Here is a 58,101-nt window from a genome sequence, read left to right on the forward strand (position 1 = left end):
TCGGACAAAAAATGTTTTTTTGTAAAAAAAAAGCAAGACGGAGTTTCTTCACTTTGACCGCATTGTCCAACTTCTTCTTCAACTGTTGCTGCAGTTTTCAGCTTTTCTTGCTGAGCCACTTTTCTGGTCAGAAATGAAGTGCTCTTTGTTGATCTTGTTCACATTAACAGGGATGTCAGGATCTGATCCCTCATTTTCTCATCCATGTAATGTTGTGGGATTGAGCCACTGACCTTCTCTCTAACCGCTTATCCATTGGTTCCCACCATCCCACTGTTAAGGTGTGGTAGTGCATACTCAGTTTTAGTGATGTTAACACCAGTGTCCAGAACACCACCGCAGAGGTGGACAAGAGAGTACGGTACTGTGTCTCCTCCTGTTGTTTCGGAGAGATAGAAGGAGACACTCATGAATCAGAAAACCACGTGTATATATATGGATTTTTTTTCTTTTATAGAAAAATACAGCAGACATATGCCCTCTGAGTACATTTTTGCAGCAGAAGAAGAAGACGATGAAATTAATAAAAAGAAACTCTGTCAGCCTCACCAGTTTCGGTCCAGAAACTTTGCAGTCATCTGCTGAAAAAGTAGAAAATGACGGCATATGAATTTACATCTCATTAAATGACCATAACGACTGCTACTAAAATAACAACAGGCTTTCTCTAAGTTATATGTGCTGTTTGGGAGACTGTTTGTTAGGTAGCCAGCTTATTATTGGGAGTCATACAGGAAATTAGTTATATATTATGACAATTTACTTTTGTTAATGATTTTTTTCCTATATAATACTATACGATCACATTTATAAAGGCACATTATGCTATGACATTAGTATTGACATTGTTATGGCTTACTATACTATGACATTGTGTTTATTAAATACAAAAAAAATGTTTTGGGGCACACTACTGTGACTTTTTCATTTCATAAAGAACTATCACGTTTTTCATGATAGTTTTATGTGATGCTATACTGTGATTTTTTATAGCATTTTATGGTAACCTGTTAACTCTTCAATAGTTCCCACTGTGTAAACACCAGACCCCCCTGCTTCTGTCTATACAATGAAACAAAACAAAATAATCAGAAGAATTTGGAGTTGCATGAATTTCAAGTTGGATCAGGTTGCACACATTCTAACCGATCTTGGTGTTTGAAATAACAAGTGTTATCTTTCATTTATTTCCATTTATTTTGCAGTCAATTAATAATTAGAATGCAATAAGGCTTGATTAAAGTGTTTTTTTTTAGGAAATAATAAATAAGCTATTTCTGTGACATCCAGCATCAGAAAACCTGTCTGCTGGGCTGCTGGCTTGCTCTCTGAGGTGATTTGAATGATAGCAGGAGAGGCTGTTGAGTGGAAAACAAGAGAGACTTCTACACCGGATTCAACTTAAATCAAATGTGACATTTATTGAAGGATAACAGAGTATATCGCCCAGCAGTTATAGGTGCACGGGCCTAACAGTACTGAGAAGTTCAGCAACTAAAAGGCGCTTATACAGAGTGCACATCATGTTATATAGGTTTTATGAGTTGAATATGATAGGTCCAAAAAAGAGGAAGGCGGCTCTTGGTTTAGACTTTTAGACTTTCTGAGGGCCTCATCAGTTGGTCGTAAAAAGGGCCTCTGTTATCTGGTTTCTCTGCAGTAAAAGCACATTCCTTCTTTAAGTGTCTCTGTTCTTTTCCATCGTACGGCCAGGCACTAGAATGCCCTGTCCGGAGTATTTGACCTTCTAAGAGAACTCATAATCATTTACCGCAATGTGCACAGTGATAGTGTGATGTGAAAGCATAGACAAAATATACTGTGTTTGAGATTTGTATGTGTGCATTTATACATATGAATGTAATATTTACATGACAGGCAAAGGTAAAGTTATTATTCGTTTTGTTTAGGCTGGAATGTGGGCCAGGGGAGAAAACAAACAAAAAGAAAAGAGAAACTAAATTCTCTCTACTAATTAAACTCAAACAAGGCTTCATATGTTTCTTCCTCAATGGGAAGTTAAGAGGAGAAGTTAAGAGGGGAAGCCTGAGAGCCCGAGCGGTCCTAGTGCGTGCCTCTTCTTCTAGGATTTTTATTTTTTTATTTTTAATATAACGGTAGTTTTCGGACTGTAAAAAAGAGGAGGGGTCCAATACTATTATTTTAAAATGTAATGCATGTCTTTCTGTGTAGATGTTTCCCCAGAGAAACCTTAAAATAAGTCAAAACAGGAACTATGTATTCTAGAGAACACTGTTCTCGCCCGGAAGGAAATAGTGGTGCACAAACACACACAAACACTGATGGAGAGCGAAACGTTGAATGGCACGTATTTATTTAATTATTTTCACATGAATCAATCACTTTATAGTTTGACTTTAAGAAATGTATCTTCTCACACTTGGTGAATAACAAACAGGACGTTTCTTCCGTTTCTTCTGGCTTTAAATGACAGGATGCTAAAGTGTTAGCCGACATATGCTAGCCTCCAGAGAGACAAAGTGACACCATGTAACCTTACGTTTGCTAACGTCGTTTCTCTCTCTCTGTCCTTTCAGTTGGAGCACAGTGGTGGGTACTTTAACTCCATTGTGTGGTCGGTCATCTATATCACCAGGTCGCCATGCCTACCGTGGTGTTGATGGACGTGTCTCTGTCCATGACGCGGCCGGTGTCTCTGGATGGCAGTGACGAGTTTCAGAGGAAGAACCTGGCTGTGCACGGACTGAACATGCTGTTTGAACACATGGCCTCAAACTACCGCTTGGAGTTCACGTCACTGATGGCCTTCTCTTCCCTCTGGGAGCTCTTGGTGCCTTTCACAAGAGATTACAATGCATTACAGGTAAAAAACAAAACATCCTCATATGATTTCTGTCCTGGCCCCTCAGTGGAGGAATGAACTCCCCACTGACGTCAGGACAGCAGAGTCACTGCCCATCTTTCAGGCTGAAAACTCACCTCTTTACATTACAGTCATTTAGCAGACGCTTTTCTCCAAAGCGACTTACAGTCAGTAGTATGTTACATATCATTCACCCATTCACACACTGATTGCCACCATCAGACTCTAACTAACATTCATCATCCAGTCCACACCGATGGCCTTCAGGAGCAACTTGGGGTTAAGTGTCTTGCCCAAGGACACATCGACTGCCGAAGCCGGGTATCGAACCACCGACCCTCTGATTGGAGAACTACCTTGCTCTCCACTACGCCACAGCCGCCCCTCTTCAAGAAGTACTACCCTGAGCCTTCCTCGTAGCACTTATTGCATTCATATTAGTTGTTGCACTTATCCTATTCGTATTAGTTTGTAGCACTTATTATATTCATATTAGTTTGTTGCAATTATTGTTTTCGTAGTAATCTGCCTCTGCACTGTACTTTTGCTCTGGTTTATGCTTTTAGATGCTTGTTTAAGAAAGGAGATGCACTTATGACTTCTGGTGACTAGTAGTTCTCTTGAATACCTATGTTGAATACACTTCCTGTAAGTCGCTTTGGATAAAAGCGTCTGCTAAATGACTGTAATGTAAAAATGTAAATGTAATATGAAAATCTGAATAGTCAAAGCATGTTTTTGTTTTTTTATTGCCTGAGTATAATACCTGATTTTGAACACAAGATTTGAGGATGAACTAATGTGTTTTTTTCTGCACAGGAGGCTCTGAGCAACCTGGAGGACTATGACAAGACGTGTGTTGAAGCAGCTCTGACTGGAGTTAGTAACGTGGTACAGCAGGAGTGGGGCAGTGCTTGTCCCTGTCAGGTAAATCGGCATGTCCTCTATATGATATCATCACAAATAATGTTTTCATAGTGATTTCAGCCATCTGTACCCATTCATTGTTGCATGGTGTTATGTTTATGTACCTCCCCCCTTTGTCCTGTAGGTTGTGCTGGTTACTGATGGATCTCTTGGTATTGGAAAGGGTTCCCTACGTCACTCCCTGCAAACAATGAAGCATCGAGCGGATGACAAGAAGTTCCCACTCCCTTTCCCTTTCCCTACCAAACTGTTCATCATGTCTGTAGCTAATGCAGAGGAGGTACTGATTAAGTCAACAATTGATTTCTACTTATTTGCATCTTGACTTGAACACCGTCAGTGTAAAACTATGGAGGAAATGTTATCAGATACCATGTGACCAGAATCAGCTGGTCATGAACAAGATCTAAGGTGATGGCTTCTACTGGGCCTTGATAGCTTAAATATTGTTGAAGAAATCTTAGGATAAGAGAAAGACAGTTTGACAGTTTTTATTACCTTCAATTTTGAGCCAAGAGAATTTAGAGATTCATAGTGATGAGTATTATTAACTATGTCAATGAAATGTCAATGGCCGTGATATAACAGTGACTCCTAGAGACTAAAGTGGTTATGAGCCATCTGTTTTACTGTTAAGCTGACTTCTTAAGACTGCATTTTTGGAGTTTTGCATGTATCCTTTCTTGAATTGGGATGTAAGTGATCTTCAGAGGACAGGAACACTTACACATCCCTTTAGTTCTTTGAGAGAGAGTTATTTTGCTTATTGTAAATAAGAATTTGTGTCATCATGGATTTTTTGCATGGTGACATACTTGAAGCAGTGATTTAAAGACCCAAGGCCAATATTTAACCTTGGTAGAAAATTCCTCGACTACATTCTCCATTCAAAGAAAAAACATTCTTTGTGTTATTTCTGTCAATCAGCAACAGTTTTCTCTAGTGTACCTGGGAAGCAGCCACTTAAAATGAAAGCGTTTGGCAATTTAATGCTTAGCGCAATAGATTTAATATCTGCAACCAATGCAACCCCTTGTCTTGTGTCATTGCAGTTACAGATGACTGACGCCATGGACAACTTGGAGGAGCTACTTCGTCTCAGCGGAGGTGATGGACAGATCTTTACTATGGAGGGACCACTTTGCATGAAGAGTGTACAGGCCATGTTTGGGTATGAATTACAGGGGAAAAATCCAGAGAGAAATGTACTTTTCAGTGTTTATATATTAACTTAGGAGCCTTTGTCCATTGAATGTCTTTGTATGTCCTCAGGAGGCTGATTGACCACGCGTACTCTCCCTTCCATGCTGTCCTTCACTGTGGGAACTTGTCCTCAGACGTTCAGGTGTTCCCTCGGCCTGAGCCTATTGTGATGGATGAAGAAGTGGAGCCCATGCCCCGATCAGTCAATATAGGTACCCAGCTGGCTTCCAATTTCACAATTTAGAGTTGAAGTTAAACAATTTTCTCTCTCTCTATCGTATCTTTATTCTGTTTTACTTGTTTCAGATTTGGAAATTGTGGGCTTCATTGAAATTGCTGACATTTCCAGTCCTCCTGTTATTTCCAGACACTTGGTATTGCCTATAAATGTAAACAAAGGTTAGTGTTGAACATTTTTTGTGTTTATTATAAAGAAAAAACAATCAGCAGTATCAGCTGATTTGGTTTAAAGCAGAGATTGTTTATGCATTGTTTGTCTCCACATCTAAAAAGTTGTTCCCTGCTTCAAGAAAACACTATTCACTACAGTTTACAGTCATCAACATCTTTTACAACAAGGACAGCTCAGATTGGGATTCTGGTGAAATACCAGAATATACAATATATATTATAATATATAATGTAATAATATATAAGACAAAAATGGGTAGAAAATACAAAAAGGCTTCTGTTTACGCAACAGAACAGTAAGAGTGAAAACAAAATATAAAAGTTTATACATGGCGTATACATAGATAATTGTCACCCTTCATAGTCAAAGTAATCATCTTTTTTTTTTTAAACATAAAAATCAAAATCATGATTTTTGATTGCCAGATTATGGTATTTTCAATGTATTTAATATCTGTATTACTTTCAGAGGTGGATGAAGTTGGCACAGGAACTACAGAGGAGCTTGAGGAGGAACCCTCTGCCAGTCAAATGGCAGGCAAAAGCCCAAATTTCTGTGTACTTTTACATGGCAGCCTTAAAGTAGAGGGCATGGTGGCACTGGTTCAGCTGGGGTAAGATGCAACAAAGTGTTTATATTTAACATGTTTCAATTCTGTTGTGTTCAAAATATAGTGCACTTATATATTAAGAAACCTGTTGTAAAACAAGTTTGCTTTTCTTCAGGCCAGAGTGGTACGGCATGCTGTACTCCCAAGCAGACAGTAAGAAGAAATCAAACCTGATGATGTCTCTGTTTGAGCCTGGTCCCGAGCCTCTGCCTTGGCTGGGCAAGATCACACATTTGGGACCAATATCAGGTAACCTTTCACCCCTTATCTGAAGATGCGTGTCTAACATGCAAACAGCAAGTTTTACAACAAAACAACGCAATTGTCTCTTTTGCACTGTTCATATACTCCATAGTGTCTTGTCCCTGAAAGCATAATTTTCAGTGTATGACACATTTGGGATATAGTAAAACTCTGCATTTAATGTAATTTATGACACACTATGACAACCCTTGTTTTTCCTAAAGGCCTAAGGCCTCTCTGTTCATAATCAAGCAGTTAATCATTTACAGTTTATTTGGCTGACTTTGATCCTGGTACCGACTTCCCTGTTTTATTTACCGTCCTGTTATTACAGAGGCTCCTGAAAATCCCTACGGAGAGGATGACAGTAAAAGTCCTTTCCCTCTGCAGCCATCAGTCAAACGAAGCTACGCCCAGAATGTCACTGTGTGGATTAAGGCCAGTGGACTACAGGTACAGTAAAACCACTGTATAAAAACACTGTTGTTAGTTGAAGTAACAAGAGAAATGACTGGTTTCTCTTGTTACAGTTAATAGGGATCATAATTACTTGCCGTCCTTGGTTTGTGTTCCCAAAGTCCACATGCCATGAAACTTACGAGAGACTGGAGGATCTGTTCTCTCTCAATGCATTGCAGCTAGGGCCTTTCTCAAGTAATAGTATTACAGTTTAGAATTAAGAGATTAATTAACTGGCTAAAAGTAAGCAACCTTGTGTTAAGTTCTTAAACGATTATTCCTAAGTGTTAGGACTGTGACCATGTTAAGTATTGAGCCAAAACATATTTCTGGTCATCGACTAAAGTTATTATGCTGTTGTTCTACAGACTGATGTCCAGAAGATCCTAAGGAATGCAAGGAAATTGCCAGATAAAACTCAGACCTTCTACAAGGTAAATCTAGCTGGAAATGGCTCTGAACTATGAATTTAAATGATATTTTCCTACTTTTAACTTACTGTTTGGATTTTGGGATCTGCCAGGAGCTGAACCGTCTTCGGAAGGCTGCCTTGGCGTTCGGTTTCTGGGAGCTCCTGAAGGGAGTGGCGGAGCTGTTGGAGAGAGAGTGCACCCTGCTGCCAGACTCTGCCCATCCGGATGCTGCTTTCCAGCTCTCCCATGCCGCACAGCAACTCAAACTGGCCAGCACTGGTGACTCCCAGTATGCGGCTTTTGATCACAACATAGCTCCCATGCACACAGACTTCTCCACATAGTATCCCCAGCCAGTATGTGAGCTTTATGTTGTTTAAAGAATTTGAAGGGGCTGCCTCAAGAACCCAAATGTGGAAAGGAGTGAGATCAATAACTAACACTCCTTTGACACTGCCTAAACATGGCAAAACGTACTTAATGAGCTGTTTGTGAAATGTTAGCATAGCATTTTTTTTTTTTTTACATGTTCCTTTGTAGGATTGTTTTCACAAAATTGACCAGATACAATTTTTTATTCAGTGTCAAATAACATTTACAGGAAACCTGTGGAATGACTGTTATTGTTGGCATTTAAAATCCTGGTGAAAATAATGAAATAAAGCAGGGAAGGCATACAAAGTCTACATTGCAGGATATTATTGAGCAGAAGTGACACAAAATGCTCAAGTTTTTTAGAAGTCAGCAGTGTAATTTTCCCTGAGGTTGTGGGACGGTTCAAAAATCAGGAATGTTACCAATTACAGTATTTGTTAAGAACGTTGTTGCTTTCTTCATTCATACACTAACACTGTATCTCATGACAATAGTAGCAATACCACTGCAATAAAAAAGATTAAAAGAAACTATCACAAAGGATAGATATCCAGTTATATGGCGTATTATAGCTCATCACTTATTCAGGAAATACAAACTTACATCTTAGAGAAATTAACATGTTTATGACAGTCAATGCTATGATGAAATATTGCATCATCTGTAGGATTTTCAACAAAAAAAACAACGTCTAGTAATGAAACTAGGACTGACTTGACTGGAACATGGTTTACGAATATCATTTAAAACATGTCCAGAAATAAGCAGGCAGCAAAGGTGTCAGAGTGTTGGTGGTGAATCTCAATTTGCTTTCCTCTTTTTGGTACGGAAACGCCTCTTCCTTTGCTTGTAAAGATGACGAAAGTTGATCAAAAGTCCTGAAGAGGGGGCAAAACCAAAAAGTTAAAATCAGAACAGAAATGCTGACGTTGGAACAAACTATTTGCTTTAAGATATACATGATTAAAGTTGTATATGAAGACTTACCAAGAAACATGAGGACAAGATAGATGTGCAGGACGTAAGAGAAGCGGATGGAGGTACCAAGAGCTTTCGGCAGAGGAATGCTGAAGAGTTTGGTCTCGTCAAAGATGGGAATGGATTGTATCACCGCAACAGCTACACGGGATTGGGAGATACATTTAAGTACTTGCATGAAAAATTATTAATTCTGAGAGACATAAACAAGCTCACCTTCAGCTACAACACCTAATGGGTACAGTGGTATCCAGATCGTGTACCGCAGCCATGTGAGAGTTTTCCACTCAGTGTTGAAACAGCCCAGCATGTAAAATGGATACCTGAAATTTGTGCATCATGTGAGTTTTAATGAGGAAACACGGTGTTTTGTTATTCAACCATTCATTTGTTATTTGTCATGCAACAAAATTGCAGTTGCGTCAGCCTCAAATGGTGCATTGTATTAAGAACTTAAAAAACAGTGGGACAAACAACGACAAGGCAGATGCATAATTACCTAAAAATCTCAATGGCGCTCCACAGATAGAAAACGAAGAACACAACTGGCCGGTGGTGCATTTCTTCAACACTACCAAAAATGACGAAGAGAATAAAATTCCTTCCAACCACCTAGAAAAACAACAAAACCCACAAAAAAGTAATTACACTTAAAAATATATTGGAACGGTTAAAAGAAAGCATGTGTCATTGCACATCAAACTAATGAGCAACCCATACCTGTATAAGAGTTGGAATGACACCTGTCCGGACTACACCAAAAGCAGCGTTGAGGACTTCTACCGCTGCCAGGATCTGGCAGAAGAACATCACGTCCGATATGGTGTGAAATGTGTCGTACAAAGAATCTGAATGAGAGTATCGGTATAAATGAAAGGTCTTTCCCGGTTTTTGAGAAGAAATTGATCAGAGAAGGTAAGACAATAAGTTAAGCCCCAGAAGTCTTCCATTTCCTCACCTTGGCCCAAGATAAAGAGCCGCACGGTCATGTTGACAAAGATCCATGAAAAACCAAGAAACTGAACCAGATTATATACAAACAAAAGTCCTGTTGTCAGGCTGACAAACCCTGAAACATTTGAAAGAAAGACAAAACATTAAGGCAATTGCAACAACAACAACTAACAATTGTTAAACTTTAGAGAAACAGACATGAATCCAGACAGATTTGCACTCACCTCCCTCTTCTTGCCTTGAAGCCTTCAGTCTGTTCTTTTTCTCCTCCTTTTCAAAGTAAAACATAAAAAAAAATTGTGTAAAGTGTAAAATATTTGCCTTTGTTATCAATAGTACAGTCTTGGTCAGTCAGACATTTTGCAATATTGACAATATCATTATATACAGCTGTCAATTGCACAGGGTAGGGCATGTTAATATCCCTCAGATGCAAAAACATGAATCTCACCTTTTCCCGTATCTCCATCTCAGCATCTGACTCGTCCAGCCAGCGGTCAAAGTCCGGCGCGAGGAAGACTGGTTTGCGCTCCTGCAGCGTCAGTCTGTCCCACCAGCCTCGCTGCTCTTTCCGCAAAATAATATTCACCTGCCGCTGTGTGGACCTGTGGTTCACCTGGAAACACATTCAATGAGCTCAATCAAAACAAAACTAGTAAATATATAGGACTGAATTTTTTTAAATGGACACATACCTCTGACTTTACTGGTAAAAGAAACTCCAAACTGAACTCGTATTCATTTTGTCCTTTTGCACCATGGCCCTGGGCTACACACAAAATACCACAATGATGTTACAAGTCATGAACTTCCTAAAACATTTTCATTGCACAATGAACATGAAGTGTATGTCACCTCTAAACTGAAGCGATTTTTCATGTACGTGGACATCAATATTCTGCAAAAAAAGAAACAGAAGCAGAGGAGCTTATACTTCCTCTTCCAGAGTTAGAAATTCTATTACAACCTGTGCACACGACAGCTGAAGAGAGACAACAATATAGTATTTAAGTTATATATTCAAAGCATTACAAACAATAAAGTGAAGATTAGTTTCATCTACAATAGTGACGTAGAATTATTAGCCAAAATCATTTCCTCGTTTGAAGAACCTTGAGGAAATGAGTCGTTTCACACATGATCCACCCTGAATCAGCTGTTGTTCATGTTACTGTTTGCATGTATACACATATATACATATATATATATATGTATATATATATATACACATATATATATACATATATATATATATACACATATATATATATATATATATATATATATATATATATATATGCCAAAATTAAGAACAAAGTAAAAAGACTAAACTAAAGTATAGTGAAGAGGGTCCTTTCTGCAGCCTGAAGTAGGGTGACATCTTTGGATGAAGCAACTGCCCTTTACCCTTAATAATAACAACCCTAACCCTCATATAACACACATGTTCTTAAAACCATGATACTCGTTTTTAATGTAGCGCATCACCTAACTGGTTTGGTGCCATTAATGTGGATATACATGTACATTTTTATTCCTGTTCTATCTTTATTTTGTTGTATAGTATGTGTATTTATTGTCTGTGTAGTTGTATAGTATGTGTATTTATTGTCTGTGTAGTTGTATAGTATGTGTATTTATTGTCTGTGTAGTTGTATAGTATGTGTATTTATTGTCTGTGTAGTTGTATAGTATGTGTATTTATTGTCTGTGTAGTTGTATAGTATGTGTATTTATTGTCTGTGTAGTTGTATAGTATGTGTATTTATTGTCTGTGTAGTTGTATAGTATGTGTATTTATTGTCTGTGTAGTTGTATAGTATGTGTATTTATCCATGGGGATCAATAAAGGAATATAATAATAATTAAACCTGATAAATAATAATAAGGTTTAGCAGAGGGCTTTTTTAAATATCACGCATGTTTCCATTCAGATATGCAAAGTGTGCATTCACAGGAACCTGCACCCTTCATCTGCTTGATTAAACATTGACCTTTAGGCATACAATAGTGCAGGTAATGCAGGTAATGCCCCAGGTAGCTCACCTGTGCGTCCGTCAGGTCCACTCTCAGGTAGACGTCCTCATGGCGTTGAGCCCAGTACACGAGAGGTGTGAGCGGCATGGTTCCGGGTTTCTCTTATTGGTTTAAACACATATACTTCATTGCTTCATTCCTCCTGAACAGCTTCTGCAAATGCCGAGGCTATTCCGCGAACGCGCGCTCGCAATCTGTCGACGTAGCGACGTGCTCGTTCATGAGCCGGAGCCGTCGGCCGTGCTCTCCGCTGATTGGCTGGCTGGTGAATGTTTACGGAAGTGGAAAGAGATTCACGGGGGAGGAAGCGACGGCGCGACGGTTTTTGTCGATATTCTTGTTGATATATGAACATGCAGACAGCGGAGCATGTTGCCGGGTTAAAAGCTGATTTGTCCAAATCTTGCGGGACGTTTCGTGTTCTTGTTGGCGTGACGGGAAGCGTTGCTGCCCTGAAGCTGCCTCTGGTGGTGTCCCAGCTGCTTGAGCTGCCCGGGGTGAGAGAGGCTGCTTCTGTCCACCGTCTCTTCTGTCTCAGTGACGTATACACCACGTTAATGGCCATGCACACTCTGAACCAGCACAACCAGCTCTGCTCCCAGCAGACCACATGACACATGACAATAAAAACATGACAATAAAAACCTGTGCAATACATTACACTGTGCAATAATAGTTAAAAAAGTTAAAAATAGTTAAAATAGTTGTTTTTTTCTCTGTCTGTAAATATAATATTTCAGTTATTGTTGTTTTTTCTACTGTTTCTTTTTATTGCTTATTTATAATACTTGTTTTATTTTATTTTTACTTTTTATTTTTAGCTTGTCTTCTTCTACTATGTCTCTTGTGTGTCTGCAAATTTCTGTGCAATAATAGTTAAAATAGTTTTTTTCTGTCTGTAAATATTATATTTCAGTTATTGTGTTTTTCTACTGTTTTTATTGCTTATTTATAATACTTTTTATTTTTTTTTTTTTTTTTCATTTTTTTTTTTTTTTTATCTTGTCTTTCTTCTACTATGTCTCTTGTGTGCACTTTAACTCTATGCTGCTGTAAGCCTGCAAATTTCCCCACTGCAGGACTAATAAAGGATTTATCTTATCTTATCTTATCTTATCTTATCTTATCTTATCTTATTTTATCTCTCACACAACTCACCCTGACCGCCAGGTGGAGATATTACAGCTGTTAGCCAGCTGTGTGTAACATAAAAGATAATCCTTTATTAGTCCTGCAGCGGGGACATTTGCAGGCTTACAGCAGCATAGAGTTAAAGTTCACACAAGAGACATAGTAAAGAAAGACAAGATAAAAATAAAAAATAAAATAAAAAAACAAGTATTATAAATAAGCAATAAAAACAGTAGAAAATCAACAATAACTGAAATATAATATTTACAGACAGAAAAAAACTATTTTAACTATTATTGCACAGAAATTTGCAGACACACAAGAGAAAGTAGAGACATAGAAGAAGACAAGCTAAAAATAAAAAATAAGAAGTAAAAATAAAATAAAACAAGTATTATAAATAAGCAATAAAAAGAAACAGTAGAAAAAACAACAATAACTGAAATATTATATTTACAGACAGAGAAAAAAACAACTATTTTTAACTTTTTTAACTATTATTGCACAGTGTAATGTATTGCACAGGTTTTTATTGTCATGTTATTATTGTCATGTTATTATTGTCATGTGTCATGTGGTCTGCTGGGAGCAGAGTTGGTTGTGCAGCCTGACAGCAGCAGGAAGGAAGGACCTGCGGTACCTCTCCTTCACCACCGGGGGTGAAGCAGCCGGTGGCTGAAGGAGCTGCACAGAGCTGCCAGGGTGTCCTGCATGGGGGGGGAGGTGTTGTTCATCAGGGATGACAGCTTGGCCATCACCCTCCTGTCTCCCACCACCTCCACCGTATCCAGTGGACACCCCAGCACACTGCTGGCCTTCCTGACAAGCTTGTTCAGTCTCTTCTTGTCGGCTGCTGAGATGCTGCTGCTCCAGCAGACCACTGCATAAAAGATGACTGATGCCACCACAGAGTTGAAAAACTCTAAAGCAGTGTAATCCTCTATTAGTCAGCTACATTATGGTTGTTTTACTTACAGATTTTGTCATTTCCATTTAAAGTCTCACAAGTGACAGTAAGTGTATTATTGTGAGAAATGTTTTTGCAATACATAGAATAAGGTCAGTGTCAGGGCTGTTTTTTTTATCTTGTCTTTCTTCTACTATGTCTCTTGTGTGCACTTTAACTCTATGCTGCTGTAAGCCTGCAAATTTCCCCGCTGCGGGACTAATAAAGGATTATCTTATCTTATCTTATTTTAAGAGGCGGAAAACTAAGAAGGGATTCATACACGTGTTGAGAAACTGATCTTATCAGATCTGAACTAAGTATCACTATTCATGATATTTTTGTGGCAAACTATAGTAAGACTTTTTTATGAGCTTTTTGTATGGTTTGCTATGCTTTTACATTTTTGTGAGACTTGTATGGCATATTATACTACTTTTTATGATCTTTTTGTGACCATTTTTATTACATACTATTCTAAATACATTAATACTAATTCCCAGAGTTTGAGTTTCTTTATCTCATCCTGAATGATCCATGCAACTATTTAGGATGGTTACAGCGCTAGACATCTCTCAAACATGTTTGGTATATCACATTAAGATAAGATAAGATAAGATAATCCTTTATTAGTCCCGCAGCGGGGAAATTTGCAGGCTTACAGCAGTGTAGAGTAAAGTGCACACAAGAGACATAGTAGAAGTGTCGTATCTTTCATGCGACAGTGCTGTTGAAGTGATGAGGAAGGATGCTCCGCGGACACTGTTCTTGCTGGTATAATAAAGTTTATTACAAACAAGCAACACATGTCATGACGGACGTCTAGAGCGCCCGGAGGTCTCGAGTCGAATCTGTGAGTTCCCTGACTTTCGAGCTCTTACACCTCATTATATAGGGTACATGTTAATCACATTTGGGGGGGAAGACAAGATAATGTATGTGGCTCCGTCATTCTACACACTTAATCACATTTGGCCCCTGGTATCCTGTCCATCTGCTTCCTGTACCCTATGTAAGACAAAAACACTTAGGTCCTTCGCTGTATTGTGCAAGACCTGAAAATATACCACAGAAGAAAGACAAGATAAAAGTAAAAAATGAAAAAAACAAAAAAACAAGTATTATAAATAAGCAATAAAAAACAGTAGAAAATCAACAATAACTGAAATATTATATTTACAGACAGTAAAAACTATTTTAACTATTATTGCACCCTTCAGCACCCTAACAATACTACAAAGTGTTTTAAAATCCCTGTGACTGTTACTGTCTTGTTTTATGCTTTAGGTGGATGTAAGAGTAGTCACCACGGAGCATGCCAAGCACTTCTACAATTCTGCAGAGGTTTCAGTAAAAATCTACACTGACAAGGATGAGTGGGAGGTAATAATGATTTTTAAAATGTCCTAGTGTAGCCATTATTAACTTACAGTCTATAGCAGAGTTTATAAAGCTTTATATTTGAATAACTGGTGTATTTTTAGTTATTCATAAGTGAAATAAGTATGACATATATCTGCTAACAGTCCATTTTAAGGTCCCTGTATGCCATTAAATGTAACTTTTGAAACTCAATTCCATATACACAAAATTACATTGAGTGATTTTGAAACTGGTCTAAAGTATCATGCAACGAGGAAGTGAGGAAGTGAGTGTGTCATTGGTTGTGTTCCTAACATAATGTCTCTGTTTTAGCTGTGGACTCAGAGAACTGATCCTGTGTTGCACATTGAGCTCAGGCGCTGGGCAGACCTACTTGTCATTGCCCCGCTTGATGCCAACACTCTTGGAAAGATTGCAAATGGAATTTGTGACAATCTCCTGGTAAGAAGATGAAATTATTATGTGATTACCTACGAAATGTTATAGCAAATGATAATTGATTATATGATTTCTATGAAATTATTTCCAAATTGATTAGTCTTTATCTTTGGCAGACTTGTGTGGTAAGAGCCTGGGATACCAGTCGCCCTCTCCTCTTCTGTCCTGCAATGAATACAGCTATGTGGCAGCATCCCATCACAGCCCAGCAGGTATCCAGGCTCACAGAGTTTGGATATGTGGAAATCCCCTGCATTGCTAAAAAGCTAGTATGTGGAGATGAAGGTGGGTTTAAATACAACCTAAAACATACCTTCAGCTTAACATGCTTTAACATTAGTTGTAATATCAATGTGTTTTATCTGCCTAACCTTGATTAAACTACTTGGCAATTTAGCTTGGCAGTTATATTTTTGCTTTTCATTAGAACATACACAAAACTTCTCTTTGTAATTTAATTCAGTAGAAACATATATTCTGAGTATCAGTCCTAAGAATGAGCTCCTCAGCTAAGAGTCTACTACTTAACTTACTTAGTTTCCCACAAATTGAAATGAGGTTGGCCTAATGCGTTGGGGATGATTTTTTTTTTTAAGTAACAATTAAAATTAAAATCAGGTCATGCATCGACTGAAGACATTTTTTTGTCAATATTTACCAAATGCCAGAATTGCTTTTAGGAAAATACACTTCCTTGCAAATGGTTCTTCAAGCATATCAACAGGCTGCACATGTTTTTTATGTCCTTTTTTAACTATTATGCTTTGTATACTACTTTCCTTGTCATATGTCTTGTGGTAATGAGAGGAAGTTTAAAAATGCTGTGTCTCTGATAGTGGTGTGTCCCCTTGGTGGGTCTGAACAACACACTTAAATTCCATTCAGCACATATTTAGATATGCATACCCTGGGAGTGTTGAGAATATGTTATCAAAGTGTGTTTGTGAGTATGGAGAATGTGCTAAAGTGCATGAGAAGTAAGTAAAGGTATGTTTCTTCATTGTAACGTCAGACCTCTGACTGCTAATTTATTATTTCCTACAGAATGTGTAACTCTGTAATTCTTTACTTTATTGCAGGTAAAGGGGCCATGGCAGAGGTATCGACTATTGTCAGTGTTGTCAATCAGTATCTACAGGACCCAGATGAACATCCCTGAAAACATGCACATAACATTGTATTGTACATTCAGCTGGCACCAATACAAATAGAAAAATAATCATAATGACTTGTTCTCAAAATGAGATTGTGTCCGAAGCTCCAAGGCCCTACACACCCATGAAAAACTCACATAGTTATTTTCATACATTCTTGTTGGGTTTGCTGGGGTGTATAGACCATCATTGACTGGCATCTTCGTGACTCATCTGTTAGTTTTGTTTCAGGGCAACATGCAAATGTGTGAAAGTGTGTTCCTGTTGCAGCATTTCATTAGTTGCATTTCATCAAGCGTAGGTAAATAGGTTGAAAAATGCTGTTCATTTGATTTGTCAAATTACTGTATGAATAAAAAATAAGGTCAAATATCCTATCTTTAAAAAAAAAAAAGGTCATAGTGATTCCTGCACTGTGACACTGGAATTGTTTTTGTGTCTTTGTGTCATACGTAACACACCAACATTCTAAAAATACTGTCAGTGTCAAAGATGAAATAAATTTGGTTAAAAAAACACAGAATGCAAATATATTTCAACCGTGTTTTATATTCTTGTTTTCCCTTAAAGGCAAACGTTGGACCTCATTGTTCCATGTTTTGTGTTGAGGTGACTAATGGGGACAACATTTGTATTTAAAATTGGTCCAGTAATGATACAGCTTTGCCACTGACAGGTTCAGGTTGTTCTGGTTAGTCTCTAACAAAAGACAGGGAAATTATCCTACAGGGAAACAAAACGTTTTTCTTTACCTTTTGCTGGAATTGGTTTGTTGTTCTGGTGTCTAACTGAATAACGAGCAGCAACAGGTCCAACTCTTCACAGTGTTCTTCCTCTGTGGAGCTTAAAAAGCCAAAGCTCCTACAGGAACACAAGCAACCTACAGATGTCTGCCGTTGAGCAGCTGGTTCACCCTCCTCCTCTGTCTGTCTGTCTGTTCCCCCCTTATCTCTCTCCTTGTCTGCTCTTCAGTTTGGAGGAGCTCTTTAACCACATACATTGGCTCACATAAATACAGGCGGCCATTGAATTCAAAGACCTCATGCCCATTCTCAAAATCATCTAAATATTCAACCATGACATCAAAAATATGTAAGATAACACTAAGCTATGATTTCTGTAATGAAACACAAGAAGAAGTTTGCCTCTCCTGACTTTTAGACAACAACCATTATCGGTTATACTTTTGGGAAATATCATATTTGCTGTTAAGGTGAGTTAGTAAGGCCTGAAGGGAAACTTCTCCTGTGTGTGACCCAGCAATCACCTTTCAACCGTTACATGTGACCTCGTGAGATTTCTAACCCGTCTCTGGAGAGACTCCACATTCTTGAAGCAGTATTTATGTCTGCGGGACAAACATAAATAAAATAAACCTGTTAATACCAACCACTCCTCAGTGTAGTGTTTAGATCTTGTCCAGATATTTCCAGATCATTCAAGAATCTCCTGGCAGCATCCAGCACCATTTTAATTCTGTCCGATTTCCCTGCATGTCAACCATATAATTGAACGAGACTCTCCATAATGTCAGATACTTATAATAACAATCAGCTGCTCTCGGTGGCAAAAACAAGCCCTTTTAGTGGACGTATTCGGTGCCAGCTTGCCCCATAGGATTACATTGCAGCCTTGAGCGACTGCCATAAAACGAGTTCTTACTCAACATTTCGTAAATTGTTGTCCCCATTAGTCCGTTAGACACAAAACCATGGTGAAAAAGGATCCAGATTAAAAAAGCTGACCTTTATTAGCAAAATGTCTTGCCAAATGAAGGTTGAGAAATGGTTTTGCAATTTGTCATGAGATGAGGTTTCATCAACAATAAGTGACACAATTTGGAGAATTTCAAACATGCTGTTGTTTGAGGAGAAAACGACAGGTACTTCAGCAAACTGGTCATTATGTACTCAAAAATCAATACATGCATGTTTTATGAAGTCATCAATTTTAGTGTGAACAGCATTCTTCCTTTTTGAGTTGTTGTAGTTTTAAATACTTTTCCACAGGGCACTTTGACATACTGGCTTTACTGCAGGACGCATTACATACAAGTGTTGGCTGAGGTGTGATTTTCCTAGATTCAGTGACAATTGGGTACATTAGTTACTTGATTTGGTAAACTTTTATTGAATTTATGGAGACAATAATTCTGATTAATAATTCCAAAAAGGTTATTTTAATAGTGTGGCTTAGGTTAGATGATATAGAATACTCTTTAATTTTACAAAGTGCTTTTAACCATGACTCTAAGCACCAAAGGTCAAAAGTGACGAAACCCATGGTTCACAAAGTTTCACATGTTTATCTCTGTGAAAACCTTTCGTCCTAACAAACTATTCTGGATTGTGTAAATAGAAGACAGGCGAGAATGTCAAAACAAACCAGACAATGTCCTGTTTGTATATTAGTGAGAGGAAGTAGGTGGTAACAACTGTCGTGATTTTGTTAACTGTAAGGATCTCAGCCTTGGAGGTATGTATCTGCATTATTATCATGTTGGACAAGAAGTACTACACAACACTTAAGATCTAAATACTGAAACTTTGTCATTCAAAGAACAAAAACAGTGAGCAATAACAAAGCTGCAGAGCACATTCACAAACACAACTCAGCGCTGTTGGTATAAAGTTGATCATTAAAGTCTTCTTTATTTGACCTTTTATTGTTTTACAGCACTCTTTGGAAAACATGGTAGTATTCCACATGCATCACAGGTGAATCCTTAAATGTATTTCTTTGTCATCAAGCTGTAAATATGCTTATTTTTCCAAACATTGAATCATCTCTTCCCAGAGGGAGTCAACTCTTCCTCTAAAACCAACATGTTTGCTGCTTATTTTTTGTTTGTCTATGCTCTCCAGATACCGGTTGTTATATTTTATCTGAGTTTATGTCTGTTCCCACCAAATCCAAGGCAGGCAGGGATAATTTGGTTTGCAAATAACCAGGGGCATTGATACTGTTGAGCTGTAGAGGTTGTGGCACATGGAGGCTTGTGAATGGCTCTCCAGACAAAAAACATTCTTCCCCGAACCATAACTTGTCCTGCTGCTATTGGCTGCCATGTGATTCTGTTAATGATGTCAAAAGAGCATTACATCAGCCACACCAATAAGGGCGGTGTTGCTGAGACCTTGTGCAGCCTGCAGGTGTGCCTAGAGCGAATAACACTGTGTTCTCACAGAGAACACAGTGGAGAAATCATCAAAACTATAGATAGGCTGTAGTCAGATGCAATGTGCTTTCAAGACTAAACATACTACTATTCTCTTCTGCTTCTTAAACAATATGTTTATTAAAATATGTTTACTACAAGGACTCACCAGCTAACAAAGTCTCCCAAATATATATTGCTTGTCAAAACTGTGATTTCCCCCAAATTCAAATACAAAGCCTTTAGTAAATGAAGGCTTACATTATATCAATCACTACCTAATGCTTGCTACCTTCCGATATAATTAACATTATTAAACCATGTCCACATTGCACAGTCCATACTTCTCATTGTGAGTATAGTCTATGGAATGACAAACACGGATTACACCTCTATAAACACTCGCTCTCTGTGTCAGTGTGCATGTGTGTAGGTCTTGTGTTTCTGCTGCAACTCGAGTAGCTCGACGAGGGCTCAACATGTAGTTTCTGGCCTCTGGGAATGCTCAACAGTGTTTCATCAGAAAATACATCCTAAGGGGTTTCCCCCGCTTTACTCCCTGTCACCACATCCCACCTTATTGACTTCAAAAGTGGTAAACACACAATTAGAATGTGTCTTGAACGTGTGACATATTGTACTTAATATATTTATTATGTGTACTTATAATTTACTGTATGTTACACACAAACACTATTATAAAGTTGTTTATATGCCATTGGAATAAATATAATTAATAGCGTAATAATACTAAATATGAATTATTTAGAGTAAACAGCCTACTGACAGTCCTGTGAAGCATGATATTTTTGTGTAACAGCTGGTACTCATTTATCACTCCTTTTTAATGGCCCCATAGGAAGAAGAACCCTTCTTCAAGATCATTTGTTACCTTAAAAGAAAAGTTTTTCTGCTAAATGTTTTCTTAGGATTATTTGGATGTGTTTATGTATATTAGATATTTAACAAAAGGAAGTCTCACAGGTGGAAATAACCTTTAACAAGACACTACTGCCAATTATGCTGGCAGTAAATATTTGCGTATCAGGAAACACGAGGCAGCTGATTACTTACAAAAAGAAAGACAAAATCAAATAGTCTCTTCATCCTGTGTAATCATTCACTAACTTGGCTACCAGCTATGGGTCCCCAGGAATGATTCTGGATGTTTGCGAATTTCACTTTGCTCTGCCTGTGTATTTGCCTTCCAGTCCACAGTACTGTAAGCATTTAATGCATCATTTTTGCCTGTAAGATTTGTGTTGCTGCATCCACACGGCACACTGTTCGCCCCTTAATGCTCTGTGTTTGTTGGCCTTAAGCTGCAATGCCATGGTAACTGGAAATAAGGGAGATGTGAAAGCACTCCGTGGGGAAAGGTTTCTGCCTCCTCTCCTCAGTCAAACACCCCCCCCCTGACGAGCGTCTCTTTACCTGCGGGGCCACAGGGACTGATGGAAGCCACCAACTTGTCTAGACTATAATGTGGCAGTCCCACAGGACACACAAATTAGACTCCAGCTCACAGGTGAGGAGGGACTGGTATGATGCAAGTGCAACAAGAAATTAAGTCATTCAGAGGAATCAAGTAAGTGGAAGAATTTAGAATAAAAAAATACCATAATGCTGGTTTGCCTGTATTTCAGCGTAGTGACCTGCTGCAAAATCAAACATTACTTTACTAGTGATTACACAGTAAATTGATTATGTTGTACATGTGTACGTCAATATAGGCTCATAGAAAAGATGTGGGGCAATGCTGTCTGGGGTAATAGCTGACCAGATTTTAACTTTGGTCAACCATTAACCACTGGATGGGGTCAACGAATGGCGATTCTGTGCTAGAAAATTCCTTCATAGCAGCTTTTTGTCTATGCGAGCTATCTATATATAAGAGATATAACATCATCCTTTTGCAGTTCATGGTGACATGCACCCTTTGACAGTCTGGATACAGCACTGTACCTGCATCCATGGGACTTTAACTGTGTTATAGCAAGCCTAACCATCATTATTTTTAAGGGAAACACTTCATATCATTAACCGCCTTATTCTTCATCAAAAGCTAAACAGATTGATTCCATTCATCACTCCATATGATTCTCTATGTTGTTAAGGTGCAGTGGGATAACTTTCAGGAGCTCATAGATATTTTTATAGCTATGTGAATAGGCAATAAATACAACAAAAGAAAAATGTATGCAGGGTTGCAAAAAAAGAAAAATGCTTGAAAAACCTGATGTCTTATTTTGTACATCAATGAAGTGCAATAGTATCTATTTCAGATCATTTCTCATGTGTGTTGAAGGGGAATCCACAGCAGATACTGTTGTTATCTGTCAATGAATACATAAAGTTCACTTTGGGGGCTTCAGAAGCCAACTGGCAGCTGAACTTTAAGATAAAGACAATAAAAGTGAGAAAGTGTTAAGCAGGAACACATCACATGTGCAGCAGCAGCCGTGCAGAGACGAGGGTGTGACTCCGCCTATGATCACAGACCATCCTCCTCCCTTTTGTCTTTTCTGCAGTTTGTTAACTTCTCTAGAAGCCGCATGGACTTCGGGTGAAGCTCCAGCAGCACCTCGTTTCATTTGGTGGGATCCTGGTTCTGGCAGCTCCTCTCTCAGAAGCTCCATGGAGCCTTTGTGGAAATCATTTATTCTCCAACACAGCAGCGAGGTAAGAAACACATTCACTGCTCAATCTCACCAGCAATCTAAATGATATCATTCATTAATAAAACCGTGTTTAACAAACGCAAAGCTGCTGTTTTCTCTTAAAAAGAAAAAGAAAAAAGGTTGTGGACTCTTCAGTGTGGAGGCTGAAACTGTGTGTTTGTGTTGTTTGCCCACATTGTGGTTTTAGTGAAACCGTGGTTCTCGACGCTTTTGCAGCATGTATGTAAATCTCCTGCACTGTGTCGAGCTTTATGGTATTTGAATATGATTTGTGTTAATTTGAGCAGGCTGGTCATGATGACAGGGCAACAATGTTTTCTCATGTAGTCCAATAAAACACATTTGTCCTTAACACACACAGAAGAACCTGCGAAGACACTTCATGTTCTCACAGCTTAAGTTCCTCTTTTCTGTTGGACGTGAGTCGTTTGGTTACTTTGAGACTTCTCCTACTTTGCCGGAAATAAACTTCATGTCACGTGAACATCTTTCAACTTGTTTTGACCTGACATTATCATTATTATTCATTATTCATCATTATCACCACATTCTATATGTTTGTACAGAAGGTTTTATTTCTTTTCCCACGTGGTTTGAGGCGCAGCTTGTCAATTTGGATGCTTTTGCTTTAGGAAGTCACTCTCTACATCACATACAGATCTGGGAATGCGAATCACATGCACACACACACACACACACACACACACACACACACACACACACACACACACACACACACACACACACATCCTTCACAGAGTCATTTGAGAACAGCTCTGAGCATTAATAGCCAAAACCACATTTCCTTCAAGCAGATAAGCCATCAATTTGTAAACCCTCTAAAAGGTGTCAACAGGATGAACTGTTAATATCTATGTGTCTATGTGCATCATGAGCCTGCGTGGTGTTAATTTCACTGCACCCTCATCATGTCACATATATTATTATCATAATATGATTTATATACAGTTTGTTAGACGAATGTGTCCCCTGGATCTGATACAGATGTTTCAACATGTATATCAGCAGCTCTGAATTTGGCTGCCTGTCAAAAGATAGCAGGGATGATTTGCACTGTGATCTGTTAGTTTTTAGGGGGATTATTGGAAATGTTTGTCCCCTAGTGGGAAGACAAAGACTGCAAGTTAGGGAAAAAACCACAATCTCAAACTGTCTCATGTTTTATGTCTTGGTTCATGCAGATGTTTGTGTGATGAGGTCATCTTTCCTTCTCCTCCTACGCAAAACTCAAGCAGGTTGAATGGCGCACAACTGTTGCATTATGCTGCCTTCCAGAGCCTGTTAGAAAAGACAGAATTAGGAGTTGAGAATACATAAATACTATGATTTTTAAAGGGGTAAAAAATTGTTTTACTGGTTGATCTTTACTGTTGAAGTTGAAGTTGCCATAGGGTGCTCATAGATATTATAACGTGCTATTTATGTATACAAATTGGGCTTAAATAATATATCCTCACCTTTTTATAATGAATTGGCAACTATTTTGATAATTGATAAATGTTCAATACTGAAATGCCAAACATTCGTTGGTTCAGTCTCAATTGTTGATAATAAACTGAATATCTTGACCAATCTGAGACCAATAATTATTTTGAAGACGTCACAACAATTTGGTTTTCTGACATTTCTAAAAACACGGCATGTGTATAATGATACGCTGTCAATTTTATTTGTTGTGTATATTCCCATTCTCCATGATAGACTTTACAGAAAACACATGTCCATATAACAAGAAGCAGAGTGTAAAGATTATTGTGGATAGGTTGTGATGGGCAAATATCTGTCATACAACATTTAAAGAAATCCCATTTTCTTTTAAAGATTTTAAATTAATTTGCCCGCTTGGCTTACCAGACTGGGCATAAATATTGGTGTTTATCCCCAACTTGAATGGACTAAGTAATAATTGTTCAGAACATTTATTTTAGTACTGTAGAAGATTTTCATATTGGAGAAGTGTATGAAAAAGGAACTAGAGTATGACTCAGGGTTTGTCTTACTAAAATGCAGAATTGAAACCAAGAATCCCCCGTAGTGTGGGTTCTCAGGACATTAATCCATGATGAGAAGTGCATGTTTGATGAGGTGACAAGTTCTGGTTTTATTAGAGCGAGACTGAAGCTTTTTGATGTGACTGTGATGACACACCTGAAACGAGCCACAGTAAGAACATAAAATATGACTCAAATGCAGTATCGCAGTAATTCAGTCCCATTGTAATTTGTATATTTGCAGACATGGCCTAAGACTGAAGACACCTCTCAATCACACATGGATATTATATCACCACCACAACCGGTATTGCTGTAGGCTCCACCATGAGAGCTGGTTTGTTTATTGCAAACTGTGGCAACACTCACTTTTGCCCTAGGAAACAGATTCAACGATATTCCTTGGAAAAGTTTTAAGCTATGACTCATCATCACACATTCCTACTTCTTTACTGCATGTTGTATTTTGCTTCCACCTATGTGCATCAGCTGAAAAGGGTTTATGTGACATGTGATAAGCCACAAGATTCGCCAGGGTTGATAAAATGCCTCAAGTTAGTTATTATCTAAAGATGACTTCTTAATGTGGGCAAAAAGTGTTTTTGTGCTGCTGTCCTATCTGATGCCTGAGGTGGGAGTTTATTCAAGCTAATTAGAAAGATAGATCCTTTGAAACAATGTTGCATAGATAATAAATAATGAATGCCAGTGTCTAATTGTTTTTATTATATTCTCAGGTCTGGAGCTATACCATTTCACCATCATAACAGAGGTACTATATGATGAGCAGCCAGTCAATGCACACCCCTGTTGACCCAGTGTTTCGAAGCAAGATGCCGCTACTGGAAGGGAACTTAGCATCCACAGGACTGTCAAAACCACAAAATATGTCTGGTTTCCTGGGTAAGCAGATGCTGCAGTACAACGGGGCCTACTTCACTTATGACCACAGAGGAAAGGACGGGGCAGGATTCACTTCTCCGTGGAGCAACTCAAAGGCCTCTCTGGTGGATGGCAGAAGTCCTGTGAGTCACCTCTCTGGCATAGATGGACAAAACCACATCATTTACAGACAAGACAGCAATTCTTCAGAGGAGGGCCATTGTCATTCATCTCTGCATCACGGCCCATTAAAACAGGGCTTTACATTATACACTAAAAGTCCCGGGATTAGCAGCCCTACAGCTGCTGCTGCATCAGGGGCTCTTAGAAAACAAAAAACTGAGGGTGGGAATTCATCTCCCCCATCTGAAAACTCTGTTTACTTAGCGATTCCTAAGCCAGTGTATGTGCATAACCCCTGCTGTAACGAACTGGGTTGTGTGATAGGACATCGATACAGTGTGGATCACGGCTCTCCGAGGATACCGAGCGCTGTATATGAGCATGATTGGATGCAAACCGATACTCACTACACTGAGAGACCGCCCATCCAGAGGAAAGCACAAGACATGCTGTCGCAACAGAGAGGTTTACAGACTGAGCCCAGTGCAGAACCACTAAAGAGGATGACTGTGGAGACATACAGCCCCGGTATAGCAAGGACTTTTCCTGGTATGATTGACCCAAATTACAGCAGTTACCCCTGCACCCCGACTCGCACACTGTTTAGTTCTCCTAGTGAGAAGAGCCAGGCTTTACAGACTCCCCCCAGAGGCTACCCTAGCTTATATCCCTCCCATCCCTTATATGAGCATATGACCTCAGAGGTTTATCAGGAACATTCTCCCATGTCCAAATATGGCCAGCTAACACAGCACCCAATGTTTTATTACACCCAGGCAAATGTGGAGGTAGAAAACAGGACCCAGTTTAAACCGAGAGAAGATGTGCCTGTTATTCTTAAACACACAATCTCAAGCCCCCGGGAGCATTACATAGTGCCTCAGCAGTTTCATGGTGAAATTCCTATGCCAGGCCCTGAAATGTTGTCAAATCATGCCTTGATGCGGGGTTTTGACTATCCATGTTATGCAGTTCCCAGATTTCATTTAAATGCAAGCCAAATCAGAGCCCCCATAAAAAGGCAACATGCATCGCCTAGCTTTCACCCTACTCACATAACTGTTTCCCCATCCAGCCAATACATGGAGCACCCCATGGTGTCTGCAGCCAACCTACACAAGGACAAACCCAACGCTAGCCTGCATGTTGGCCAACCACACACCAACTCACCATTCCTACGCGTGGACCAAACCAGTCCTAACAGACGTGTGAGCCAACCCGGTGTCTCACCATCCAGCATACAGACTAACAGATTTTATCCCCCACTCTCCAGCCTGCATGTTGACCGACCCGTCTTTCCACCAACTAGCTTGAGCATGGACAGAATCCTGGACTATTCCTCCTGTAATGCCCAGGTTATGAGCCCGAAAAAGCCCCAAAACCTTCCTGTTTCCCCAGCTGCATGGCTGCCCCGGTCACCGCATCCTAGTTCAGATCGAGTCCACGCAGCTGTACCTAACTGTGCAAATGTCCGAAAAATAATTTATTCCCCTGCTGTTGCACCAGGAAATAAACACAATGGTCCTGTGTCCAGCTCTGGCACTGCTGTTCTGAAGGGGTGCCTGAAGAGAAGTGTTTATCACTCATCTTCACCCATCAAAATAAAAGAAGAGGATAGGGATTTATGTGAGGTGGAACTCGTTAAGAAACGACAAAGGGTGGAAATGAAGACTGGAGAGGTAGAAAATGAAACAGAATCCCCTCCTATGCCAGTTATTGGCAATGTCTTCAGTCTGGCACCTTATCAAGCATACCTGCAGGCATCTGGAGTGTTATTCCCAGGAAGAATCGTCCAGTCAGCTGAGCAGCATGAAGTCAAAACCAAGCAAGGCATCAGAGCAAAAAGGCCAGATCAAGATAAACAGCAGCCTGTTGTCTGTCTGGTTTCCAAAACGACGTGTGCAGATACTCCAACAGAGAAGGCTGCTGCTGAGCTCTTGGAACCCAAAAATATTAAAGGTGAAAAAGTAGATCCAACAGACCCTGATGACTCCGCAAAGACTCCTGTTAATGAGACGGACTGCAACAAAATCAAAATCAAAAAAGAACCCGAAGAGACTGGTTCATTCAACAGTGAACCCATGTTGGTGATAAAGAAATGTGAACCGGATGAACTTGAAAGTAAACCCTCATTAGCAGATGAAAATGAGACCAAAACTGGCGAGGTGACTGCACAGGTGAACTCGTCTTCTCGGGCCGATATATGCACATTGCATAAACAGGAGGTCGCCCTGCCACCCAAATCCATTACTCCACCGCAACCACCTGAGAGCAAACTCAATTTTAAAAACATTCCTCCCCAGTGTCTGAAACTGTCCACTTACAATTTAATTTTTTGTGATACGAAGAATTCTTGCCCAGCTCCACCCCCAGAGAGGCCACCTGCGCAGCCAATATCTGAATTGATAACAAAACTAGAAGTCCAAATGCCAGTCCGCAAGCACTTCCTTGAGATGCACCAATCACTCTGCAAGCTAGTATCCAACTCTGTGTTGGCCTCTTCAGAGCAGGAACTCAGAACCTGGTTGTCTCAGTTGGAACTGACTGAACCAGCATCTCCTTCAACCAAAGTCCAGAAAGTGTCTTGTTTGTTGGGGGTAAAGGCCAGAGAGGCGTGGCTCAATGAGGAGATGAAGTCAGCGCTCAGTACGGTCCTGGAGAGGTTGAGAGAGTACACCGCCCAGGAACGCTGTCCCTTTCCACACGTCATGCGGACGGGGGCAGCGTTCCTCCCCATGTTGGTGGTGAAGGAGCTGCTGTTTCCGATGGTCCAGGGCAGCTTCGTCGACCAGGTCCTGCAGGAGCACAGGGTGGAGCTGCGTCCCACCACGCTCTCCGAAGAAAAGCTCCTAATCCAGTTTCATAAAAGAGCCTGTTCGTCCAGGCTCAGAAGACTGATGTCCCTCAAACACCTGCCCGACATCTACGCTGACGTGGTCAACCTTTTGTATCACACCTGTGTCTGCAAACATCTGGGTGAGTCCATGTTCACTTTAGAGTTACTGAGGTTATGTGAATTTTTTTTACCTCAATTCTGAAAAAGTAAAGAGAGGAGGAAACGGGTGTTGCAGGGATATTATTTGGTTACAGACATCTTATTATAGTCCTTATTCCGTCTCTTTTCAAATGAATGGCACTTTAGGGTGGTATGATTGTATTTTGTCTCTTTTTGGTAACATCAAGCCAGACTAATTAGAGGTGTTGCAAAAAGCAACAGTTGTGTTAATTACCGTTCAGGGGGAAATGCTGGACACAACTACTTATTTCACCAAGCCTGAAGTACAAATGTTAGTGAATGAAATGAATGAATATTGGACATTTGTTTGAGGGGCGTGCATAAACATGCATGTTAACTTGAGACCTTTTTTAAATTATTACATAGGTGATTTTGTCCAAAATCAACTGCACTTCAGCACTACGTTGCAATACATTTTGTCAGTTAAGTAAAGTTTATTGGTTAGGCAGCTATAAAAATGTATCTTTTCACATTTGTAGTGAGTGTATGTAGTGTGTGAATAGTATGTATCGGCTTGTAAAAAGTAAAGGTTTAGGTGTCCTTAGTTCTAACTGTTATTTCAAATCGATCATAAGACTAACTGAGATGATTCATATGAAAGCCTACTTTTCAGATAAAAGTTAAGCAAGATGTTGGTTTCCTGTACAAATACTTTGAAAGCTGTTACCTCTAGTTTGATCATGTGATGTGTAGAACGTGACTGCCAAAGCAACAGTTCTTCCTGCTTTTCTTTGCATATTTCTGGAAATCCCCATCGGGTAGATTGTGTGACTTACTGGTTCCTCTGGATCTTATCATAAAATATCATATTTTGACCGTTTCATGGTTATCCCTCAAATAGCCTTTAGTAATCATATTCATCATAATTATATTATTTCTGCATTATTGGCTTCCCAATAAACATTAAATATTCAATATAAAATCCATTTATTTTTTACAGAATCAACCTCACCTGATGTCCAAAAGAGAGTCCAGGTATTATTATTTTTTTTTATGTTGTCCCGCAATCTCACTACTCTTTGATTTTTCTGATTAGAAATAAGGATTTTTTTCCTGCTAACTTTCAGTAACTAACTACTAACAGTAACTAATCACAAGAAGTTGCATGATTGCATTATGCTTGTTCTGGTGGGTGGAGGGACGGTTGCTGAGCTGTGCTATTTTTAAGAAAAATGTAACTCTCCTTCATGCTTTTGGTAGATAGCATCGGTGGACCTTAAAAGATTGTGAGGCAGGCTGTTGGATCAGATTACCGGAGGAAGGAAGTGAAAGCATGCTACACACACACAGAGGGGATTAACTGAAACATTTTGAGCAGATAAGAAGACTGTGATCATCTTCTTTTAACTGACCAGTTCCTTCCAAAAACCTGCATCTGTGCTGAGAAGTGAGACTTAACGATTGGTGCTGTGGAAAAACAACCGGATGTAAAGGATAAGGCTGGCAATATTCTTTTACTCCTTTATTTATTTATTTTTGTTGTAACTGTCAATGAATCTTAAAAAAAGACCAAAACAGAGCACAAAATGGGTAGTTTTATTCTTGAAACAAATGCTACTCAAACAAGAATAAATAGTGCATTTGTTTGTACTATTTTCTGTTGCATATGTGGTGCACTAGGGAGTATTTTTGGCTCCAATACGGTGTAGGTGGGGTTAATTAGAAAAAAACTACAGTGCCCATTTGTGTGTTTTTTAAATAGTTTTCATACAATAAAGGAGGTCTATGACAGAGAGGAATAAGTTACTTTTGCTTCAGCTGCACAAACCTGCTTTAGTATTTTCATGGGATATACTTGTTCTTTTTTTTTAATCACTTTTTTACTTTGTGTCCTTCTACATCGATAGTATTTGGCACAGCCATTTGCTAACTGAATTGGGCTTAATCGTGTTTCTGTTCACTGCTGACATGTTCACATGGTTTGGGAGCACTTGACTTTGGTATATGAACATTTCCCTTGTCTTACTATTGCCCCTCTGCTGTTTTATCCCTCACTGATGGCACCCCTTGTAGCAGCTGACTCTATTTTCCTCAGCCTTCGTGTCTACTCCCACTGCCTTCTATTCTGTCTCTGCTGAAAGGGTGTTTCATGGTGAAGGATAATGCTGTCCAATCACCAGGTCTGCTGAAAAAAATTGTTTCTCATTGTGCTCAATATGCGCTATGGGAGCATTGATTTGTCAACCTGTGTTGAACTTTGTGGTTGCTAGCTTGCTTTTTTTTATTCACTTTATTAAATTCATATTTTTTGAGAGTCACATCTCCCAAACTTCCACACGCCTCTTTATTCTACCTGATCACAAAAGGAATTCTTTTTTGACAACTTTGTTATATTTTTGTATTAATTTCGGCGTCTCCTAATTTCTATACTCCTGTGTTGCAGGATTAGATATGGATGATCCTCCTGACAGAGAAAACGATGAAGGTTGTGAGGAGACTATCAGCTGCAGGAGTCCTGTATTTTCAGACATCACCGCCTCACCCTCAGAATCACACCAACAGAGACGTCCGAAGGACCATGAAAAAAACAGGAATAGAACAAAAAGCAGGGTAAAGACCAGTTCCAGGCGTATGTTTCTGGACAACAGTTTGTCAGAGAAGGAAGAGGCAGATGACACCAAGGAGACTGTAAGTGGAGGTGTGCTGGATGCATTTAGTGAGAAAACCTGGAGTTACAATCAGTCCCAAGAGACTGAAAAAAAAGGAAGTGACCATATGATTGTAGAGCCGGATTCCTCACTCATTCCACTAAGCGCACCTTCGGAAAATTCATGGATGTGTCCTATTACCTTTGACAAGCTTTCTCCATCTCCAAGTGACACAGAAACAGAGGAATACTCCAGTCTGCCGCCTGTTGGTGCAAAATCTCCAGATAGATCTAAGAATTGTTCAGGCGTCATTCTCAAGCTGAGGAGGATGTTTAGCGAAGGTCTAAACAGAAAAAAGGCGTGCTACCAAGCAGTCTCAGACTTAGAGAAATTTGCTGATCCTTCCCACTTACATACTGATAGTGGGGTGGGGGAAGCGAGCAGCGAGAGGGACCTTCACAGGAGGACGCCGAGAGTAACCCACAGGTGGCAGAGAACAGGAAGCTTCCCTCACGCCTTGAGACCGCTTGGCAGCCCTTCTGAAAGAAAACGCAGATCGCTCTTAAAGATCAAATACTGTCCCTACCTGTCTACCTGCCACAGCGCTGAACACAGGAGGAGATGGGTCCTGCGTTCAGCCGTCCAGAGGGCTCGTAGGGCCATGAGGTTCTACCCAGACCTGGTAGGAAAGAGGATTCGTCATCTGTACGAAGAAGATGATAAATCAGAAGTGTGGTACAGAGGGGAAGTGCTGCGTATCCATGAAGCCCACTCCAACCCTCTAAAAACTATATTTGAGGTCAGGTATGACAGCGAGCCAGAGTGGAAGTACTACCTGGAGCTACTGATGGACTATAAAAAAGGCTGGCTTAAAATTGAAGACTAAGTTTACCCAAACAAATGTTTAGGTGCCAGTTTTGTTTTTTGCCATGTCACCGACTGAAATCGCAATTCCCCCCTACTGTATTTTTTTTTGTTTAACTTGCCAACAACAGGCTGATGTCTTTTGTCAGGCCTCCTCAGGAATGAAGTTGGACTGGATTATTTTTATTGTAATGAGGTCAGCAACACATTCTTTGTCACTTGCAACTGCAGTTTTTGGGCACGGACTAGCAAATGCGCAACATCCTGTAGATGTTTTTTTTCAGCGCTTATCTTTTGACACATCTATCATTAGCTTTTGTGGTTTATACAAAAATTAGGCTGTTATGTAAAATAAATGCTTCAACACTTCCTAATTTATAACCCATGCAAAACAAATCCATGTGTCCTTTTTTAGGTTTTTTAAACTTTTATTGTAAGAAACTATGAAGTTGAGTATTTATTTTCATTATCCACATTTCTGGTCAAAACATTGATAGAATTTGGTGACTCGTAGATAGCTTTTCTATTAATATTTTGGCAGTAAGAAATTAGAAACCAGAACTTTTAGACATTTATAAAAGGGTTTCACTGTCAAATAGAGCAAGCCACATGTATATAGGTTTACAGTAGAAGTGCCAGTGTTTGACATCGTTATAACAGTGATTTTTTTTTTTCCCCCTGAATGTGGTTTGTGTTTTACTGTGTTTAACTGAAGCTGGATAGGCATTAATGTTGTTCTGTACCAAGCTGCTCAAGGACTAATGAAATTCAAGCTGAGATGTCTCCATTTCATAGCGTTTGAATCACTGTGAACCTTAAGAATTTCACCTCATATCATGTTTTATTTTAATTTTGTATAATTGCTGTAAACTTTTGCAGAATATTGTTTAAAACATAATTCTCATTTGTCTTAAATAAATGTTTGTAATGATTCTGTTCAAGTGTACTTTTCTCACCCAAAAATACTAATATGTATTTTTTTTGACTCCCCAGTTTCATGTGATTTCATGGAAACTAAATATTTTCATATGACTGCTTCACTGCTCAGATTACCAGCTACACCTTTCTCAACTCGCCACGTACAGGAAGTAAACGATACCAGAACGATGTTGCAACATTTGCACTTTAATATTTTCTCCAAAACAGACAACTAATTTTTCCCACATTTTTACACTAATAGGAAATAAAACACCTTTCATAGCATAAAGAAAAGATATGTAGAAAAGTATTAAAAGTTTTTGGATGTCTCAATTTAATGTAAGTAGCTGCTTGTTACTTCAAACGTTATGTCGAAATGCTCATGAACTACTAGCAGACACAATGAAACAGAGTGAGCCCTGGAGAGTATATTAGCCAAATGATCACAGCTAGAACTGGTGAATTACTGCAAGACAGCTTAGAGATAATAGCCCATCTTTTGTTCCTATCCATTCAACTTTTGTCATGATTATTGGTTTGTGACTTGAGACAAAATGAATTCAAAAGTGACATCAAACAAACCACCTGGTCCTTATCATACAGTCTGCAAAAAAAAGTGGTACAAAAAAGCAAAACATTTTGCCTAAAATCAAAATTATTCAAAGAGAATTAGCGAATGAATTCCACGCAATTCTGGAAGACACAGCTCTGCCAAGGTCAGTCGTACACTACATCGCAATATACATAATGCAGAAATGCATTACAGATGTTTGGGTAATTAATATGATTGAGACCAAACCTACTCTAATGACTCACACAGTACTCCCAAAAAAAATGAGATTTCTCATGACATTTATTCAAATAAACAATACAGTTTATAATTTGCTAGGATAAAATAATAGTTTGAACACATTAGAAGCATTTGGGAGAGAATTCCCCAAAGATCTGAAACTGGGTTAAAGGATGTGTTTTAATGACAGCTGACACTTTGGTGTCATCTTCTGACTTGCATCCCCGCTTGTTTATTCACTTCCCCTCCAGTCAATCTAGTTAAGATTGCCATATTGCAGAGACATTAACGAGCATTTACAAGCAGAGAGCTTGACAACCAGAGCAACCACCTCATAGAACAATAAAAAAACCTGGAGGGGCAATGACATCAACTCCTCAACCCATGTGCGAAAAATACAGTTTTTAATGCAAAAGCATAATGGCATTATAAAACAGTCCTTCAACCTTTAGAAGTTTGCCCAATATTCCTCATCTGCCTAAGGATCACACAAGTCCATCTGTGTAGCTTAGTCTAAAGCTATGTTCAGTCTCATTGCAAGTCACGAGATCTCTTCAAGGAGGCACGGCACTGTCAGGCCCATGCCACCCAAGTATTCCCTGCAAGAGTGATGCAAATGCCTGACCCTGTTTGACAGTGATTCCAGCCCAATTAGCAGAATGACAAAGATGTGCTGTCAGTACATTCCATTACCCTCGTTCAATCCCAAAGGTGCAAGCTGAGCTTTAAGAGGGCTACCTCAAGCCACGTCGGGAAAGAGAGGAAAAAAAGAAGAAGAGTGAATGTCACTCAGTTTGGCTCTTGCAAATAATTAGTAATGTACTTAAATGTTAAACACCTCTAAAAACAACTAAGAGGGTAGGGCAAAAGGTTAGAATAGAGGAACACAGGGCCGGTGCTTTCTACCTCATCTTTGAACTGTAAAACTTTTTCCGCTCTTGGTTTTCCAACTCAGCTGTGCTCTTTTACTGAGTCATTTATCTGATTACTTGACAACTAAGAGAAATTCTTCACCATTCAGAGTTACTGATAAGGTGTAACTTGTATAGTGCTCTGAAGAGACTGAGGATGATCGGACGAATGCCTTTTTTTGCCAAAGACATTCAAGCTCCCACACACTATGGAGGAAGAAGACAGACTCGACCTACATGGCAAAAGTACACCGTTCTCAATATTGGTAAAGAATAAATATTTCAAAATTTCAAAATTATGCAAACACGTGCCACTCTTGCTCTTTAACTCCCATGCATATGGACTATTTACAAATTGAAAAAAATACAGACTAGCTTTTTTTGTTCTTCTGATGGTTTTTCTTCTTTCCCCCTGAAATGTCTTTTCCCCTTTGCAATCAACCTATCAACATTCAGCCACTCAGACATGGATCTCACCAGATATTGCAGACATGGCCAGAACAATTAAAGCTGTGTTGAAAATATTTTCACACTAATGGGAAACATAAATCAAAATCAAAACGGAAAAGATTCACAAGCAAAGAAAAACAAAAAGGAAAATAAGATAGTTCAGGGGCGGTGTTACAATACAAGCCAAAAAGGATGTGTTTGTTTTAAGATGGATTTTCTGCTTTCTCAAGACTCCACTCTGTTTCTAACAATACTGTAGTACACTTTCTTTTTATTACTCTACCTTTCATTTAAATATAATTTATTTTGAAGATTTTGTTAAACAAATCCAGGAAAATGATGCAAAAGTGGTTGGTTTGCCAAAGGAGAGGAGGCAGAAGGCCCGTGCTGCCCTGTTAAATTGCATCAGCGCTCTAGTTTGTCAAGATACTCAGAGTCCGTTGCATTGGGACGTGTCCTCAATCTTCAATGTACTCCCACAGGTCCTTCTCATAGCCTTCATGCACATGCTGTAGCAGCACTCTTCGCCTGCTCTCACAGTATCTGCAGAGATCAAAACACATCTTAGCCTCCAAGAACACACAAACGCAACCGTGGCAGCAGTGATTATAATTCTACCTATACTGACCTGTACTTATCTTGTACTTTCTGCTTGATGTCCTGCAAGGAATCCTGGGAGATATCCCGCTCTAGGTAGCCAGACAGCACCTCAGTGGCATTTTCCAGGTCTGCCTGGTTATTCTGAAGAACCCAAAAAAAATGATGTTATTCTCAAAAGAAATATCAGTTATTCATGATAACGTTTCCTCCATTTCAAAGCATCCTGTCTAAGGCCGAGCTCAGAATACAGGAAGTTTGGGCCATTTTCCTCCCATTCGCCTCTTCCTACAATCGGGTGACTAAATCTGGTCCCTGGCCTTTGTTAGTGGACTAGTTCGGTTACCAGAGAGGAAAGGAAATGTGGCCAGAATTTCCTGGGATTCCTGTTTGTCCACTAGCCAGGTATCACAAACAGCTGTACTGAATAGCTAACACTTACTGGGACACATTTGGGCCAAAAGATCAGCCAGCCTGATTTTGGTGAAGTTCTACTTCAGAAGTGTTTTTCTTCAATTATACTATTTTTTTTTATAAAATTGTAGTGCTGCCTTTTTGTGGCACTTCACTCTTAACAATTCCATTACAATGATTAATTCTTCATTTTATAGCAGTGATTACTGTCGATGTTAACAGTTTGAAAAAATGGTATATGTAAATATAATATGAATACTAAAATAGCCCAAGTTGTTTATGCCATGCGATTATTCTCCTTTTATCATACCTCAAAAATAATGGACTGGTTGTTCTTCTTGAGGTAGAAGGCAAAGACATAAGTGAACATGAGTGTGGAGCGGCACTGGCACAGCACATCCACAGCCTTCTTCAGAAACTGCACCTCAATCCAGGACATGTTGTGCTGCTGCATCTCCTCCATTTTCTGCTTGACCTGAGCATAGAGCTTGTGCTCAAAGCGCAGGCTCTGCATGTGGTTCATGTAGCGGTTGCAGTAGAACAGGTACCTCTGCAAGGCTGCCCTAGAGCGCTGCACAGACACAGCATGGGACTGTCTTTAACTCAAAAACACTGCACTTGTCTTGTTAATGTACAGACACAAAGTACAACATCATCAGCAACATAAAATGACATGTCATAATTCTGCAGGCGTTTCAGGCAAGACGCCATTCTTTAGAATGCAACAAAATACCAGTTTTGTCGGAGGAGTTATGGACATTTATCGGCCAGATGCAGCAGCGTTCCCTGTATTGTTTCCAACCCCACTGTTTTTACATTGCCTTCTTCACAGCATACAGCAGGGTTACATGAGGAACGGTCACTTTTTTGGTTACATGGGAGTGGATTGCATTCTTATACAATTTAGTAGGTGTTTTTGTTGCAGGCTATACAACTGATGTTGTATTTATCAAATGATATACATTTTGTCACGATAGCTTTTCAGAATTTTGTGTGTCACCCAGTGCAGTGGGATGGAAACATGAAACATGCAACGACACATATGCAACAAATATAAGTGGAACAATATAAATATTGTGGCATCATTGTGGTGTATCTACCATATGGCACAAAAAACATCATGTTTCAATTTGAATGTTATGTATTACCTCTTGAGCATCTCTGGCTGCCTTCGCATCATCTTCATTGTAGCGATTGCAGTTGTACCTAAAGCGTTACAGCCGAGTCAGAACCATCAACAATGTTTTCCAGAAAACCATAAGATACATAGCTACAATTTGACAATAGTTATTGTTTTCATGCTTTCTCACTTAACATTTCTAACCATGCAGATGTAAGATGTGTATTAAGACATGACACGGTACGACATGACAATTTGCAAATTGAGAGACTAGATCTCCACATATTTAAAAGGTTTAAGTTTTAATTTAAATGAAAACAACACTACAAAAAGGACAGTTTGAGGTATATCCTATCACGGAAAGTGACATCATCGTCATATACTATATAAGCCATTTGAACTTACCAGGCGGAGCCATGGGGTTCCCATGGACCCAGGCAGACCCAGCAGAACTCAGCTTTGCAGTTCTGGTTCCGACAAACCATGTGATTGCAGCCTCCATCTTTCTCAATGGTCACATGGCATTTTGGACACTCCTGTCATGAGAGGAGAATAAGGATTTTTGTAAGTCTCTGCTCAAGGTCAAGTGTTCAAAGCTTTTAATCACAAGTTAAGAGGAATTCAAGCAAATAAGAAGAAGAAGAAAAAAAGAGGTTTAAATTTATTTTAGTTTTTTTACGAGGGCATTTCTTTCGTTAATTTAGTTTTGTCTGAAAAAAATATTGACAGTCTGATGGCTTGGGACCATGATAATATCTGTAATTTCTCTGTTTCAGTCAATGTGATGCTTAAAAACTGTATAGTCTGTCAGTTTTTCACATTTTTTAAAAAAACATCCTATTTTTCAGAATAATCGGTATTCCCACAATTACATTTTTTTGTGATCATCGAATTATTAACTACAAACACGAACCAGACAAAAGGGTAACACTAACAGAACACCCAGAACAAATACCTTAGTATTTGCTGCAATCCAGTTTGAAGTTTCGCTGTCATCATCACATTTTTTTATCCATTTTCTCAACCACTGCAAAATAATTCAAACAAGAGAATCACATAAAGAAGCTTTTTTTTTTCCTAATAAAAACATTTTTAACAATGCTGAAGTAATAAGGTAACATTTCTGCAAGGTGTGTGGGTATTCCTGATTGGCTTACCTTACACTTGACAGGATCATGCCAGTTCTCTCCACAGTTGAAGCTGCACCAATTGGAGGCATCACAAGTCAAATTCACACAATGTTTGATAATTACTTTTAAACTTACTTAGTCAACATTAAAGTATCCTCTCTGCCAATTCATGATAGCCTTATACATATTTTAAAAAAAATTATCTTACCAGAACTGACGGCCACACTTGCACCTCACTGGCTTGGCATCTGGGTACTGGACTTTGACAACATGATGGCAGTCTGGTGCAGGGCACCACTTTAACAGTCGATTGCACTTAAAAAAGTAATGACAGAATATCAACCCATAGTTCCATGGATGGAGTACAAAGAAGGCCTTGCATTTCAAAATAGTGTATAACAGAAGAACAGCTCAACATCATAATTCAAGGCTTCATAATTTGTTAAGGACAAAAAAATCCCAAAGCTTACCTCTACAAAACTATTCGTAATTAAATGCTGGTACTTCAATTTCACTTTTGAATCTGTTATGAGGCGCCTATAGGAGAAGGTCAAATAACTTATTAGTCGTCATTATATAAAAATTGTGACTTTGGTAAAGCTACCTTTCTTCACACTCAGTAAATAACTTGCAAGAAACAATGCAGGTAACAAAAAAGATGTTATGCAATTTCACATTTTCCAGGTTAGCTCAATGAAGTAAAATTGCAAATTGGCATTACAGTGAGAACATTAATTAGTCTACTGACAATTTAATAATAGTTTATCAACAGCACACTTCATAATTACAAAACTAAGTAAGTTTAAAAGTAGGTTTCTAACTAAAAAGGTACAAAATGCATTTCATGAAACTAAATATCGACCCTAAACTGGTTAGTGGAAACACTGATGGGTCTCTTGCTAGCTTGTCAGATCAGAATGTAGGCTAAGACAATTACTGCCAGCTTAAGAGCTGGTACAAGAGATTAGTGTCCATGCTTTTAACATGGGTGTTTATTTCATTGCAGTACAGGCTGAGCATCAACATTGCAAAGGAGTTAAGTAGAGGTGTAACTAGAAAGCCCTGCATTAAGAAATTTCTCTTAAGAGGAAATAAGGTCCGGGAAAAAAATCTTCCAATTTACGGTTTCTATTCCTAAGGATGAAATAAAGAATGCTTATCTGATTTTAGAACAATATCTATTTTCTGGTATTTTTTAATATTCAATTGTAATTGATTTCAGCAGATGTGAAAATGCTCCTTCTCACACAGTTTGTTTGTGAATTGCTTCGGTCTCTGTACATGTCTTATGTCACAAACTAAAATGACTGCCTCACAGTTGTATAACTCTGCCAACCAGTCATAATGCAGTTTACATCCAAGTCTGTCCAATATGGCACTCACTTCTTTATTTTATCCGAAAAGACATTAGTGTGAAATTAGCCGATTCATTATTTTATTATGGACATAAATGTGTTCCGTGAGGTCATCAGTTCAACTTTGAGTACAATTGGACGTTTGTGCCAAATTTGAAGAAATTCGCTCTGGGCATTCCCCAGATATCGCAGTAATGGGACGGAGATTAGGTAGGGCTGTCAAAATTGGTCAAAAGTACTAAAACACAGCAATGCGAACTTTTGTCAGACGCTCTGTTTCTATTCATTCTGTTGCTCACATAAAAGCAAAGCAAAGCAATGGATGAGGAAGAACCTATTAAAATGAAGAGTAATCTAAACATTAGCAAAAAAAAAAAATAAAAAATAAAATAAAAGGTTTCAGCTAGCTGAAGGGGATCGCCTGATCCTACTCAATTGCCAGAACATTTTACAATATAAAACATGTCTTTTTACTTTAAAAAGTGCAAACGTTGTGAGAGGGCAAATACTATGCAACAATATTTTATACGGTAACGTCTCCAGTCTGATCGCGAGTCCAAAGCTGATAAGTACGTGGTTTGTTTACATGACGTAACCTAACGCAATGCTGGCTGTAGGATGGTTTCATTCTTTCTGTGGCTGAGTTCGCTGCCATCATTATAGTTACTGTTGAATTATTCATCCTACAGCCTACATTTTATTTTCAGTTACTGAAAGAGATGTTTTGTGACTCCTGTCATGCGGTGCATACAGTGAATGTGAGGCAGCAAGCCACCGTAGTCGTGCTTTTTTCCCCCTCCATAAGCGAATATACATTTTTCGTTTTCTTTTACTATTTGAGTATATATTTAAATATGGGATATACGTTTACAGCCCCAACATGAGTTCACAGTAACTTTCACATTTGACCACCAAAATCTTGAACAATCAATCCTTTAGTCATGGCTGGAGGTTTGTGCCAAATTCTAAGGAATTTCCTCCAGGCGTTCCTGAGAATCACGTTCACGAGAAGAACTCATGGTGTTTATTTACGGACAACGTGAAAACATAATGTTTTTGGCTGCCGCCGTCCACAGCGAAGAGGCGTAAAAATAACAGAAATAAAAACAAGAGGAATTATTTTTGTTTCTTGCTCTTTTCATAACCAGAAAGTCAAAACAAATATAAGCACAAACAGATACTCACATGACTGTGTTGTCATCAACCAAAATGTCACAACTATGAGCAGGACAAGAAATGGTCTGAGAAAACAACAGAAGGGGAATCATTAGTCGGACTGCTGTTAAAAGAATTTGTTCAGTGATCAGTGACTCGTACCCATAAGAAAAGAAAGTTAGTAGGTACCTGTCCCATTCCTTCTTCTATGATTTTGGTGGTCAGGTAATCTCCCCAGCACTGCATGCAGAACTTGTGTCCACACTCCAGGCCTGTAAAATACTGTAAGAGAAAAGCATCTTGTAAATAAGACAAACAAGACACCACATGATAATAAGCATATGCACTTCTGGTAAGCAGGAAAGCCAAAGCCTCCAGAGTGAGGCTATTTAAAGCAATCCATATTATTACAATACACAAATATTCTACACTGAAGTAATCTTGATTATACAACATTCTTTCTGATTTTGGCAGAACAACAACTTTATATCATGGCTGAAGCACTAAACCACCTGGTCGGAATAGTATACATTCATCTTTTGTTACGACGATAAGATGCTCTGCAATGTGCTTTTAACTTAGATCAATTTGTGGAGATCTGTTTTAACATTGACATTTTACTTTTCACTGTTTATAAATGTAACCCACCATAAAAATGTTTTATTACTTTCCATGTTTGAAAACAATGTTAGAAAAACACTACAACGTCCAAAGGGGTTAACAGGGTATCTGCAACCATGTAATGTAATTGCTCTGTGTGTTGGAAGTGAAAAATGAAATCACCATATGTAGAAATTTAAATTAAAAAAATTCTTTCACCTAATAATTCTCCTTTCCGTAATACATCATCAAGTATATTCAAATTCATCTAGAATTAGTTTGTCATTGAGAAACTGCATTATGTTGTACACTTGGAATAAAACAAAGCTTTTATAAGATCAGAGGGACAAGAACTGCACTGATTGCACCAAATGTAATATGCTCAATAACCGAAAACTGTTCAGTAGTGACTTGTACCACACCTCTGGCCCATATAAGAGCTGTCACATGTCTGTGGTCTTGATTCAAAAGAAAAACATGCAGCATTCGGATATTAAGATAAGGAGTTCTCTTTATCTTTAGCAGGACTTTTAGTGCTTCCTGCGACTGCAAGTTCCTGGTTAATTCTTACTTTCTGCAATTATTATGTCTACTCCTGTGATGTTTGACAGGGTTTATATGAAGAGTTCGGTTGCCAGAGTAACAGAACCTTAAATCAAACTGTTTGAGAAACTTTTTTCTTTTTTGTAAATGGTTCAAGAATGATTCTTTTACTACCACAGGAAGCACTGTTTTTTTTTTAAGTAACCATATCCTCCAAAACATGATGGTCATGAATGGATCAATCAGGGGCCTGTACTACGAAGCAACAATTGGGGTTAGCGAGACAACTTTCGGTTTAACCCTGGGTTTTCAGTCCAACGACAGAAGTTGACTTCTTACTGAATGGAGTGAATGTCTTGTTTTGTTAGGCTTAGTCCTTAATAGAGTTATGTTTTGTTGACTTCCTTTTTGGGGCCCTATAACTCTGTTAACTAATTTATTTGTATACAATTGTTTTTGAATAAGTTTTGGGGAAATAAACCCATTTTTGAATTAGAAACCTGTTTCCTTGTGTCTTGACTGCTTGGTCCACGACACTGCCCATCTAGAGTGCGATAGATCTCATCATAAACCTTTTTCTATTAATTTTTTATTTGCCCCTAAGTGTGTTTCACACCACTTGGAAGTTCACACACACACACACACACACACGATTGATTTGCCGAGTTGCTATAATTGTGATGTATTACTGCACATTATCAACCGTTTTATTTAAGAAGATAAAGTTTTCACCCAGTTAATCTCACTTCAGTCCATTTCTCATAGGCCTATAGCCAATGATCTACAATGTTTATTACAATCATCAACTATGTCATCTATAGAGGTTATTTGCATTTAACACACATTTCAAATGATAAAGGAAATTAAATATTGTATTTCTAATGAAAAAAAGTGTGCTAGTATTAGGACGTTAACCTGTAATTCACTCTCTAATATCTATTAATATTGCTGTGAAACCATCTCCTGGATTTAGTTTCTCACCACAAGATTACATTTGAAAACATCATGTAAACATTATAATTTACTTAAGTCCAATAGTCATTTTTATGAATGGAGTTTGACCGCACCGCAACAAAACCCAATGATACCTCTGTAAGGTTCTTTACTAATAACAAAAGCTATTGCTGTCAACGTTACCAACATTACTAGCTCTCCTATTGACCATTTATACACTGATTTGTTGTTCACATGCATCGTTAACACACAAGCTACTAGTAAGCATTAATGGCGATGTACAGTTTGCAAAATTTTTTACTGAATCTGACTATCGGCAGTAAAACTTTTTTTTAAATCACACTATGATAGTTAAACAGTGTAATAAATCAGCGGTTCACATGACTCTCTGGTTATTTTTCTAAATCAAAATTGCTCCCAAACTGATGATTTAAGGCTCTTTTTTTTTGCCGATATAAGGCTGGAGTGCTCACTCTGAAATGTTTACAGTAACGCTTCAGGTAAGTGGGAGGAGTCTCTCAAACACCCAAAACAAACACGTGTCACAATGCAGGAGTCATGACACCATAGATATAATAGCTTCATCAATTCTTATTGATATGAAACCGTGACTTATATAACCGCAGTTACAGCTAAATCGATTCATCCCGTCATCCCTTATTGCAATGTTAAGAGTTTCTATATAACTATCGATACTTGGTGTACATGTATTGATACAACATTGCAACGCAAAATATTGTGATACTATGCTGTATCAATTTTTTCCCCCACCTCTACTGGGTATGTTGAACTGGCTTCGTAGTAAAGGTCTCTGGACTGCTACAATGTTATAGTATGTTCTGGCGTCGTCACATTGGCATGCAGGTATTAATGGAAACAATTGACTTTCTCCACCAGCCTGTACATAGCAATACACTGAATGTTACCATCCATGATTAGGCTACATCCACATAAATCCACCCCTCAATGTTAATTCTGAACTTACTTAGAGTGCAAGTCAAATTTGTAGCAGTGAGATCCACTCGGCAGTGACCAAACTAAGCTGTTGCAATATTTGCAGTGTTTGACTTCAGATATTTCCGAGTGAGGAGGACATAGAAGAAGTCTCCTCTTTATCAGAGTTATGTAACCCTTTTGAAATGGTTTTCCCCTAGGTTCTTTGTTCTAATAACTTTAAATTTGAATAATTTCCAAAATTCAAACCCCAATTGGCAAAGTCTTAATATAATAGCTAGTCCAATCTTTAGATTTGAAAATGTATCATCTTTATCGAACAAAGTGAAATGAAATCACTGTACTGATAAAGAATTTAAACCATTATAAATAATGAGGGTTGAATTAATCATAGTATTTTACAACAGATAATAATATCACATTGTGTAATGTCAAGTTATCCATCCTCTACTTTTGCTTTTGTGTTAGCCAAGGCAATTCTGAAAAATCTATTTAGAACCAAAAAACATACATTTGTTCAGTGCAACGCAATACTGGCTTCATTACAGGACTCACAGAGTTGGGAAAGTTCAGATAGCAGATCTGACATGGCATGTCCTGTGCCGATGATCTAGTGTTGATTGGAGGACGGATGCGAGGCTTCTTACTGGGGTTAATGACATGACACTCAGAGAAAAGCTTGTCCAGATTACCATCGAAATACCTGTAAAAAGTTGAGACAAAAAAGTGTTCAAAAAAGCATTAAGAAATTAACCCTCCCAGGAACATCTACATCAACTCCTTAACTTGCTGGTTGGCCAGTTAAGATAAGATAAGATAAGATAAGATAAGATAATCTTTTATTAGTCCCGCAGCGGGGAAATTTGCATTTCGGTGACATAAACGGTGACAAATAATAATAATAATAATAATAATAATTAAGCCTTTATTAGTCCCACAATGGGGAAATTCAGTTCTCTGCATTTGACCCATCCCGGAGGAGCAGTGGGCTGCAATGAAGCGCCCGGGGGAGGAATGTTCTCCAGAGATTCTTACCTTTCCATAAGCTTTTCCTTATCCCAGTTGAAGTGACTGAGAAGGATGCGTGTTATTGTCGCAGGATTCTAGAGGAACAAGAAAAGGTTGGTCAGAATTAACTTGAAGTTTACATTTAACTACTGTCAATTTTTACTGTAACAACAACAAGTATTCAATTTGACACTTCCTCAAATCTATTATTACAAGTTAGCCCCTTTTTGTGGAACAACAGAAAGCTTCTTGACCCGGGTTTTAGGAAATTGATTAAGCCTCGTAGTAAATGAATTAAGTAATTTTAAATTGCTAAAACTAGTTGTAGATTTAACAGTCCTCACATTACCATTTATCGTCCACCCATGTAAGTTATAAGACACAAACATCTGAAACACCTTTCATGAGGTTACGGTCCAATTAAATAACACCACAAACTACAACCATATAAGTTCAAGATTTGGAAAGGTATAGATTCTAAGATGCATTGCGATGAGGACGTGAACGACTCCGCGTCGATGCAGTGACAAAACATAATCAGGAGTATGGTTTTATTTCGGCTTAGTGTGAGTCTTCACTGTGTTTGGCTATATGTCGCGCCTCTTTCTCTCCTCTCTTTCTCTCTCTTCTCCACTGATCTTGGTGTTTCACAGAGAAGAGCTTAAACACACTGTGTGCACTGAGCAGAGAAACGGCACTCGGCAGTCACTAGCTTGTGATATCGCTACCAATATTGGTTGCTCTGTTGTCAACAATGTTGAGCTGAAAATAATAACCCAAAAATGACATGCAGGCTGAAATTCAACTATGGTGTTGTTAATGATTTTTTAAAGCCCATTCTAGATAAAAAGGTGATTTATCTGACTGATAAAGTAGCCATGTGCATTCATTTAGAAAATTTAAGATACGATACACTGACATGCATCGAGTGTTGTTGACAGGTGAGTCATAAGCGAATTGAATTGGATTAAATGTATTACTACAATGTTTTCTTCTGAAGTAGTTGAGCTAAATATTTTTTACTACTTTGGGGGACTTAATCTGGATTATTATTTGTGGAACAATGAGTTAAAGTAGTAATATATCAATATTAAATTAATCTTAACATAATAAATCCAGCTATATGAACTGTGTGTGGCCCTTTTAGTTAGAACGAGTCCGCCCCTGGTGTTTTTTCCTGAATCAGAGTGTATTTCACTTGTGGTGTTTCTGACTCAGAGCAGCCAGGACTTGGGTGTTGACGCTACTACTGTATGCCATGGCAAGTGGATTGCTGAGGACCTAAGAAAGCGCTGTGTCAAGTGTGAAATTGTTTGTCTGACAGTTCTTGAGAAACCTGCAGAACCAAAAAGAAACCTAGGGCCTCATTACAGTAACCTTCTAAGTCTGAAATACTGTCTTATCTAAGTTTAGGATGACATCTAGGTATTAAAAGTAGTAAAAGGCACTAATAAGGCACTTATTCTGGCTACTGAAGTCATTATGGGTGCATATCAACCTCAAAGAGTAGTAAAAACATTTACATAAATTGCATGTACATTTTATATCCCATTTTAAAATCAGAATGATTGTGCAACAGTAGAACAGTAGTGCACTGTGTCCAAGTGCCATAGTTCAACAGACTCTAGGGATTGTTTTCAGCAATTGCAAGATAAGGGAATTGTTTTATATTGGACCTTTTTTTATACACACAATGCTTATTTAAAATAAGAATGTAGCCATTTTCCGAATAAGTCTCCACCGCATCAATTAGTCTAGATGCTAGGTTATCAGCTGCGTGTCTGCCAGGTATACTCTGTCAGGGTATTGTAAGCCCGGCGTAATGTTAGCAAGTGTTCAGTTGAGATACACAAAGGGTGTGTGAGGTCAACAGCTGTATGAACGTAGCAGTGTGTGTACATTAAATTCTTAAATTAATAAATGCTCCAAAACTCCTCATGACCCAAGCTAAGTTTGTGTTTCTTGCTTGCCACTTGTTGATTAAAGTAAGGGGGGTTGGGCCCCTGAAATTAGGAACATTTTCAACTATGGCTCACTTAAGGTGGGGCTGGACCAGCGCTACTCTTTTTAAGTGAAGAAGTTGCTACTCTAGGTTTTGCTCAGCTTTTTTATTTTTAATATTACTTTAAACTGTTTAACTCATAGCATTAATCGGGTCATAATAAGTATTGTCAGTTAACTGTTAAAAGGTTTATCATTAATATCCCTAGACCACAACCACCCCAATACCAGTAGGATCAAAACCTTCAAGAGCTACCTGCATTTGATCCTTTTTTTCTTTTCTCACCAAGATCTAGAAAACCCCCCACTACGTGTATGATTTTAATCAGACAATCACCACAAGCATTCTTCGATTTAATGCTCTGTGTGATTGGCCCACTACCGCAGCAGCTACTACCCCCATAGTCTGTGGTGTGGTGAAGTCAAACCCTATGTATTTGACAGAATTGGCAGTTCATCATGCTAAGATGCAACCTAAACTTTCGAAAGTATGAATACACGCTGTAGTGTCTGATAAAAATAAAGGTGTTGGAGACATTTCAAACAATTGAATGCTTCCATTTACATGATGCGCATCAATTGCAGTAGAACAAATGTACCAAATGAAGTACTATATTTGTATTAAGATCACTTTAAGGGTACTGGTTTTGGTATCGTCATTTTCTAAATGATACCCAGCCCTAATAGGTGTATAACTATTCAAGATAAGCTTTTATATTATGATATCATATAATTTGTGTAATGGAAGAGGACTAATTATTTTAAAAGCATAAAGGTATCTGGATAAAAATATCTACAATTAAAGATGAATACAAGTCAAGAAAAAAAAACATGAATTCAGTTGCCAATTTATACGGTTCACCTAGTTAAAACTAAGTCAGTCCAATACAACAGCACTGCAATAAATCCTAGCTTCATTAAGGCTTCAATGGTACCAAGAGAGTGGTGTTGATTCAATTAGATACTGATTTTGGAGGCTGCAGTTTGTGGTGCTGTTTAACTGTATTACTGAGAGGTATTCCTAATATATTCTCTATACTTACTGATAGAAATGGGGTGGGAAATATTGGAAACACCTCTAAATATTTTCATTGTGAATCTGACGTTTGCAAAGGAACATTTGACAGTCAAAAAGTTCCCAGAGATGTTACAACTCCATCAGCCAGTGTAACTTTACCCCTACAGACGCCAGGCAAATCTAGTCAGTCTTGACATGTGAATGCACAGTCACTGGAGGCATCCACCAGAAAACTATCTAGAGGCATTTAGAAGAAGAGGTAAAATCCAGGTTAAGTTAACTATCTTACTGTCTCATACAACACATTGAAAACTTAAATTCTGAGAACAGATGTGGTTATGTATTGTGCTTAAAAAAGGTCATTTGTTGGTGTTGAAAAACAACAAACTAAACACTAAGTAGGTAGATGTAAATCCTATTTTTAGAAGAATCACCATGTCAGTTGTTGCCATGCGGCTGTACTGTATCCACTGTACTGATATTTTACACATTTGTGTGTTTAGGACTGGTTAATAATGGCAGTCAAAATATGTATAAAACGCAATGCTATATCTGGGCCAAGTCTATCAAAACCCAAATCCCATTTTATTCCTGATTGAGCTGTAAGTTAGCCAAGAGATGAAATGGAGGCCCAAGATAACGCTGAGCCCAAAGCCTCCTCTGAGTTTACCCATTTATGTATTCCATCCACGCTTAAACCACCATGTTAACCACAATCACAACGTGCTTTTGCAATCCAAACTTTTCATTTATTTATTTTCTTTGTGGGGGTCAAGTCATGATCGGATGGCGCGTTAACGTCCACGCTAACCCGATGACCAAGCCTTTCTCCTCCCGACGTTTAAAACAACGTCAACCTGTGTTTATTTGAACAAAAAATACGTGACGTTGCAGTCGGGATTGCTAGGTTACCGAACTCCTCAACTGTCGCCTTTTTAGCAGCGAGCTGCCTCGACTAACGGTTACAGTTGGCTAGTTAGCCCAAGCTAGCGTTAGCTTTAGCTTTAGCTAGCTTCTCAATTGGGATTGGACTACTACCTGGCACTCCTGTGGAGATCGCTCTAATTAAACACATTTAATGTAGTGTATTTATGAATTAATAACCCCACACACACACACATAAAGCAGCTGCATTGGTGGATAACTAACGTGGGTATTGTGTAAATATGAAATCGTGAAAACCCCAACTTCCAGCAACTAAGCTACTCCTCACTAGGCTAACGGCTAAGCTAACGGCTAAGCTAGCGTCCACGGCCTGTTCAGGCTCCAGCCCCAGCCGGGACCCCGGTCTTTCCTGACGCTGACACACCGGAATCCCTACCTGGATGACCTCGTTGACCTCCCTGATACACTCCACCATATGCTGGAGGATCTGCTCGGCGGTCAAAACCTCGAAGCGGTAGTCCTCCTCCTCCTCCTCGCCGGGACCGTGGCCACCTCCACCGGTCTCCCCGCACTCGTCCCGCTCCCCGCCGGCCACCACGGGATCGACCAGCTCCACCTCTCCGAGCTCCAGGGTGTCGTCCTCCGGCTCCTCTTCGGCGCTATCCTCGCTACATTCCTCCTCCTCGTCGTCGTATTCATAGTTATAACCCTCGTCTGAGTCCATTCCTAGGGTGGTTATCAACCTGTGACAAGCACACCTGAGTCTACAGTGTGTGAGGTGTTGACTTAGCGGAACGATACGAACACCAAAAATGACCTGAGCCTGTTTTTTCGGCTGCAGTGAAAATAACAACAAAACGTCGCCGCTGCTGCTAAGCCAACAAAGAGACGCGACGTCACCAACCGACGACGCGCTGACGTCACAGGGGCTGCGTGATGCCGTTGTTTAAAAAAAAAAAGAAAATCAACATTTATATATTTATGTGTTCACAATGTATCCTGACTGTTTTTAAACTGCACAATGAAACTACTTTTTTTTTAAATTTTATTATTATTTGCTCATTTTAAATATTTTGCAGCTTAAGCTTTTGTTGTATAGTATGTGTATTTATTGTCTGTGTAGTTGTATAGTATGTGTATTTATTGTCTGTGTAGTTGTATAGTATGTGTATTTATTGTCTGTGTAGTTGTATAGTATGTGTATTTATTGTCTGTGTCTGTGTAGTTGTATAGTATGTGTATTTATTGTCTGTGTAGTTGTATAGTATGTGTATTTATTGTCTGTGTAGTTGTATAGTATGTGTATTTATTGTCTGTGTAGTTGTATAGTATGTGTATTTATTGTCTGTGTAGTTGTATAGTATGTGTATTTATTGTCTGTGTAGTTGTATAGTATGTGTATTTATTGTCTGTGTCTGTGTAGTTGTATAGTATGTGTATTTATTGTCTGTGTAGTTGTATAGTATGTGTATTTATTGTCTGTGTAGTTGTATAGTATGTGTATTTATTGTCTGTGTAGTTGTATAGTATGTGTATTTATTGTCTGTGTAGTTGTATAGTATGTGTATTTATTGTCTGTGTAGTTGTATAGTATGTGTATTTATTGTCTGTGTAGTTGTATAGTATGTGTATTTATTGTCTGTGTAGTTGTATAGTATGTGTATTTATTGTCTGTGTAGTTGTATAGTATAGTATGTGTATTTATTGTCTGTGTCTGTGTAGTTGAGCTGCTGCAACACTTGAATTTCCCCCATGGGGATCAATAAAGGAATATCATTTTTAATTTTTTAAGGAAGTTCACACTTCCCCCTTACAGAGAAATACATTACATTACATTACATTACATTACAGTCATTTAGCAGACGCTTTTATCCAAAGAGACTTAAGTGTATTCAACATAGGTATTCAAGAGAACTACTAGTCACCAGAAGTCATAAGTGCATCTCCTTTCTTAAACAAGCATCTAAAAGCATAAACCAGAGCAAAAGTAAAAAAAGTTCAATACAGAAAAAACTAATAATACAATACAATAAGTGCAACAATACTACAATAAGTGCAACAAACTAATACAATAAATAAGTGCAACAAACTAATACAAATACAATAAGTGCAACAAACTAATACAAATACAATAAGTGCAACAAACTAATACAAATACAATAAGTGCTCAGGGTAGTACTTCATATAAGGAAGTTATAAGGAAAAAGGCGAATTATACGATTCTGACCTTGCCCATATCTTTTAGGTGTCTTGCCTTTTTTTTTGTCATCAACCAGTATTTGTCAGCCTTATTTTTGTAGCCCACCTCATGATACTTAGTTTTGTGTCACATTTCCTTAATGTACTCTCATAAGTCAAATGAATGTGGTGTATTCTGTAATTGTACGTTCAACACAAACATTTTGAACCAATAACTTTACCTTTAGATTAAAAACAAAACAATAAAAGCACACCCACACCTTGTGTCATGTGACTGCTTCCTGTTGTCACCTGACTGGCTCAGCTTGGCAGTGCAGTGTGCCTCTGAGTGGGGAAGCATGGCTGTGTCTATGGTTAGTTTTGGAGGATATACTCGTCCACATGTCTATTTACTACTGCTTATTCTCCTCCCGCTTGGCCGACACACAGTTGATGGAGTTTGGCCATTGCCGCAGACTTTCACCTCTTCAGTGGAGAGATACCCTCTGAACCCGCAGACCTTCTACTTTGGATACGGAAGACAGTCAGCCGCACAGCCGGGCTGCTCTGTGCTGGATGCTGCATTCAAGAGATATTTTTATCTTATCTTTCCAGACTACATAGGTAAGTGATAGAATGGGATTACATAAAGACTATTAATACTTACATTATTGATACTTTAATAGCAGTATGCCTAAATATTCTATCTTTATTTTGTTGTATAGTATGTGTATTTATTGTCTGTGTAGTTGTATAGTATGTGTATTTATTGTCTGTGTAGTTGTATAGTATGTGTATTTATTGTCTGTGTAGTTGTATAGTATGTGTATTTATTGTCTGTGTAGTTGTATAGTATGTGTATTTATTGTCTGTGTAGTTGTATAGTATGTGTATTTATTGTCTGTGTAGTTGTATAGTATGTGTATTTATTGTCTGTGTAGTTGTATAGTATGTGTATTTATTGTCTGTGTAGTTGTATAGTATGTGTATTTATTGTCTGTGTAGTTGTATAGTATGTGTATTTATTGTCTGTGTAGTTGTATAGTATGTGTATTTATTGTCTGTGTCTGTGTAGTTGAGCTGCTGCAACACTTGAATTTCCCCCATGGGGATCAATAAAGGAATATAATAATAATAATAATAATAATATTGTTATTTCCATAGGATCAGAATTAGCTGTGCCATGTGTATGACATTATCAACACATACATTGTACAAACTATTGTTTGTAAATCCTGTCTTTTAAAATTCTAGCGTTAACATAAAGAGTATGATGATCAGGTGATTAGCACTTGTAAGATTGCATAATGCAGTCACAGAAATGTAGAGCAAAGTGCTCCCTGGTTTCGTTTTGAATGTTCTGTTTGTTGCGTTGGCTTTTAAAGTAGATCAATGGGCTTTGTAGAGGCAGCATTTCATCAGTCCGCGCGTGTAGGCCTACCTACTCCAAAATCTGTAAATGACAATGGACCAGTACAGCACAGCGTAATGTTTGCATTTAAAAAAGTACCATAGGTTATAGAATAGTGGCAGCCTTACTGTAACATTGTCAAAATGAGAGTGAAAAGGCAAAATATGCACTCCTACAAACCTACAAAACTACGGATGATGATAATCTCACTTTTATGACCAACAGGAAATGGTGTTCTGCGATTCAGTGAGGTCAAACCATTTAATATTGAGATCAGTGTGGACCATGAGGATTGTGAGGGTTACCCGAATGAGGACTCATCTGAGAGATGTAAGTATCAACACATTGAGTTGAGACAAAACACCAAAGGCAAAGGTCACAGTGACAACAAGCATTCCCAGTGGGGTATTATCTATATTATCTAACTCCCTTCTATTTGCATTCCAGACAATCTGAGTGTCTCTGCAGGACAAGCATCGCTGAGTGCAGAAACCGTGTGGGGTGCAGTGAGAGGTGATCATAGCCAAGATGTTTTTGAGGAACATGTTACCAGTTAGCATAGGAAATATATGGTTCCATCAAAGCCTGTTTAGCAAGTTGAACTGCATTCTTAGTTCCACCCAGGGTTTATGAACGGAACTAATTTTCCAACTGTTATCTGTGCAGCTTTAGTTGATTTATATATCCTCTGATTCAACACAGGTCTGGAAACCTTCAGTCAGCTGGTGTATCAAGATGATTTTGGCTCAGTAAGTCTGAATTTCACAAACAATCAAAACTCATGAGTCCTCAATAGATATTACTTATACAAATTCTCACCATGTTATAAAACTTGATTATTGTTTAGGGTGGATCAATCAAGCATTTTTTCTCTGTTTGTTTCTTCTTTTAGTATTTTGTGAACAAGACTGAGATTGATGACTTCCCTCGGTTTGCGTTCAGGGGAATTTTGTTGGACACTTCACGTCACTATTTACCAGTGCACGCCATTTTAAAAACTCTGGTAATAATCAGATGACATACCCTGAGCTTCCGCCCTCTGTTTTCATTTAGTGATACTAACGGATGTCTTTCTTGTTAGGATGCAATGGCCTACAGTAAGTTCAATGTGTTTCACTGGCACATTGTTGATGACCCCTCCTTCCCTTACCAGAGCAGAACTTTTCCAGACCTTTCCAGTAAGGTATGTGTTGCGAACAAAGTAATGAGAAAGTACAAGCCACCAAGACTCATGGGCATCATGACTCTGCACATTCATTATCAATTCAAAATGTTTCTGCATTTTAATGATGAACTTGTTTTTTTTTTTATATTATCCTAGATTTTTAACTAGGCTTCTGCTTGTGGGTTCATGATCTGAAATACTGAAACGTTACGTCCACCCTGAACAAACACTTCTTGCTCTGATTCAGGGGGCTTTCCATCCAATGACTCACATCTACACACAATCAGATGTGAAAAGGGTGATCTCACATGCCAGGCTGTGGGGAATAAGAGTTCTTCCTGAGTTTGATACACCCGGCCACACCCAATCATGGGGAAAAGGTAATATTTACTCTTAGACAACTGTTTTATCCAAATGATCCCAGCTCCTTTATCTTCAACATATAAAGTACTTGGCATTGTGCCTGGTTTGGTCCAACAGAAATCATGTCTGCCAAACCTGCAAGACAAGACTATAAATGGCAACATGACATGTACTGAATCTTGTGTTTGACTCCCTTCTTATCTGAGGGACTTTTATGGCTACATCAGTAGTAACAAATACCTGCGCTCAAAATACAATACAAGAAATGTATTTTAACAAAATTTTGAACTAAATCTGATTTATCATTTATTCCCTAGGGCAGCCTGACCTGTTGACTCCCTGCTTCAAAGGGAGCACCCCTTCAGGTACTTTTGGTCCTGTTAATCCAATGTTGCCCTCCACCTACCAGTTCATGGAGAAACTATTCAAGGAAGTGTCATCAGTGTTTCCTGATTCCTATATCCACATAGGAGGGGATGAGGTGGACTTTTCCTGCTGGTAGGTTGAAATGAGACTGATCATTTAAATTCTTGCTGACTGTTTTGACCTGGTTCTGATCACTATGTTGGTTTACATTGTTACTGAATTTGTACGCACATCTGTACTCTTGTTTTCATTTCATGTTTAGAATTCGGGTGGGGGAGGAGGTGGAAAATGATTTTTTTCTTGTCTCAGGTCGTTGATGAAGGTGCATGTCTTTTAAAATTTCCCAAAAAATAAAGATTCCAACTGCTTGTTTCCTTAGGCAATCCAACCCAGATATCCGAGCATTCATGAAGAAGATGGGATTTGGAGTAGACTTCACCAAACTGGAAGCATTCTACATGGAGAAGTAGGTTGTGAAGATGAACATACTGTGCAATGTAGAAAGCTCAGGGATATACACCGAACCACATGTTTAAGATACAAATGTCATTAATGTCTCTATTAATATGTATTTCCAGCATTGTGAATATCACTGCAGCCCTCAACAAGACAACTATCGTCTGGCAGGATGTTTTTGACTACCATGAGCGAGTAAGTGCACCCCAACTAATTAACACCGCTGGGATTTATACAGTATATATAAATGTTACACGTGTTCGTATAGGCTCACATACTTTTTGAACGTTGTTTATAATATGATTTATTTTGTATCTGCTAGTGCAGGGGTGCAATGTATTGCTTTTTACAGATAAGCAGACCAGGCGTTAAAACAAGCGCTGCCTTCTTATGAAGTACTAGTATTCATTAGTCATTAAGATCTCACACATCTTTGTTCCAGCTTTTTTTCCATCTGCTCTTTTCCGTTCACATAGGCTAATATTTGTCCCATAATATGGATAAATAATTACTCTTTAAATTACCATGTTTAGTGGTCTTGAACCAACTGACCAACAATTTTGAACAGTATATTGTTGATAAAGACAAGCTAATATGTCCCTAAACATCATTTCTCGTAAGTCTGATTGTCCATAGCGTTGTGTTGCAGCGTAGCTCACTATCAGTGGTGGAGGTATGGAGAGGTGGCTGTTACCTGTGTGAGGTGCGCAGGGTGGCTAAAGCGGGCCTCAGGGTGATTCTGGCCTCTCCGTGGTATCTGGACCAGCCAGGGCCCACACACAACTGGGCCCGCTTCTACACTGTGTGGCCCCTCGCATTCGAGGGTCAGAAAAGAGCCTGCGTGCTGTGGCTAGTTGAAGTTGTTTTCTGCTGTGGTTTTTGTTTCTAAATATAATTTACAGGTTGAACTTGGTTTCCTCTAAAATATATGATATCCACGACCGAACCTTTGTGAGTGTGCAGAACAGAATGTTCTATTTGTAGCCATGCCACTAGGTGGCAGTGAAGACTGCATTCATGTAACAAAGACATATTCTGTGTCCAAATTCCATACGGTATACTCATTTTATACATAATGCACAGTACAGACATTTTCATAGCATGGAAACCAATGCATTTTTTAATAACTTTTCCAGTGTGAGCACATTACAAACTGATTGCTGTGGTACAAGCTCACAATGCTGTCTGATGCCCCATGAATAACATGCACACACTTTCCCAGCACACAGAACTATAAAAATATTGTCACTGGCAGTTATTTCCCAAAAACCCCTTGCTTCAAATTATTAAAGCAAAGGCCAAGCACAGGAGAACAATGTAAGTCTGTTAAAAGCGTAGATTCCGGTTGCGTTGATTATCAGATAAACAACCGATCCATCATGTTTCATCGTGCTGGTTTCTAAATTTCCCAGATAAAACTGTAACTTGCCTATTCGGCATTTCTGTTGGTTTCAAAGTTGTAGTCAGCTCTGCTGACTAATTTTACTACAAATTCTTGAAATAAATATGCTTTAATAATATAAGGGTATTGTACACAATACTGTAACAAATTTAAAATAAATCAACCAATTATCAATTTAGATTTACACACTCTTGCAAGCATATAATTATATTTATAAGTCGGTTCCCCTTTTCTTTGGTTAAAGTACCATCATGAACTGTGCACACTGTACGCTCCAAGAAGGTGATATTTAGTAAAAAAGGATATTCTTTTGTGTGGCTTTTAGTTTTATCAACAGCCTAGTTTTGGATAGTCTATGCCTTTGCATCATAAGAGCTGATTTTAGGAATCCATTTGAATCCCAAAGTTCAGATGCTTTGCCCTATTTGAGGGGTAAAAATTCTGAGAAACATGCCGGTAAAAGCTTGCAATTGTTGTTAAAAGCACATTGCAGAGTTTTTATATGAGATTATTTTAATAAAACATTATATGTAAACAGTCAGATCAGTTGTAATATAGCACAGAAGGGCAAGACAGCATGTTGTTTGTCACCATGTCCAGATTCCTAAGGACACAGTGCTGCACATCTGGAAGGGTGCTGGATATAGGACAGAGCTCAGCAGGATGACCAAAGCTGGCATGAGGGTCGTGCTAGCTGCCCCATGGTACATCAACCACATTTCCTACGGCCAGGACTGGCGTGTCTCCTACAACATCCAGCCACTGAACTTTTCTGGTGTGTGCATGCCCAAATAATATCATATTACATAACCTAAATCAATTATGTGCTGGTGATGTAGAGGCATATTTAAACATTGGCTTGCTGAGCTTTGATTTGAAGTGGTGTGATAAATTTGAAGTGAAGTTTCTGATAGGCTGGTAATGAATTAACAATCAATCTGTCTATTAAAACCCATCGTATTATTGAAGCAAAGCTTTTCAACATCCCCTCGCAGGTACTGAGGAACAGAAGAAGCTGGTGATAGGGGGTGAAGTCTGCATGTGGGGGGAGTATGTGGATGCCACCAATCTCACTCCACGTCTTTGGTATACAATTAAAAAGATCTCTGAATTCATAAAACTAATCATCTTAATATAGTAATTGCAGCAACAATTGCATGAAATTACTCTAAATAATCACTGGTTGCACCCAAAATCACAGGCCAAGGGCAAGTGCTGCTGCAGAGAGACTTTGGAGTGATGAGAAGCAGACCTCCAGTGTGGACAAGGCGTTTCCTCGCTTGCAGGACTTTCGCTGCAAGCTCGTGAGGTACTTTACCATTTCTATCTAGGGCCTGTAAAGAGCTAAGTGCTGTTACAACTTAACAAGACACGGGGCACTTTCTCATATGTTATTATATTGCATATTATAAACTGATGTTTCTGCTTCCCTTTCTCTTCAAGGCGTGGCATCAGAGCAGAGCCTCTGTATGTTGGACACTGCAAACATGAGTACCAGGGTGTTTGAAGATGTTGGATAGGTTAACAACAAGGTTTTTCCGGGGCCTTTTTTTGTGTGTGTAATATACAGTATTTGAACATTAAAATGCTTTCTCAGGGACTATCTCATTACCTAATAATTATTTTTTCTAATAAAAAAAGTTAGTTATTTAGTAGTGCGCTTTTTAATTTTTTTGCATATTAGGCAATCACAATAGTGATAGGGAAGTGCTTCACTGTAATCTCATGTTGAATTGTACTTGATAACGGCAAAATATTTTTATCATTTTTTTACTTTGATTTAAACATAATAAAATGTTTGTGTGCAGATGCTGTCAGTTTTTCTTTTCTCTGAAAAGGCTGTTATTGAAACACTTTAAACAGAAAATTCTTAAAAGAAATGAATAATACACCGTCCCTACAGATGCATTGTGATGAGACAGATTGCTAGCCTAATCCCAAGGCTTATCAAAAACAGAAAAGTAAAAACATTGAAAGCCTTTTTCCACACATATGGCAGTTTAGATCAAGGTTGTCAATCCTTTGTCTTTTTTGAGAAAACAAGTACCCAGAGGAAACCCAAACGCATGACAAGAACAACATGTACACTTCACACAGAAACTAAATTCTAATTGATTTTTTATATA

At 38.6% G+C, this 58,101-nt stretch overlaps 6 protein-coding genes across 7 annotated transcripts; 4 read left to right on the plus strand and 2 right to left on the minus strand.

Moving 5' to 3' along the window:
* The first annotated feature begins 2,253 nt into the window (after window positions 1-2,253).
* On the plus strand, window positions 2,254-8,366 carry ints14 (integrator complex subunit 14). The gene is made up of 12 exons (XM_054619291.1): window positions 2,254-2,325; window positions 2,559-2,845; window positions 3,665-3,772; window positions 3,897-4,052; window positions 4,825-4,943; window positions 5,045-5,187; window positions 5,282-5,374; window positions 5,856-6,000; window positions 6,113-6,246; window positions 6,575-6,693; window positions 7,068-7,133; window positions 7,223-8,366. Exons 2-12 carry the CDS (start codon window positions 2,624-2,626, stop codon window positions 7,454-7,456), a joined length of 1,539 nt encoding a protein of 512 aa, XP_054475266.1. The 5' UTR covers window positions 2,254-2,325; window positions 2,559-2,623; the 3' UTR covers window positions 7,457-8,366.
* hacd3 (3-hydroxyacyl-CoA dehydratase 3) lies at window positions 8,278-11,550 on the minus strand. Its single transcript, XM_054619292.1, has 11 exons — window positions 11,466-11,550; window positions 10,275-10,317; window positions 10,115-10,188; window positions 9,871-10,035; window positions 9,644-9,689; window positions 9,424-9,534; window positions 9,186-9,313; window positions 8,965-9,077; window positions 8,682-8,788; window positions 8,475-8,606; window positions 8,278-8,365 (listed from the first exon to the last, which is right to left on the minus strand). Exons 1-11 carry the CDS (start codon window positions 11,541-11,543, stop codon window positions 8,289-8,291), a joined length of 1,074 nt encoding a protein of 357 aa, XP_054475267.1. The 5' UTR covers window positions 11,544-11,550; the 3' UTR covers window positions 8,278-8,288.
* A 233-nt stretch (window positions 11,551-11,783) lies between these two features.
* On the plus strand, window positions 11,784-17,023 carry ppcdc (phosphopantothenoylcysteine decarboxylase). Its single transcript, XM_054619294.1, has 5 exons — window positions 11,784-11,953; window positions 14,821-14,916; window positions 15,229-15,357; window positions 15,471-15,639; window positions 16,434-17,023. Exons 1-5 carry the CDS (start codon window positions 11,804-11,806, stop codon window positions 16,511-16,513), a joined length of 624 nt encoding a protein of 207 aa, XP_054475269.1. The 5' UTR covers window positions 11,784-11,803; the 3' UTR covers window positions 16,514-17,023.
* A 5,208-nt stretch (window positions 17,024-22,231) lies between these two features.
* On the plus strand, window positions 22,232-30,848 carry c19h15orf39 (chromosome 19 C15orf39 homolog). The gene is made up of 4 exons (XM_054620656.1): window positions 22,232-22,347; window positions 25,096-28,339; window positions 29,320-29,354; window positions 30,763-30,848. The coding sequence occupies exons 2-4, from the start codon at window positions 25,138-25,140 to the stop codon at window positions 30,766-30,768; spliced, it is 3,243 nt and encodes a 1,080-aa protein (XP_054476631.1). The 5' UTR covers window positions 22,232-22,347; window positions 25,096-25,137; the 3' UTR covers window positions 30,769-30,848.
* Window positions 30,849-32,942: 2,094 nt separating this feature from the next.
* Window positions 32,943-49,544, minus strand: arih1 (ariadne ubiquitin-conjugating enzyme E2 binding protein homolog 1 (Drosophila)). Of its 2 annotated transcripts, none has more exons than XM_054620381.1 (14): window positions 49,071-49,544; window positions 44,758-44,825; window positions 44,278-44,425; window positions 40,861-40,953; window positions 40,702-40,757; window positions 38,632-38,698; window positions 38,370-38,476; window positions 38,189-38,231; window positions 37,987-38,058; window positions 37,437-37,567; window positions 37,060-37,117; window positions 36,222-36,482; window positions 35,529-35,641; window positions 32,943-35,443 (listed from the first exon to the last, which is right to left on the minus strand). In XM_054620381.1, the coding sequence occupies exons 1-14, from the start codon at window positions 49,356-49,358 to the stop codon at window positions 35,359-35,361; spliced, it is 1,590 nt and encodes a 529-aa protein (XP_054476356.1). In that variant the 5' UTR covers window positions 49,359-49,544; the 3' UTR covers window positions 32,943-35,358. The 2 variants fall into 2 exon arrangements, with proteins under 2 accessions (XP_054476356.1, XP_054476355.1); XM_054620380.1 differs by having other exon boundaries at window positions 36,222-36,503.
* Window positions 49,545-51,121: 1,577 nt separating this feature from the next.
* Window positions 51,122-57,776, plus strand: hexa (hexosaminidase A (alpha polypeptide)). Its single transcript, XM_054619711.1, has 14 exons — window positions 51,122-51,436; window positions 52,449-52,553; window positions 52,671-52,736; window positions 52,926-52,972; window positions 53,116-53,226; window positions 53,305-53,406; window positions 53,636-53,768; window positions 54,069-54,249; window positions 54,497-54,583; window positions 54,696-54,768; window positions 56,576-56,750; window positions 56,971-57,061; window positions 57,177-57,284; window positions 57,419-57,776. Exons 1-14 carry the CDS (start codon window positions 51,172-51,174, stop codon window positions 57,480-57,482), a joined length of 1,608 nt encoding a protein of 535 aa, XP_054475686.1. The 5' UTR covers window positions 51,122-51,171; the 3' UTR covers window positions 57,483-57,776.
* The last annotated feature ends 325 nt before the right edge of the window (window positions 57,777-58,101 follow it).

This window comes from Anoplopoma fimbria, chromosome 19 (genome assembly GCF_027596085.1).
Source record: "Anoplopoma fimbria isolate UVic2021 breed Golden Eagle Sablefish chromosome 19, Afim_UVic_2022, whole genome shotgun sequence".
In the NCBI taxonomy this organism is placed as follows: Eukaryota; Metazoa; Chordata; class Actinopteri; order Perciformes; family Anoplopomatidae; genus Anoplopoma; species Anoplopoma fimbria.

Bases quoted from the DNA above. Each gene is read 5' to 3' on its own strand.
- ints14 (XM_054619291.1), top strand. From the start codon at position 2,624: ATGCCTACCGTGGTGTTGATGGACGTGTCTCTGTCCATGACGCGGCCG. The intron at 6,247-6,574 runs GTAACCTTTCAC...CTGTTATTACAG, and splicing joins ACATTTGGGACCAATATCAG to AGGCTCCTGAAAATCCCTAC. The intron at 7,134-7,222 runs GTAAATCTAGCT...GGGATCTGCCAG, and splicing joins AAACTCAGACCTTCTACAAG to GAGCTGAACCGTCTTCGGAA.
- hacd3 (XM_054619292.1), bottom strand. From the start codon at position 11,543: ATGCCGCTCACACCTCTCGTGTACTGGGCTCAACGCCATGAGGACGTC. The intron at 10,318-11,465 runs GTGAGCTACCTG...CTTTTTTTGCAG, and splicing joins TGGACCTGACGGACGCACAG to AATATTGATGTCCACGTACA. The intron at 8,607-8,681 runs GTGAGCTTGTTT...AATCCCGTGTAG, and splicing joins ATTAGGTGTTGTAGCTGAAG to CTGTTGCGGTGATACAATCC.
- ppcdc (XM_054619294.1), top strand. From the start codon at position 11,804: ATGAACATGCAGACAGCGGAGCATGTTGCCGGGTTAAAAGCTGATTTG. The intron at 15,358-15,470 runs GTAAGAAGATGA...TATCTTTGGCAG, and splicing joins GAATTTGTGACAATCTCCTG to ACTTGTGTGGTAAGAGCCTG. The intron at 15,640-16,433 runs GTGGGTTTAAAT...ACTTTATTGCAG, and splicing joins GCTAGTATGTGGAGATGAAG to GTAAAGGGGCCATGGCAGAG.
- c19h15orf39 (XM_054620656.1), top strand. From the start codon at position 25,138: ATGATGAGCAGCCAGTCAATGCACACCCCTGTTGACCCAGTGTTTCGA. The intron at 28,340-29,319 runs GTGAGTCCATGT...TATTTTTTACAG, and splicing joins CTGTGTCTGCAAACATCTGG to AATCAACCTCACCTGATGTC.
- arih1 (XM_054620380.1), bottom strand. From the start codon at position 49,358: ATGGACTCAGACGAGGGTTATAACTATGAATACGACGACGAGGAGGAG. The intron at 40,954-44,277 runs GTGAGTCCTGTA...TTTCTCTTACAG, and splicing joins ATCTGAACTTTCCCAACTCT to TATTTTACAGGCCTGGAGTG. The intron at 37,568-37,986 runs GTATTTGTTCTG...CTCTCATGACAG, and splicing joins GGATTGCAGCAAATACTAAG to GAGTGTCCAAAATGCCATGT.
- hexa (XM_054619711.1), top strand. From the start codon at position 51,172: ATGGCTGTGTCTATGGTTAGTTTTGGAGGATATACTCGTCCACATGTC. The intron at 56,751-56,970 runs GTGTGTGCATGC...ATCCCCTCGCAG, and splicing joins CCAGCCACTGAACTTTTCTG to GTACTGAGGAACAGAAGAAG. The intron at 57,285-57,418 runs GTACTTTACCAT...TTTCTCTTCAAG, and splicing joins TTTCGCTGCAAGCTCGTGAG to GCGTGGCATCAGAGCAGAGC.